The sequence below is a fragment of the Macaca nemestrina genome, chromosome 15 (assembly GCF_043159975.1).
Source record: "Macaca nemestrina isolate mMacNem1 chromosome 15, mMacNem.hap1, whole genome shotgun sequence".
Classification (NCBI taxonomy): domain Eukaryota; kingdom Metazoa; phylum Chordata; class Mammalia; order Primates; family Cercopithecidae; genus Macaca; species Macaca nemestrina.
The window spans coordinates 62,012,418-62,084,506 of NC_092139.1; the positions used below are offsets into that span (position 1 = coordinate 62,012,418).

A 72,089-nucleotide genomic window follows, 5' to 3' on the forward strand; every position below is an offset into this window, starting at 1 on the left:
CCTAACCCTTGGCAGCCACTGATCTGTTCTCCATCACTAGGATTATGCTATGTAATTCAGGTATTTTTGAAGCCAAAGCTCATGAGGTTGCAAAATAATAATGTTTTATAAAATATTATTTTCAGTCTTTATAAATGGAAAACTGTAGCACATATTCAAATGTGCTATACATGTGTAGGTGGCAAAGTTTGAACATGGATCTAAGTGCCTGAATGTAAAAAATATTGTACGCTTTTATCACAACATCCTCATTTGTAATCTTTTCCCCCAAAAGCTGCTAGTAGTGATGTTTGCTTTCTCTTATTTAAACTATCAGAATTATAGTCATTACTAATTGAAAGTATGTTTGAATAATGCCTGATTCCACTTACATAAGGTATCTAAAATAGTTAAACTCCTAGAAACAGGGTAGAATACTGGTTGCCAGGGACTGGAAGGAGGGGAAATGGGGGTTGCTGTTCAATGGGTATAAAATTCAGTTATAACAGATGAATAAGTTCTAGAGGTATGCTGTCAACAGAGCACCTATAGTTAACAAGATTTTATTGTGCAGTTAAAAATTTATTAAGAGGCTATGTCTCATGTTAAACGTACCTACTTCGTTAACAGAAAAAAACATGGAATATTTTATGCATAAAAATTATGTATGTGTCTGAATTTCACATTTAGTTTCACAAATTGAACTGGTGCTAAAAAGGTATTTTTATATTGAAAAACATGTAGCTGAAGGAGAAGTTACAAATGAGGGATCATTCATAAATAAAATACAATCCTAGGGACTGCTGTTTTTCTATTTTGAATACCCTCCACAATTAGTCCTACTAATTATGTTGATTCAATGCAAAATAATGATTTCTCGAGAGACAATAGAGAGTAGAGAATAAGTCCATTCTTGAGAAAATTTGTAGTTAGTCAAAGTAATTTTTTCATCTTCTTTTCTTATTTAAACCTCAGGTACTCTCTGCCACTCTCTGCTCTTCTTTTCTGGTGTAAAACATGCCAGCTATCCAGAGAGTCAGGGCTTTCTCTAACCGCTCCTCCCTAGAGATGTCAACAGACTTTTACTCAGCTAGACTGTCTAGTTGCCTGTCTTCATATCAAATTCGCAAGACCTGTGGACCTTTCTCTTAGGCCCTTGCAGGGCAGTGCATAATATATTCCATGCTAATTATCTAATGAAGTTCACTAAGTTAATATTTTATTATACCACATAAAATATTCTTAGATCTAACAGTACAGAAATTTCCAATTATGGGCCGGGCACAGTAGCTAGCACCTGTAATCCCAGCACTTTGGGAGGACGAGGCGGGCAGATCACAATATCAGGAGATCAAGGCCATCCTGGTTAACCCTGTGAAACCCCATCTCAACTAAACATACAAAAAATTAGCCGGGAATGGTGGCGGGCACCTGTAGTCCCAGCTACTTGGGAGGCTGAGGCAGGAAAATGGCATGAACCCAGGAGGCGGAGCTTGCAGTGCGCCCAGATCAGGCCACTGCACTCCCACCTGGGAGACAGAGCGAGACTCCATCTCAAAAAAAAAAAAAAAAAAGAAAAGAAAATCCAATTAAGTCACTCCTTTGAATTACATCTAAAGGCTAATTTAAAGAGGGTATCACAAAAATAGAAATGATAGTGACAGAAAATGGTCCCAATCTTCACTGCACTGTTGCTGAGACCACCTTGCCACTCATGATTATAGAATGCCTTTCAGGTAACATAAAAAGAGCCAGTGTTAAAATGGAACCTTACTACACCCATGTGTGACAGGCAGGACCTCTATTATTATTCAAAGCTTACAGATGAAGCAGTTAGATTCGGCCCAGGTCACTGGCTTATTAAATGACAGGCTAAGACAGAACCAAGTTTTATTCTCAAAGAAGACCATAAAGAAGAACATTGATCCAAATGAATTATAAGTTTCTTACAGCCCCAGTAGCAATAATTGATAAGCTAATGATTTCTTTAATAAAAATCTGATAGGACAAGTAGAATGTGACAGAATCAACATGATCTATTAATCAGATTTGGGTAGTAGTTGGTAGCTAAATTTTGGATACTCCTGGACATAAAGATGACAATATTTATGACTATAAAGATGGCCATTCCACAGTTTCAGAATTTCTACAGAGAAAGAGATGAAGAAACTTTCTGAAGTGAATGAAACTGTGAAGATGAATTATTTGGTTGATAAACTGCTGTCATTCTAAATTGACTTCACTTTCTGAAAAAAAAAGTGCATAAGGATGAAATATGTATTGAATGAAAATTATCTTTTGTTTTTCCATTTTTTACGTAACAAAAAAATCAGAAAAAGATTAAAAACAAAAAGAAAAGATGACAATAATAGACAATGGAGACTACTAGAGGCAGTAGGGAGGGCAGCCAGGGTTGAAAAACTACAGGGTACTAAGCTTCATACCTGCGTGATGAGATCCATCATACCCCAAACCTCAGCATGGCACAAAATACCCAGGAAACAAAGCTGCCTGCATACCCACTGTATCTAAAATACAATTCGAACTTAAAAAAACTAAAAAATAAATAAAGCATATCACTACTGTTAGAGTAGGACATTATTTTAATTTGGGCTGCCATAACATATTTCCATAGACTAGGTGGTTTAAATAAAAGAAATATACCTTCTCACAAGTCTAGAGGCTGGATGTGTCCTAGATCAAGGTGCTGTCAAGGTTGGTGTCTTCTCTAGCCTCTCTCCTTGGCTTGTAGAGGGCTATCTTTTCCACGCATCTTCACTTCATCTTCCCTCTGTACCTGTTTGTGTTCAAATTTCCATTTTAGCTTAATTACCTCTTTAAAGACCATGTCTCCAAATACTGTCACTGTATTTTAGGTACTGGGAGTTAGGAACTCAGCATATGAATTTTGAGTGAACACGAGGCAAGGGTGAAATACAGTGATTATTTAAAAGGCTGTTGCATTATCCAAAAGGAAACATTTTTCTAATTGCACTAGAATACAAGTTATGAGATTCAGTAATTATATAACTTTATATAATTTTGTTGTTTATTTGGGTTTTTTTGGAGGTTTTCTGTTTTGTTTTATAAGTAGGTTTCAGTATTACTTAGTGATAGTCATGGTGGATATTTGAAGAATAATTTCTCTCTTTCGGATTATTCCTCTAACACTACAAGCAAGTATCACTGTGTTCTTTCTCTAAAGGAAAATATAAAGCATAGACAAATTAAATGCTGCTCAGATTCTAAAACTTTGAAAATACAACAATGGAGAAAACAAATAGAAAGTTTGTAGCTACTCAATGACTTGAGCATTGAGTGAATCCTAGCATGCCTATTTTTGCATAGAATGAAAAAAGACACAGCAGGTTCCTTTGGAACAACAAAGTAATAACATTGACTACAGCTTTAACACCCTTCAAAGAAATTTTTGGCAGAATGCAAAAGTATGCATAATTGAGAAAAGTACCCTAATCTGTAGAATAAAATAGGTATAAAAAGAGGCTAAACAAAAATGCTGCTGCCTGTTCTTTTCACAACAATTTTCCACCTGTCCCTGACTGCTGTGTTTAGGGAATCCAAGTTTAGAGTTGAAAAAAATAGGAGGTTGGAGAGTTTAGGACGAAGGCAGTGTAGGGCTGTGTAAATTGCAGAGAACTTGGAGCCAGAAGACTTGAGTGGAATGCATTTGTGGGTGGGCTATGAATGGGGGAGCCTGGCTTTAAACCCCAACTCAGACATGTACTAATCCTATGATCCCAGGCAAATACCATATCCCCTCTTTGACTCAGCTTCTACATTTTTAAATAGAGATAAAAATAGTGCCTTACGGCCGGTTGCAGTGGCTCACGCCTATAATCCCAGCACTTTGCGAGGCCGAGGTGGGCGGATCACGAGGTCAGAAGATCGAGACCATACTGGCTAACACAGTGAAACTCCATCTCTACTAAAAATGCAAAAAATTAGCCGGGCGTGGCGGGCGCCTGCAGTCCCAGCTACTCGGGAGGCTGAGGCAGGAGAATGGTGTGAACCCGGGAGGCGGAGCTTGCAGTGAGCCGAGATCGCACCACTGCACTCCAGCCTGGGCGACAGAGCGAGACTCCCTCCCAAAAAAAACATAGATAAAATAAAAAAATAAAAACGGTGCCTTACTTTCTCAGTGCCTGACTCATATTATTTATTAAATATTAGCCACATTTTTATTATATAACTAGATTGGAACTGGGCACGTCACCTTACTTTGTGTCTCAATTTCTTCAACTGTAAAATGAAGTAGTTAGACAATGTGAGCATGTGATATCACAACCAGATGTGAAATTCTGTGGTCCTATCAGGACAGCAACAAGAAACTCACTGGATGCTATCACCCTACCATTAGAATAGGTTTGGAAATTATTTGAAGCCAGCAAAGTGAATATGAAAATAAAGAATTTGAAGCACAGTAGGGGAGAAAAGGAGAGAAGAGAAATAAGAAAAGTCACTTTTACAGAAAGATTTTTTATATCTACATTTATCATCTGAAGCTATAATTATATCAAATATATGATTGTTTGCATAGGCAATAAAGTTGCTCTAAAACAGTCATTTGTGCACTGCAAGAAGAGTGGTTTTTTCCAACTTCCTTTTGTAAGCCAAAAAGTGAATGAGGCAGATCTCAAGTGATTTAGAGATTTTGCTTTGCAAAGTGGAGGATACTTGCAAAGGGAAAATAGGAGGTTGGAGAGTTTAGGACGTAGGCAGTGTAGGGCTGTGTAAATTGCAGAGATCTTGGAGCCGGGAGACTTGAGTGGCATGCAACGGTGGGTGGGCTATGAAATCGCGGAGCCTGGCTTTAAATCACAACTCAGATATTTACTAATCCTATGATCCCAGGCAAATACCATATCCCCTCTTCGGCTCAGTTTCTACATTTTTAAATAGAGATAAAAATAGTGCCTTAGGGCCAGAAAAAAGAAGCACAAGTCACAAGTAGGTGGTGTCCTGTGCTTTTTCTAAAGAGGGTTTTGGGAACTTAAGTGTTAAAGGAGAAAGAGCAAGCAGGCAGGAAATTAAAACCGGGGAGGAAAAGAAAGAGAGTAGGCAAGGAAGCTAATCGCTACATTCTTGCAAGGCTCTGATAGTTCTCAGTGAATCTGTATGTTACATGTGGCAAAAAAGAAAAAGAGGAAGGAGTCAGTTGTGTATGCATCCTCGCTCTCAATAAATCTACATTTTACATAAAGTAAGCATGTGAAATTACAGCTATCTGTTTAGGAACAAAAGGATGGCAGTTTTTGCATGACTCAGGTTCCAAGCTTAATTTTCCTTTGTCATAGTGAGTTTGGGGTCCCGAGATTTTATTTTCGTATCACACTTTCTCCTAATATAAAGCTTCCTCATAGTTGCCTTCTTTTTTCAAACATTAACAGCCCTCGTGGTTTTCTCTCCTTTTAAGTACAGAAAAACATAATACTGTATAATAATCTTATCTGTCTTAAATACAAGACTGCTTATGATTCACTTAAAATTTAAAAAAAGCTCCACATTTCTGGCTTTTAGCTGGATTATGATTTCAAACACAAATCAGAGCTTTTTAACATTGAGCTTGAGTTTCATAGACACAGTAAAGTGGAAATATAGACTTTTTCTTAAAACAGTGTTATGACAGTCAAAAGAATCGTGGCCAAAATTAATTACCTGTTGTAAACATCATTGCAGTTTTTTACTATCAGACACTTTTTTGAACTATCAGACACTTTCCAATGCCTATCACAGTGTATACTCTAAGTAAATATTATGGGTCCAGGCACACTGGCCCAGGCCTATAATTCCAGTGCTTCAAAAGGCCAAAGCAGCAGGATTGCTTGAGGCCAAGAGTTTGAGACCTGCCTGGCCAACATACCACAACCCCATCTCAAAAAAAAAGTTTTTTTAAATTAGCCAAGTATGGTGGCAGGTGCCTGTAGATCTAGCTACTTAGGAGGCTGAGATGGGAGGATCATCTGAGCCCAGGAGTAAGGTTACAGTGAACTATGTTCACACCACTGCACTCCAGCCTGGGTGACAGAGTGACACCCTGATTCTAAAAATAAAAAATAAAAACACATAAATACATAAATATTATGGAATCAGCAAATAAATAAATTGAACAAATGATTGAGTAAAATTACTTGGTAATGAGGCCTTTCTTGTCTATTCTTACACAAAATAAATCCCCAGGCCCCCACATCCCCCTTACTATTCATATTTTCCTCCATACCATTCATAGTCATGTTGTACTACATATGTATTTGGTTATAGTCTTTCTCTTGCTGCTAGAATGTAAACTCCATGATAGAAGAGACGTTGTTGGTGTTTTCCTTTGTATTTTTTTCACTGCTTAATTCCCAGTGCATACAGTAAGCACACAATAAATATTTACTGCATGAATACTTAAGCAAGTCACTTCCCTAGATTTCTTTGAATTATTTATGTTACTTTGAAATTAAAATCTCTCTTCTGTACATCATTTTTCCTTCAATCTTCACTTTTAATATCTGTCACCAGCAAACTTAACAAGTCTGCTCTTTGTCCAGGTCAACAATGAGAATTTTTAAGCACTTTATTCAATGTGTACTGAGTGCTCCTCCATAATGGACACTCTACTATACATTTCTGCCTTACTTGTGGAATGTATTCAATGTAATTATGCCACACACGTAGACTTCCAGATCCTTGTGTCAAACTTGCTTTCCTTGGCTTTGTGTGAGAACACATACTCTTATGAAGCTCAGTTTAAGGCAAATATTTCTTGAAAATACAAAACTGATGGATATATGTATGCAGGGTTCCTTCTTATACGTCTTTTATAAACAATGAGGTTGTATTTCTCCTTTAGTGTTTAATGTGTTTCATCAGATAATGCCCTACAAGTTTTATCAAAGCTTTCTGTCCACGTTTTAAGGTTGTATGAGAGTGAAAAAACTGCAGTGTGCTGTTTCACTAATAAAACTAGGACAAAGGCCATTTAAACTTAAATATGTGAAACACTTGGTTTTATTAATTTCAAGCATTTTAAATGTCTAAATTTGGACTGGAGTAAAGACATTTCATAGAAAAACAAATATTTGTACTTGTTTATTTTTTAATCTTGATAACTTTTAATAGTTTACAGCCACAGTGGCAGCTTTTACATGTGTACATGAGTTTAAATATAGTTTCATACCATAAATAGCCATGTGGCAAAATACCTGCCTCTAGGCAAAAAAAACAAAAAAACAAAACAAAAACAAAAAAAAAAAACTTTGCCATTACATAAACACATTTAAGTAATACTGAAAATAGATGTGAGGTAACTTTTTATCTAAAGTGACTGTAGCCTATATTAAGACATATTCACTGTAACAATTCAAGTTTTAAAATCCTTGTTTTATAACTCTAAAATGTGCCTTTTTTAAAAAACACATCTTTACATTTATTGCTATTGTACATTTATTTGGCAGGAAACAGGGGTGTTTGATGTCTTGCAATGATAAAATTATCCTATTCAATAGAATATTATCTCACATTCTGCATGACTTTTGAACATTCTATAAGACAATTACATAAGAGAAAAACCAATTTGTAGATATCTGAGTGAGTACAACCATTTAATAAATGTGAATAAAAACATTTCCAAACATTTTAATATACACTGCATTTTCTGATAGTAAGATTTTAGGTTAAAATAAGATCATAATTTAAAAAGTTTACCATTTTGAAAAAAATCATATCACTGTTTGCAATGCCATTTTCATACTTGAGATGCTAGTCCAACATATTGCTTATCCATTTGCTTTTGTTTGATTTTATTGTTATTAGATTCATGATAATGCTAAAATACATGCACACACACAATTACTTCGGTTTTTTTTTAATTATTAAAAGCCCAAAGAAAAATGGTGACAATGTTCAGTTGAAATTTTGAAATTGGGTTTTATAATTCTGTCCACATAGCAAAAGTTGAAATGGTCGATGAAGATGTAGTTTTTGAAATAATGCAGCAAGTAGTAAAATCAACAACACCAAGTGAAAATTATACAAGGAAACACAATAATAAGTTAACAAAGGAATTATATATAATACACTTTTTCTTCGTGTTGACAAGACATGATTAAATCCTTTTTAATATTTTCCTATCTCATAAATAAATAAGCTTGCTTGTTAATACTTGGTCTAACTCTAATTTTTATTCTATTACCAATGTCAGTAATACTTTATTTTTCATTATTTCTCTTATAAAGTGACTTCTGAACTTCCTAGTTTGTTTAAACTATCACAAGGTCAGAAAACCAAACACAGCATGTTCTCACTCATAGGTGGAAATTAAACAATGAGAACACTTGGACACAGGGCAGGGAACATGATACACCGCGGCCTGTCATGGGGTGGGGGGCCGGGAGGAGGGATAGCCTTGGGAGAAATACTTAATGTAAATGATGAGTAAATGGGTGCAGCAAACCAACAGGGCACATGTAAACAAATGTAACAAACCTGCATGTTGTGCACATGTACCCTAGAACTTAAAGTATAATAAAAATAAATACATAAAATTAAATTAAAAGGTAAATGCAAACATATTAATCATAAGTAAATGAAATATCTGATGATCTCATTATGTCTGGTAGTAATGTCATCTCTGAGTACTTAAATATTCATCTATATATTCCGTTGCTAAATTTCCCTTTATTTCTCTTTTATATTAAACTTTTTTTTAGAGAGCGCAACTCCAAATCATCTTTTATTAATGTAAAAAGGTCATATTTAGCAAAAGACACAAGGCAGGGAAGTGTCAGGCCTGAGGCCTGAGCCCCTGCTGAGGGAGAAGGAGGCTGGGGGCACGTGGGAGAAGTGCTGGGAAGGGCTGAGTGGTGGGGGCCGCAGAAAGTTCCAGTGGGCAACATTGTGGGCAGATCATGGGTGGGACTCACGGGGACCTCGCTGCTAACTCTGTTGCTTTGGCAGAGTGGGGTGGGGGGAAGGGAGGATCGTCAGTGCTGCCACCTCGAGTGAGAGCCGCCCCTTGGTTCCTGAGGGCACCATCAAGGGACACAGGACAGGAAGCCCAGGATGGTTAGTGCAGCTAGGGATGAGGGCCAGGGAGAAGCAGGTGCCCTGGAGTGGCCGGGAAAAGTCCAGACACGGAGGCTTAGGAGCTTCCTGTTAAGTGCGTGGGTTCCGCCCTGTCTCTGCCAGGCACTCTGACTAGGGATGGATGATCTCCCTCTTCAGGTGCTCCGTGGTGGTCTTGCTCCCAGCAAAGGTGGTCCGGATCCCTTTGCCCATCTCCCCTGTGACCCACAGCAGTTCCCTGTGGGTGCTCTGGGAGCCCTGGGCGCCAGGTGGTTTCATGGCCTGCATGCAGCCCATGGAGGCGGTCCAAAGTCCTTAAATAGCGATCTGAAAGGGACAGCAGCTCCTGGCACTGAGCCCGACGGCGACGGGACACTTCCTGTAGGGACCGGGGTGCCCAGCCCAGGGGTGCTGGAGCCTGGGGTGCTGCTGGGGGCAGGCGTGATGGGTTTGTAGGACATCCTCAACTCCTGGGCGCTGGGGATGCCGCAGGCCGCTCCTCGGGGGTTGGCTGCCTGGCCGCTCAGCAGAGATCTGATTTGCAAGCTGGCTGCACGCCCCCTACTAAATCTGTGTTGAATTTTTTAACTGCAGTTTTTATTAATCTAAATACAGTTCAGATATTCTCGATGAAAATTTCACATTTGAGTTAGTTGAGACATACTAAAATGTAATATAAACAATGGATTTCAAAGATTTCATATGAAAAAAGAATGCAAACTATCTCTAGTAATTTTTACATTGATTACATGTTGACACAGTATTTTGGATATATTGAGTTAAAATATGCAATTATTTTTTTTAAAAAATCTATGCTACATTTTTGTTAAAAAATTTAAATAAACTATGAAATTACTTCTTGGGATAGAAAAGGGGACATTATTAAATATTTACCTAAATTTTTTCAAAAACGTATCTTTAACAAAAACACATTTTCAAACAAAAAAGTATTTTAATTTTGAATAGGTAAAATAAACTTATTCCTGCTGAAATTCAATCCTGGCATGATTTCTTTTTTATGCATTTGAGGACTCTGTTTATAACCCAGATAAAACATAAAGCTTATGAAACTCCTCTGAGAATGTCGAACACAAATTACCTGTATAGATATCAGGGTGCAGATGATGCTGAGGCCGGGCTGGCTGAAGAAGAGCAGGATGAACATGCTGTACTGGCACAGGGGCTGGCCCCAGGTTACCCGTCCTTCATGTACGTGGCGATGGTCACCTGGCTCACCAGCAAAGTGAACAACAGGTCGTTGGTGGCCAGCCGCATACCAGTGTGTAGAAGGCGGTCTCCTTCTGCTCCTCGCGCGACTTGCACAGCAACACGATGGCCACCAGCTTGCCCACCACCCCGAAAATGGACGGTCCCAGGCTGTCCAGCAGATTGGGCTCCAGGTGAGGGACATATTGACCTAGGAAGGGGTTAACATGACGGTGGCTGGTGGTGTGCAGCTCTGGAGTGTGAAGCTGAGTCTGGGGTGATAGAAGAGAGACAAAGCCTCCATGAGTGAAATGACCACCTGCAGGATGTCAGAGCCACGCCCAGGAAACGGGATGCTAACATGACAAGGGAGGATCTCAGTCCCACTCTCTGGATTGCAACCACTTACCAACTGCAGCCACCCAAATCTCCAGGCTCGCTCTGCTCCTGCCAGCAGCACACCATTGCTGATCTTAATATGTATAAACTGAGCCTCACATTCCTCTTCCTCTACCCCGCACCCCCCAACACGCCTATCTCACTACTCTGACAAGAGCCATCTTCAGGGAAAGGTAACTCCCTAGTATTATTCCTGACAGATTCTGAGTTAATAAAATGCTCACGGAAACCCTGGAAGACAATTTGGAGAGTGTTCTCTTTCCTCCCTGGCTCCGCTGGCAGTGCCCCATCTCCATGCCTTCTACCCAATGGCCCAAATCCCATGTCACCTGTAGCGGCCCCAGTGGTGGCCTCTGCACGACCCCCCATGGTCAGCCCTCAGCTGTCCTGGACCAGCCTCCAGCCTGCCTTCACCTCCTCCTGCTCAGCCTGGAAAGTGCCAGGGCTTTGGCTTCTGAGAGCCAGGTCTCAGTGGCTGCGATTTAGGAATCTGAGGTCAGAGTAGCCAGTTTTCAAAAACGTGGGAAACAAGAGGGCCAGCGGGATGGATCTGGAAAGAACAGTGCTGGGTTACTCGTTCGATTTTTTTCCTTCCTTCAAACATGAGTCCCAGCTTTGCTGTGCCCCCCGGTGTAGGCTGTGGGAGGACAGCTTCCAGGTGTGCGCCGCACGCACAGGTAGCAGGAAGCCTGGGTCCCGGCTCTGGCCACTGTCCGCCCCAGTCGCTAGCAGTGTCAGCAGCTACTGATGTTGGCGGCTGCCGCTCACTGACATTTATAAAGTACTCCACCCTTGGCTGGGTGCGGAGGCTCAGGCCTGTAATCCCACCACTTTGGGAGGCCAAGGCGGGTGGATCACCTGAGGTCAGGAGTTGGAGACCAGCCTGGCCAATATGGCAAAACCCTGCCTCTACTAAAAATACTAGAATTAGCCGGGTGTGGTGGTGGGTGCTTGTAATCCCAGCTACTGGGGAGGTTGAGGCAGGAGAATCGCTTGAACCCGGGAGGCGAAGGTTACAGTGAGCCGAGATCAGGCCATTGCATTCCACCCTGGGCAAAATGAGCGAGACTCTGCCTCAAAAAAACAAAACAAAACGAAACAACAAAAACCCCTGCTCCTCCACCCCCTAACATCAGAATACAGCAGAACATTTAGGTACCCACAGAACATAAACCAAGATGGTCTGTGTCCTGCATTTTAACAAACATTAGAGTTTTAAAAGAACTGAAATCATGTAGAATGTATCCTCCAGCCAAAAATGGCATCCAATTCAAAATAAAAAAGATAACAGCAAAATCTTAAATACTTGAAAGATAAACAGCACACATTTTAGTTTTGTTGGTTTTTTTCTTTTTTACATTTTTATTTATTTTAAGTTCTGGGGTACATGTGCAGGATGTGCAGGTTTGTTACACAGGTAAATTTGTGCCATGGTGGTTTGCTATACATATCAACCCATTGCCTTGGCATTAAACCCAGCATGCATTAACTATTTTTCCTGATGCTCTCCCTCTCCTGCCCCCATCCAGGGGCCCCATTGTGTGTTGTTTCCTTCCCTGTGTCCATGTGTTCTCATTGTTCAGGTCCTACTTCTAAGTGAGAACATTAGGTGTTTCGCTTTCTGTTTCTGCATTAGTTTCCTGAGGATAATGGCTTCCTGTTCCATCCATGTCCCTGCAAAGGACATGATCTCATTCTTTTTTATGGCTGCATAGTATTCCATGTTGTATGTGTACCACATTTTCTTCATCCAGTCTATCATTGATGGACATTTGGATTGATTCCATGTCTTTGCTATTGTGAATAGCGCTAAACAGCAAGCACACTCCTAAGGGAAACGTCTCAAGGGAAACTATTAAATATATTAAACTGAATAAAAATACGACATATCACACTTGATTCAACAGAGGTAAAGCCAGTGCTGGCAGGAAAATGTGTTTCACTAAATGTGTATGACGGAAAAGTAGAAATTTCTCAAATAAAATTTCAGTTATCACATCAAGAAAGTAGAAAATAGTAGCAAAATAAAACCAAAACAAATATAAGAAAGAAGCCTGAGCTCTGACCAGCAGCCGTGGCCACCCGCAACAGCACTACCACGAGTGTCTTGTGGGCTTTCCTCAGAGGAGCCTGTCAGCATCCTCCAGTTCCAGGCGCTCTAGCCTCTGTCCTGCTTCAAGAGGCTTTTTCCAACCAGAGGCCTCTCCTCCATAGCCTGAAGGCTCGGCCAGTTCCCACGAAGTTTGCCGGGAACGCAAGGCTGTCACTGATATTCGTGGCGCCAAGACTTGTGCGCAGGTTGCACACATTGGCCACTGTCTGTGCCATGTGCAATGACGCCGCCTGAGGTGCGCACACCGCACGCGCACCCGCGTAACGGCTTGGCTAGCCTGTAACGGCTAGGCCTGGCTCTGCGTTCCTGGCTTGGCTTGGCGTTCCTCGCTTGGCTCGGCGTTAATCGCTTTGCCCGGTGTTTCTCGCTTGGATTGACGTTTCCTCCATCGCGTTCCTTTGCTGGGCTTGACCTTTTCGCTGCTGGGCTTGGCATTCCCTTGGCTGGGTTGGGTGTTTCCTTTGGGCGGGGCGGGGCGGGGGTTGGCCCTTCCTGGGGGGGGGGGGGGGCGTGGGATCACCCCGGGTGGGCGTGGGCTTTCCCCGGCTGGGTGTGGGTTTTCCCGGGTGGGGTGGGCCGGGCTCGCCTGCTGGGGTTGGCAGGTTTTGGCTGGGATTAACCTTTGTCTTCAAACAGATGGGAAACCCAGAATTTCCTGCTAGTTGGCGAAACTGGTTGGGAGACGCGATGTGCTCGCGACTACCGGCCTCCCCTGGCTGTTCAAAGCAGATGGTGGCTGAGGTTTCTTCAATACCCGCTGCCTCCGCTGTGAAGAAGCCATTTGGTCTCAGGAGCAAGATGGGCAAGTGGTGCCACCACTGCTTCCCCTGCTGCAGGGCCAGTGGCAAGAGCAACGTGGGTGCTTCTGGAGACCAGGACAACTCCGCTATGAAGACACTTAGAAGCAAGATGGCCAAGTGGTGCTGCCACTGCCTCCCCTGCTGCAGGAGGAGCGACAAGAGCAACGTGGGCACTTCTGGGGACCACCATGACTCTGCTATGAAGACACTTAGGAGCAAGATGGCCAAGTGGTGCTGCCACTGCTTCCCCCGCTGCAAGGGGCGCGGGGAGAGCAACGTGGAAGCTTGGGAAGACTACGACGACAGCGCCTTCATGGAGCCCAGGTACCACGTCCCCCGCTGCAAGGGGCGCGGGGAGAGCAACGTGGAAGCTTGGGAAGACTACGACGACAGCGCCTTCATGGAGCCCAGGTACCACGTCCCCCGCTGCAAGGGGCGCGGGGAGAGCAACGTGGAAGCTTGGGAAGACTATGACGACAGCGCCTTCATGGAGCCCAGGTACCACGTCCCCAGCTGCAAGGGGCGCGGGGAGAGCAACGTGGAAGCTTGGGAAGACTACGACGACAGCGCCTTCATGGAGCCCAGGTACCACGTCCCCAGCTGCAAGGGGCGCGGGGAGAGCAACGTGGAAGCTTGGGAAGACTATGACGACAGCGCCTTCATGGAGCCCAGGTACCACGTCCGTGGAGAAGATCTGGACAAGCTCCACAGAGCTGCCTGGTGGGGTAAAGTCCCCAGAAAGGATCTCATCGTCATGCTCAGCGACACTGACGTGAACAAGACGGACAAACAAAAGAGGTAACCGGGCCTGGGCTGGGAGGAGGCGGGACGTGGGGGGATGATGGGGGCATACCCTCCTGGAGGGATCGGGGTCCTGGCTTTCTGTTCCTCCGCAGACCCCACACCACCCTGGGTGTGGAAACCTCAGAGAGGTCAGGGCACAGGCCCTTTATGAACAACAACACAGAAACAAAACTTTAGCTGATTTCCTATCCGATTATAATTTCCCTTATAGAACACTAATAGACTGTATGAAAGTGACTTAACTCGCAAAATCAAGTCGATGCAGCAGATTATTTTTAATGTACACATTTTAAAACAATGTTCTATACATTATAGAAAGGTGTATATTGAGAACTAAGTCCCATAATATATCAACTTCTGGGCGAAATATTTTTCAAATAAAATCCAATATGGATTTGATATCAATGTACCCTATGTAAATATGTCCTTTACTGAGGAACCTTACAAGGAAACTGAAATGGGAAGATGGTTTGTGTCCTTGAATAGGAAGATTCGTTTTTCTTAAGATGTGAGCTTTTTCTGTGTTTATCACTTTTACGTAAGCCAAATAAAAATAGCAAAGTTTTAGCATTTTTACACTGCACATCCTGTATTTTATTGCTGTAATAAGTTAATTTTTTGTACCAGAATGGAAAAAGACTTGCTTTTCCAGATATCAAAATGTGAATGTGCTATTTCCACAAATTGTTTACTAACAGCTGAAAAAATATCAATGAATAGAACAGAATAGGAAATCCAGAAATACCCAAATATATGTAAGAATTTAGCACTTGATAATGGTGATGTTTCATATTGATAAAGCAAGATTAATCATTAATAAATGAAATGCATGCTGTTTGGAGAAAACTAGCTAGATTTTTATGTCACAAAAGTAAGTTCCTGGAGTATGGATTAAAATTTTTAAATATACAAAAGGAGAAAAATACCAGAAGAAAACACAAAAGCCTATTTATATATGCAACTATTTATTTATTTATTTATTTTTCTGGGACAGAATCTCACTCTGTTGCCCAGGCTGGAGTTCAGTGGTGCAATATCAGCTCACTACAACCTCCGCCTCCCGGGTTCGAGCAATTCTCTACCTCAGCCTATTGAGTAGCTAGGATTACAGGTGCCTGCCACCACACCCGGCTAATTTTTTGTATTTTCAATAGAGGCAGGATTTCACCATCTTGGCCAGGTTGGTCTTGAACTCCTATCCTTGTGATCCACCCGCCTCAGCCTCCCAAAGTGCTGAGATTACAAGCCTGAGCCACTGAACCAAGCATATATATGCAGATATAATAAAATAAGCTCAATTTAAGATTGGGCAAGGTACTTTTTTGCATATCTACCAGTGACCTGTGCACATAGGAAAACGTAGTGTTCCTGGTAAGAGAAGGAATTTAAGTTAGAAGAGGAATGAAATACTGTTTTCTACTGAAGTTAGAAGAGGAATGAAAGGCCGGCCGCGGTGGCTCACGCCTGTAATCCCAGCACTTTGGGAGGCCAAGGCAGGTGGATAACGAGGTCAAGAATTTGAGACTAGCATGGCCAGCATGCTGAAACCCCGTCTCTACTAAAAAATACAAAAAATTAGCCAGGCATGGTGGCATGCACCTGTAATCCCAGCTACTCAGGAGGCTGAGGCAGGAGAATTGCTTGAACCAGGGAGGTGGAGGTTGCAGTGAACTGAGATTGCACCACTACACTCCCGCCTGGATGATGGAATGAGACTTCATCTCAAAAATAAATAAACTAATTAATAATAAAAATAAATAAATAAAGGAATGAAATACTGTCTTCTATCCACAAAGTTTGTGAGGGTGAAGAACAGTGGTACTTATGTAGTTGCTGAAAGTTTAGGCTGCTGCAACTTTTCTAACACACTTTGATGATAAGAACCACATGTTAAAAGTGTGTATGCCTTTTACCTATCAACTCTATTATACTGAAATATCTATATGAAATAGAGACATATGTTTTTCTTAGTATTGCTTAAAATAGCAGTGTATTAAGAAGAGCTCACATAAAGATTTTATGAAAAAATTTCAGTGCATCCATAGGATGGAATAACATGTTACCATTGAAGGTGTCAGTAGATACAGAGATATGTTGTCGTGCAAAGATGTGCTTTGCTATATCAAGTGAGGAAAAAATCAGTTTGTTATACACCTACACAAACAGAATCTGCTCTTGTGTTACTTGAAAACATGTAGAAAACATAATCAAACTTATTTCTGGGGATTTGTAAGTGAAGTTCTTCCCTTTCTCTTATCTGTGATTTCTGCAATGAATATCTGAAAAGTTTTAGTTAAATTTCACTAGTAATGAAATAATCCTTGGGAAGAGAAGGAATGTGCTACTTGCATAGATACAAATAATTTCTCACATTTTATTATTTATTTTTATTCCTGTGGATAGCTATCTTCTGTGAACTTTTACCCTCTTGAGAAGTAGAGGGTTTCTGTTTACCTGTTCCTGTAGATTTTATTGTATATATATTTTATTATAAAATTATCTTTTCGTTATATATATAAACATGTGTAAAAGGTATGAATTAATTATTTTAGTTATATATTTATGAAAACTAACATAGCAAATATAAATGACCATTACTATTGTAAATGTATTGCTCTACTCAACAGGAGCATTCTTTAAAAATATTGAACTCCCAAGCTGTGTTTATGCATTCTTTCAATCCGTTTAGTCATCAAACCTAAGCCAGACACCTATTATGTGGAAGGCATATTCTACCATCTCTCAGGATCCTTCCGTCTTTGAAAACTTCATATTTACCTGCTGGGCCTGAGCAAGTTGAGAGATTTAAAATTGGGGCATTAGGAGGTAATCTCAATTGAAACTTTTCTTCCCTCCTTTCAAACAAAAGCATTTCTGAAGGTAGACAACAGTAAAAGATAACCCTCAACTACCCTTCTGAAAATGTATAAGTCTTGGGTAAAGATTGTTTTAGTACTTTTAAGAACTAAAATGTGGTACACAAACAGCATGGAATACTATGCAGTCATAAAAGAAAGAACGAGAGCATGTCCTTTGCAGGGACATGGATGGTGTTGAAGGCCATTACCCTTAGCAAACTAATACGGGAACAGAAAACCAAATACCGCACGGTCTCACTTATAGGTGGGAGCTAAATGATGAGAGCACACAGTCACCTAGAGGGAAGCGACACACACTGGGGCCTATCAGAGGATGGAGGGTGGGAGGAGGGAAAGAAGCAGCAAATAGAACTAATGGGTACTGGGCTTAACACCTAGGTAATGAAATAATTTGTACAACCAACCCCCTTGACACGTTTTTACCTATGTAACAAACCTGCACATCCTGCACCTGTACCCCTGAAAGTAAACGTTGAAAAAAAGCTCCACAAATAGTTTCATAAATTCATTTTAAAAGGAGAAGAATTATAATAGTCTTAAATCCTAATATGAATGATTGGAAATATCTAATGTACATACATTGTATAAATCTAAGTATTGATAAAAATGAGCCCATGCCATTCATTTGAATTTCAAGCTTTCTTTGGCGTAAAGTTTTTGAAAACCAAAGTAAGAAATAGATTATTTTAGAAATTTGTTTGTGTTTTCACCTCAGCCCTCTTATTCCATACTTCTTTTAAGAACTAAAATTTATCTAAATGCTAGTCATCTGACTGGAACTGCCCCAGACATGTTATATTGTAACATATTCTACTTAATGTAAGGCACCAGGGATTGTATGATGCCCCATTATTGTATGTCTCAATAAGAGAATTATTTAAATGCTGCCAATTATAGTTATAGTAAATCATGAATTATAAGTGGCATTTCAGTGTGAGAAATGGTGAAACATAGAGACAATGATCATCTTAGAATCAATAAAATACATCGTTACCTGTAATCTTTAAAACATACCTGAAAGTGTAGGTATAATTGTATCATCTTACTGAATTCAAATGTTGTCTTTAGTGGTATTAGTAAAAATTATAATATCTTACAATTACTGAGCTGTTATTTGTGTTAGGAACTATTCTATATCTTTCATGTAGAGTCTTATTTAAGCAATACTGTGGTTTCCTCTGAGAAATCGACTCTTTTCATTCCCATTTTATTGATGAGGAAATTGAGAGCCAAAAAAGGTAAGCAACAGCTGGGAAGCATCAGAGCTTCAAGTAGGATTCCAGCCCAGGTTGAATGCCATTCAAGGGCTCTGCTCTTCCTATTCAAATAGGCTGCTCTTTCATTCATACAGTGAGTCATGAGGTAATAAGTAGTGTGCTTTCTTCAAAGGGAAATTAAGTTTGTTTTGAAGGCAGAGTAATAGCAGGCTATTCTGTGTTTGCTATTGCATGAATCATTGATGTAGCTGTAGATAGTGCACTACAATTTCCTAAAAAATCTTCTCACTCTCATAGGACTGCTCTACATCTGGCCTCTGCCAATGGGAATTCAGAAATAGTAAAACTCCTGCTGGACAGACGATGTCAACTTGATGTCCTTGACAACAAAAAGAGAACAGCTCTGATCAAGGTATGCAGTAGTCAACTATATCAGCATGAGATGGCTTTGATTTCAATACATAGCATAAAAATGAGTTTTCTCATTTAAATGGAACTAGTTGGTGAAAGCTGTGGAATGTTAGTTTTAATTCTCAGGACTTATAATTTATTTTTGGTCTAATACTGACAGGCTGTACAATGCCAAGAAGATGAATGTGCATTAATGTTGCTGGAACATGGCACTGATCCAAATATTCCAGATGAGTATGGAAATACTGCTCTACACTATGCTATCTACAATGAAGATAAATTAATGGCGAAAGCACTGCTCTTATACGGTGCTGATATTGAATCAAAAAACAAGGTATAGGTCTACCAATTTCATCTTCAAAATACTGAAATGCATTCATTTTAACATTGACCTGGGTAAGAGCCAGTTTTCCATATTTGGAAGCTCAAGCATAACCTGAATGAAAATATTTTGAAATGAGTTAATTATCTAAGACTTTATTTTAAATATTGTTACTTTTAAAGAAGCATTCGAGGGTACAGTTTTTTTTTAATGCTCTTGTGGTTTATGTTTTTTTAAAAAACACTGAATTTGTAAAAGGTAATACTTTTTTTTCATGCCAGGTTTTTTTTTTTCCCTAATAAATGTAAAATGACAAAATTTGCCCTGGAAATAGGTTTTACATTAAAACTCCAAGAAAACTCAAACACAGTTCAGTGAATAGTAATCCTGCCCCTTTGGCAAGTTCCCCCCCCAAAAAAAAAACAAAACAAAAAACAGTAATAGATATGAGGTGATGGATTTCTCAGTGACAAGTCTTTTTCTCAGTGACAAGTCTTAAGATATTTCTGATTGCACATGAGGCAGAAGCGGAAAGGGAAAAAGACAGCAATCAGAAATATCAAGACCAATTTGGAAATTAGGTAATGGAGGGAAAGACCATGAAGAGGTTTTCTGTGTGTGTGTGTGTGTTGCTGTTGATCATTCATTTGTTTCCTTTGTATGGTGAGATAAGGTTCTTTTCAATTTTAGAGAATGACAGTTTTCAGTTTGGGAGAGGGAGTTAGGGGGTTGTAAACTGCTTAGAGATCAATTTCAGGAAGCCTCTGAGGATCCAGATTGGCAGTGAATAGGTGGTAATGTAGTGGGAAACACTTGAGCAGAGGGAACGACAAGTAATTAACTGACTTAGTGTCCTATTCTGGTAAAAATGGCCAATTGGAGTCTCAACTCTGCTTTCAGCTCTAGAATATCTTGATGGGAAGGTGGGTGATAAGGGGCTTATAAGGAGCAAGATCAGGTTGGATTTTGAGTTTACTAGACCTTGTTCTACTTTTACCGGGGAAAATTATGTGATGTTTTCTGCAAATGAGTGTCTCTCCTACTCTTTCCTCTTTTTGGCCAAATCCTCAAATGATAAAGGGAATTGGTTATGTGGATGAGCGCTGAGACTGAAGTAATCATCTATTGCACTAGCTTCCAGCTAGAGTTGTGCATTCCAGTTACCTCAGGAAAATTTTTAAATAATCCACAAGTCTAGGCTTTCCCCTGAAGATTTTGATAGAGTAAGTCTAGTATGTACACTTAAAAATGTTTCCTTGAAGCCAGGCATGGTGTTGCATGGCTGTAGTCCCAGCTGCTGGGGAGTCTGAGGTGGGAGGATTGCTTGAGCTCAGGAGTTCGAGTCTAGCCTGGTCAACATAATGAGACCCTGTCTCTAACAACAACAACAACAACAACAACAAATTTCTCAAAATCTGGATACACTTCTGCTTAAGAACCATGAATACATAAGTGTAATATGTAAATTCTTATGTCTCAGAAACTTAAGATATTTCTAGAAGAGTTGGAGTTGGATATGTGCTAATTCATTTAAATCTTTCCTTTCCAATAACATTAATCTAACTTTTTTTTGGTTGGTTTTTGAGATGGGGTCTCAATCTGTTCCCCAGGCTGTAGTGCAGTGGTGTGATCACAGCTTACCACAGCCTTGACCTCCCCAAGCTCAGGTGGTTCTCCAATCTCAGTTTTTTGTTTTTGTTTTTGTTTTTGTTTTTGTTTTTGTTTTGTTTTGTTTTGTTTTTAGTAGAGATGAGGTTAATGCCATGTTTTTCAGGCTGACCTTGAACTCCTGGGCTCAAGTGAATCACCCACCTCAGCCTCCCAAAATGCTAGGATTACAGGTGTGAGCTACCATTCCTGGCCAAGTCTGACTTTTATATGTGGATGAGACATTAAAATGAATATTATTGGCACTATCAGCTTACGGAATAATACCTTTTCCTTTATACCTTCAGTTATTCCCTGCCATTCAGAAGGTCTTTAGAAATTTGCAGTGAGTAGTCTTTCGTTAAGTAGAGAATGGCCCTCTCAGGATTTTGTGTCTCTTTGTTCACTTATTCAAGTGCTTAGGTCAGTAAGTCATTGTTAAGAGCAGAGTTTTCTCAATTAGAATTGTAGCAAATTCTAAACCTTTTTTTTAATCAATTGAAGCTGTATTGTGGACTATCCATTATGTCTCTTATGTTTGCAGAGCTTTGACATAATCAAGATGGCAGGTTTAAACACTAAAACCCATGGAGTTATTAAGAATACAGACGGGAATTCTGTTAGTTTCAGTAATCCTATGAACTGATGATTTCGTTAACAATCTGGAAAAAGTAAATACAAATAGATTTTAAATGAATGAATGGAAAAATTCTTCAAATGGGCAGTAGGAGTATTAATAGCAATTTTTATTGCACATTGGAGCTTGAACTTTTGGTAAAACATGTGAAACTAAAGAAATATTTTACATTCAAATTCTTGCTTTATACACAAGAATTTTGTCTTAGGGTTGGATAATATAGAGATAAAAGATACATCCCTTGCCCTCAAGAAGCTCTTTGTTTAAATGGAAAAAAAATCATCATCCAAAAGTGCCATGCCAAATGCTGGGTTAGAAGCAAAGAGTCTTAGAAGCAGTAAACGTTGAAAATGAGTTTTTGAGATGATCAGAGTTGATGTGGTCAGGCAGCGAAGGGGTGTTTCCAAGGGAAGCAGCAGCATGTGGGAAAGCACAGAAGAGTAAGATGGAAGCAGCTACATTTGATTTACTTTCTATGAGTGTAAGTCCACGGGATCTTATATAAAGTTTCCAGTTCAGCTGAGAAATAGGTAATTTTTTGAATTACATATTGTTTTTGTTTTATATTGTTTTACAGCATGGCCTCACACCACTTTTGCTTGGTGTACATGGACAAAAACAGCAAGTGGTGAAATTTTTAATCAAGAAAAAAGCTAATTTAAGTGCACGTGACAGATGTGGAAGGTATAGTTATTTCTTTTAATCTGTGTGTTGTTCGAGATTGATAGCAGTCACTCAAGTCATAAATAATAAATTAGTAAGATTAAATTATACTTATTGGGACATAGTGATGGGTATCAACACAAATCAGTTAAGTAGAAAAACAATTATTTGGACTGGGCAACATGAAGAACAGTTTTAGTAGGATTCATCTTCTCTTATTGTATTGACTGATGTTATTTGTTGTATGATGTTTTTGGTTAGATGAGATTATGTTAGTTAAAGGGATTTCATGTTAATTTTATGAAATGTGAACTTTAGCTTTTAGTTTACTTTATGACCCAGTATTGAACTTCTTAACCTTTTCTAGTAGTTTTTAACCTCTGTGTCTTATATGCTTTTCTGCTAAATATGCTGCATGAAACCTAAATAGGAGTTGAAAATCCTTTTTTCTATTCAATGACTCTGCTTTAAGTTGCCTTGTTTGAAGAATATTAATGTTAGCTTATCCCTACTTGACAATTAATTGCTATTCCCACATACTGTGGGTCCAACAGCTTTTCCTTTTCTATTTCCAGTGTATTTTGATGGTTTTATTTTTAATTGGTATGGAGAGAGGGAGTGAAGATAGTTTTAAGTGGATACACTTTTCCTTTAATGAAGGCAAGCCGTAGGTGGGTGATAAAGAGAAAAGAGCTAGGCTTTGGATTCACACAAGACTGGGTTTAATCCCTAGCTTTCTTACTTGGTAAGTGTGTGACCTTGGGAATCTTATTTACCACCAAATGTGTTGTCATATATGAAAAGTAGGAGAATATATCCTTCAAATTGATTGTGCATAAGTAAGGAAGATATATATGGCATTTAATTCAGTGCCTAGCACATGCTTATTGGCATCATTAACTGAAACTCCTATGACTATTCTTACCATTATTATTAATATTACTGCTTTCAGCAAGCAGAGAGCTCTTACTTATCTTACCCTCTAACTGATTTTCTATTACAGCATATCAGTCTAGGGAAGCTGTAAGGAAATCTTCACTTATAACTTTGTCCACTTCAGATAAGTGGCCCTAGCATTGTTTCTTGCCCATTGAAAGACTTTAAATTAATGTCTTCTACTTTCCAATACCTCACCGAGATAAGAGGTTTCCTTGTTGTCCGTTCCTTTAAACCTTGTTGGTATTTTACAAAGATGAACACTTAAGCACCCAAGTGCTTGTGTGTTTTAGTGCATGTAAATCTTTAATTCTGCATGGACAGGCAAGATGTTAAGTTGATAAAGTATATCAAATTAGCTTTTAAAATAAGTTTATTACAGTTCCTAAGGGAGAAATTATCTCTGTCATTTTAGAAATGCTCTGATACTTGCTGTACGTTGTGGATCAGCAAGTATAGTCAGCCTTCTACTCGAGCAAAATATTGATGTCTCTTCTAAAGATCTATCTGGACAGACAGCCAGAGACTATGCTGTTTCTAGTCATCATAATGTGTAAGTGTTTACATTAAAAGGCGAGTTAATGCTAAATTGAGGTTTAAAATAATTATAACAATAATATCTTACATATCAAGTGAGATGTCATAGTGCCGTTCAGCTAGTTTTAGAGTGGCAGTCAGTTAGTCCCCTGCATCAGCCAGAAATCAGAAAAAAAGCAAGACAATTTAGAAGTACCAATGGATACAGGATTCTTTATCTCAGGACTTTTAAGACCTTGATACTTTGAGATCCCAACATTGTTCATTTCATCCAAGTATAACACCTATGGATGGGATTAAAAAACAGTGTCATATCTTTCATTTTTCTGATTAGTTATTTGGGTCTTGAAATGTCCAGCTTAACAAAAAACCTTGTACTGTCTTCTGGAGACTATTTCCTACATACTCCTTGAATTTTTCAATAACTGAAGGGATTCACTAAATCCAAGGAATACAGTCCCTTTTTTCAAGTCAAAAGGAGCAGAATAAAAAGGACATTCCAGTCATTTTGATGTTTCCCTTGTTTCTGTTGCTGCGTTGTTGCCACTCAAACTGGTCCTGTTGCCTGGTAATGGTTGACCTTTGACACCAAGATGCCCTTACTGATTCAGATCCCTCAAGTCTTTAAGTTCCCATATCTATGCTTCTATGCTTAGCCATTGTTCCCAAAGCACCAGCACCCTGCTCTGGCAGCTGGGTATCCTGACTTGATCTGCAGACAAAGTGAGCAAATTGACACTTGCCCCCATATTCAGAACCTAATGTGGAAACCACATCTTAGCCAAGAATTAGCTGAGACCTTCATGGTACAAAATCCTTTGAGGCCGTTGTTGGTCTTTTCTCTGGCAGATATTAATTAGGCTTGTTCTAAAGGGTCAGAGGGGTTCAAATAATGTGACAGAAAGAGATCAGTGTTTGTTTCTTCTTCTTTGCTATCAGATCTGTACTGTGAGGCACCTTTATATTCTCTATAGAACCTTAGGCAGTAGAAAGTCCCATATGAACCTTCTCCAAGCAGTGACTCCCAGTTGTGGTCGGCCCTTGAGTGATCTGTTTTACATGATAATGAAAATCGTCCAAGCTACTTTCATCTGTAACTCAAGATTTTAAAATATTTTCAAATTCTACCTCACAGGGAGCCATTGAAGAGAATTCTCAGAATCTCAAGTAGGTTATTTGGACTTAACAGAACCAAGCCCTGTGCATGACTCATCACTAATCATGTGTAAAAGTAGGGCTTTGTGCTTGCTTCTGCAGCACATATCCTAAAATGGGAACAATACAGAGAAAATTAGCATGGCTTCTGCATAAGGAAGCAGCACAAATTTTTGAAGCATTCCATAGTTTGGTCAGTCACTGGAAGGTCATTTGACTATTTGCTGACTAGCTCTAAGGAAACAGTGTGAATCAAAGCAAAAAATGGGTGCCACCAAAATATTGAAATTGTGATTTGCACTAAAAAAATAGTCATGTAAGATGGTCTATGAGGTGATTCAGAGCTGAATAATGTGTTTGGTGCAAAATATGTTGTTAGTGTGTATGTCAAAAATTAGAGGATGTCAACTTACAACTTCTTCATGGAAACTAAAAAACATATAGGTAGACTTTTGGTCTCCATGTCAGCTGGAATTGAACATCAATATCAACTATTATCCTAAGAAACATCTGCTGGCTCAGAGTTGGAGTCGGTAGAGAAGGATCACTGGTCCAAGCCAGGTCTTAACATCCATTGGTTTTTCTGCCCTTGGTGTGATTGGTCAACTCCATAATAGTGGACACTCACATTATCTACTTTAATGAGATATTTATGAGTAAATTTAGTTACAAACTAAGACGTAGTTGAGATGCCCAGAATTATAAGCCCTAAGGAGCAGGAAAACTAAGAAGCAAAATTAAGACTTAATAACATTTGCTGAAAACTATAACATTTGCATATTAGAACCTATGAACAAAATATGCATTGGGTTTTATTTGGGATTCCAAGATAATTTTAGTTATAATGTTTAGGAACAGATTATTCCTTTGCTTTACTATTTCTCTGAGCATTTAAAAAATGTTATCTTGTTAAATCTTTGTAACAACCTAGTGAAAGAAGGCAGCAAAGTCCTCACTTTGTTGAAGAAGATAAGCAAGTCATCCAAGAACAAATAGCAGCTGTTCATTATGGAGCTAGGACTTAAGCAGAGTTGGAACACTTTCTATTATGTCATGCTAATGCAAGCTAATTTACTGGGTCACACTGCTCTCAATTTATGAGCATTTCACCCTACATTTTTGTCTTCTTAGAAGCTTCAAGAGAATTTTGTAGAATGTACTCATAAGTGGATGGGATAATACTGTTAAGTTCTGATATTATGATATTGTTTGAAATACTCTAAGAATTTTATATTTGGTAAGTGTTTTACATCAGTATTAAAATAGTAATTTGGTTTATTACATTTTTATACATAGAATTTGCCAATTACTTTCTGACTACAAAGAAAAACAGATGCTAAAAATCTCTTCTGAAAACAGTAATCCAGGTAACACTTGTGATAGTGAATTACTTTAGGTCAGTTGTCCCCGATCTTTTTGGTACCAGGGACCGGTTTTGTGGAAGACAGTCTTTCTATGGGCTGGGGGAAGGTGGGGATAGTTTCAGGATTATTCAGTCATGTTACATTTATTGTGCTACTTTATTTATATTATTATTATATTGTAATATATAATGAAATAATTATACAACTTACCATCATGTAGAATCTGTGGAAGCTCTGAGCTTGTTTTTCTGCAACTAGATGGTCTCATCTGGGGGCAACATGAGACAGTGACAGATCATCAGGCATTAGATTCTCATAGGAAGCACACAACCTAGATCACTTGGGTGGGCAGTTCACAACAGGGTTCATGCTCCAATGAGTACCTAGTGCTATCACTGATCTAGGAAGGGGCAGAGTTCAGGCAATAATATGAGCCATTATTATTGGTTGGCTGTAAGTACAGGTGAAGCTTCCCTGGTTTGCTTGCTGCTCACCTCTTCCTGTGTGGTGTGGTTCATAATAATCCATGGACAGCTACCGGTCTGTAGCATGGGAGTTGAGGACCCCTGCTCTGGGTGGTCCTACCATAGATAAAAAAGTAAAAGTAAGGAACTTTTGATCTCAAAAGAATGCTGAAGCAAAGTTATGTTACATATGCTTGTCCCAAAAAGGTCTCACTATTACTGACTTCATTCCTCCTCATTTGAAGTTGGAAAGAGACACATTTACTTTGTTGGAGCAAGATGTGCTCTTCTACCTGCTGGTTAGTTGTCATGATAACAGCAATTTTGTTAGAACAAATGCTCTGCTACCATTTGCCAAAAGATTGTCATAATAAATATACAAATTTCTCAACTCTAGGCTCAGGAGATTATAATAAAATTAGAAAAATGTTTCACAATAACAAAAATGCTAGTATGCTACCTGGTTGTGGACACCTAATACATTGTATAACCCAAACGGTATGAGGACACCTTTAATTTAGCCATCAATTTATCAATGAACTTTTATAAGTTTGGTTTTATAAGTTGCAGGAGATAAAGACGGAGCAGATGTAGTTTTGATCCTTAAGGTTCTCATAATAGAGCTGTCTCTATTTCATTTCTGTGCTTTTTCAATAGAATTTACAAAGAAAATATTTCCATTTATGTTTTCACTTCACTTAACAAATAACTATCAAATGTCTTTTAGATACTAACCATTTTTCTAATGCAACAGAACACAATTAAAAATACAGACAGGAGTTTGTTATTATCATTGCCATTATTTTTTTATTTCACTACTTTATTCAGTTCTTACTGTGTGCTAGATGCCCACTGGAAGCTTTTAATTTATTATATATTGATTATGTGCCAGACATATGTGATGAGGAATGAAAGTTTTGGTAAAAAAAAAAAAAAAAAAGTAGGTATGATTCAAGGGAAGCATGCAGAGTGAGAAGAATTTTTCTAGGTAAAAAAGCAGAAGAATAATGTTTGACAGAAGGAACATGCAACAAGATTGTGTGTTGGCCAGAAGGAACATCTAAGGAGATTGCCTGTTTGGCAGGAAGGGCAGCAAGTGCAAAAGACAAGATGCTTGAGTGAACTTTGCAGGGTTTCTGAGCAGTTCACTTTTGCTAGCACCAAAAGTGTGAGATACCAGAGGTTGGGAATGAGGTGAATACTTGGGAAAGGCAAGTTTATGACAGACTTTTTAATACTACAGAAATGAGTAGGTTTCGTCCTGTGGGCCATGGGAAGTTTACCGGGTAGAATGCTTTGGACTGCAAATACTGATGAACAGTTGTGAAAACAGTAGGAACCAGAGTTGTTTTGTTTGTTCAGTGATATCCTAGGGATCCCTCTTGTCCCTCTTTCTGTGCTGTCGACAGTGTTTTATTCATGTCTCCTTTCATGATTGGGTAATCTGCAACAGCTCCAAACATCTTGTTCTCACAACACAACATCTCAAGGGCTTCTTTTCTTCACCTGTGTTTTCTAAACAGGGAGAAAACTTAGAAGCACACAAGGGGCTTCCTGTAACATTTCATTGGCTGTGTTACACTACCTGCTCATTCCCAAACCAGGCACTGGGAATGCAAACACGTGATTAGCTTAGAATTAACGTTTCTCTTTCTGAGGCTGAGGAGGGAGATTGGGATAATAAACATCCCAATAGACTTGTGTTTCTTCTGCAAGAAAGAATAAGGAATGGCTATTGGTAGGGAGTCGACAATGTTTGCTGCAGGGGCTCATTGGAGACATGGGAGCAGGGGAGTCACAAGATTAAATTTGAGTATTAAGGCATTCTGATTATGGTGTAAAATGGGTTAGCAAGCTTTTCCTGTAAAGGACCAGGCGGGAAATATTTTAGACTATGTGGTCTCTGTCATAACTACTTACCCCTGCTGTTGTCTGCTGTTGTAGAGTGAAAGCCACCATGATTCTATGTAAGCAAACAGGCATGACTGAGCTCCTATAAAACTTTATTTACAAACCATAAGGCAGATTTAATTTGGACTGTGGCCTATAGTTTCCTGGGATTGGTGGAAGGTTACCATGGAAAGAAACCAGGAGACAAAGGAAGCTTTTGCAATAGTCAGCTATAGTTTCCGTCACACATCCTTGGACTAGTATCAATGTATTATAAGGTTTTCACCCATCCATGGTGGAATAAAATTAGGAATCTCAGTTACTCATTTTAATATGTTGGTCTTTGTTTTTATGGTGTTATGCCTTTTTATTTGTTTTGCTTAATTTTTTCATGTAAGAACTAACATTAGTAGTTGACGGTTTTCTTTTAAATAGAAGCCATTTTGTAAAGTTTATGTTCCCAGTGGCAGTGGAAATATAAAGCAGAGGCAGAAGAGAGGTATAGTCCATATGATTTAGTGATAATTGAATGAGAAAGGCTTGGGGGACCGAGAGAAATGTCAGATGATTTACAGGTTTCCAGGTCATACACTAGTATTTAACCTGGACATGAGGAAGGAGTAGGAAATTTTCTGGTGAATACAGAAGAGCAAAGAGGTGCAGGTCAGCAGAAATGACCATTTTTTTCCTATGCATGTTTAATGGAATATTCATGTAGTATATTTTGAGTAGGTAATTGAATAACCAGCATTTATAACTCACATCCTACTACTTTGACTCTCAGTAACAAGACTTATCAAAGATCAAAGAATCTGAAAGTTGATGAAAATGTCATCATTTTCATCATCCATGTGTATCACCATCAGTGACCGAAAGTCGGCATCCACAGAACACAGAATTGGGATAGGTGAACTTAATAGATAAAGATGAATATCAGAATTGTGTTCCTCTTAGGGAATGATAGTCTCCATGACCTGTGTGAGTCACGGCTGCCAGAAAAGAAAGAGAGCAAGGAGTGTATTAAAGAAGCACAGCAAATTCAGTCCTAGAGTGCCCTGCTTGACTTCATGTCATAGTTCTGATTTCTAAAATACTATTTTCTGCAAAATATGCTTTCTGTTTTTCCCTTCTTGTAGCCTGCAACCAAACAGAATCCCTTCAGTGGGGCATTTTTGTGTTCTTCCTTTAATAACAGCAACATATAAATAACAAAAAGAAGTAAGAGAAAGAGTGTTTTTTTATAGGCTAGTATTTAACATAAACTTGAGAGTGAGTACCAAGATTATACTTAGAATTTACAGACCGGGTAGGAAGACGAGATAGAAATCTGAAGATTACTGACTCAAACACAGTGTAGTTTCATTGCTTTATTGTCACATCTCTGAATTCGCAACTAGGAGTTATATTCGTATGCACTATAACTTTAGAAAGCACCTTCCCAAACCAAATATTAAGTGATTTATTGTAATTTCTTTGACTTATTATAGAATTGACTTTCCAAGTGCTCATGAGAATTATTGAGAATTTGCTACATAGTAACATCTCAGTTGTGTCCACAAGAGCTATCTGTCACCTTGTCTTAATGACTATTGGCTCACTAGGAATATTGGTTTTGGTATTAAAATGATATTTTTCTAAATGCAGATAGGACCAGGGATCACTCTTGAACATTAATGTCCAAGCATCTTAAAATTACACATCAGGTTTCATAATCTGACTTCTGCCCCACTCTCCATCTTTAGCCCTTTTCCCTGTGTGCCCTTTCTCTGGCATTACTGAGCTGCTGGTAATGTCCTACTCACTCGTTCACTCTTTCAGGCCTCACTCCTGCTCTTGCTGCTGTGTGGAATGCTGTTACCCTTTCCTTCCCTCTACCGCTTTTAATCTGGCTAGCCTCAATATTTCAGTCTGTGCTTGGGCATGTGTTCTAGAAAAGCCATCCCTGATATGCTTTATTTTCATTGTTTTTAAACCCTAATGCCTAGCATGTATGTAGCAGGACTCAATAAGAAATTTCTGAGTAAAATGAAGACTGTTTTTACAAAGATGATGTGCAGGACTGTTCTCTGCAGTCTTGGAGCAGAGGGGACAGACATGTGGGGGAATAATGTACAGTTCAGGTGGTAAAGATGTGGTAGAAAAATCAGTGAAGTCAGAAGGCAGCCTCAAGAAGGAGGTACCTTTTTATCTGGGGAAAGACATGCAGAATCAAGGAAGACTTCACATATCATTGTTTTAAAAGATGAAAATAAGGCCAGTTGTTGTGTCTCACAACTGTAATCCCAGCATTTTGGGGGGCTGGAGGAGGTGGATCACAAGGTCAAAAGATCAAGAACATCCTGGCCAATCATGAAACACCATCTCTACTACAAATATGAAAATTAGCTGGGCATGATGGTGCATGCCTGTAATCCCAGCTTCTTGGGAGACTGAGACAGGAGAATCGCTTGAACCAGGGAGTCAGAGGTTGCAGTGAGCTGAGATTGTGCCACTGCACTCCAGCCTGGTGACAGAGAAAGACCCTGGCTCAAAAAAAAAAAAAAAAAAAAAAAAAAAGAAGAAGAAGAAGAAAAAAAAAAAGAAAAAAAAATAAATTTGTCAGAATAGTAGAGGGAAACATTTTAGATATTAGGAAGACATTGTGCACTAATAAAGGTGTCAGTAGTAGTTTTGGAAATCATTTATAAGGTACTATTGTTGCAGAAAACAGGAGGCAGGAGAGACCCAGTGGGTGAAACAGGAGGATTTTATTTAGGTGCACACCAGTTCAGTGGATTTGCATCCAAATGCTGAGTCCTGAACAAAGACAGAGCCTGGCTTATAAAGGCAAGCTTACAGAAGCAGAACAAAGGCAGTTAATCATATAGTGACAGTTTTGCAACCTCAGCATAGCTTGTGACTTTGCAACTACATTGAAGGAAAAGAGGAACTTGCAAAATATAAACATTTGTACAAAGAGCTATGAGTAAATGCTGAGGGGAAAGGGAGACGGTAAAGGAATTTGTTTTCTTAACCTTGCTCTGGGATGTCTGGACCCATACCTGTGGGCTCTGGCTTCTTGGACAGGGTCAACATGACCTTACCTGGGCCCTGCCTGTTACTATCCTTAGAGTCAGAGTAGCTAAGTGCAGGAAAACTTGTTTCTCTTTACAACCAAATTTCCTTTTCATTACGTTTACTGCTTCATGATTAGGAAGTGGAGAACAACATACTGTGTTACCTTATATGTTTCTACTGCATTTTAAAGTTGTGTTTCTGGTGGTTTTGTTCATTTATGTTGGGTGGATGAATTTGTGAGTGAATCTCATCAGGCGTCTCCCCAAGTGGTTTGTTGAAGTCTTAGAGAATGATTTCCTAAGAAACTATTTCATGAAACACTAAACACTCAATTTATGAGATAAAATAAAATGTTGTCTTAAATCTATTTTTATAAAGGCAATAGTTTTTAACTGTTCTAAGTGGTTCATTTTAACTGAATATATGGATTTCTCAACAGAACAAGACTTAAAGCTGACATCAGAGGAAGAATCACAAAGGCTTAAAGGCAGTGAAAATAGCCAGCCAGAGGCATGGAAAATTTTACATTTAAATGTTTGATTTAATGTTGTTTTCTTTGCTTTAATAATATTAGGTAGTCCAAATGAAATTATCTTTCAGACTAGGTTTTGAGAATCAATAGATTCTTTTTTCTAAGAACTTTTTAATAGATTCATAAAATTTAATAAATTCAGCAACCTCATTAACAGAAGAATCAATAGATTCTAAGTTAGCATTTGAAACTTAACTTAAAAAACATAACCACTATAAACTTTAAAATACTCTTACTTTACAATATTCTTATTTAAAATATTCTTATCTGCCTTTTTGATTAGCTTATAGGTAATCTTTCCTTTTGGAATAGAGGCAAAAGAAATTCCAGAACTTTGTTCTTTTATTCTTACAACACCCTGACATGATAAAAAAAGTAACATCAATTATTGGATTATGTTATTAAGCAATAGAATTATGAGCAATGTAACACTGATGGTCCCTGAGCTGGATTCGTGGTTGAAGAGTAATCATGGCCAGTGATTGAAAATCTGCAGTTTTATACTGCAGTCACTGATAGCAAGGTGAAAGATATATTCTGCCTTGTGATCTCTCATTGACCTCAGCGTTTCTCTTCAGGGAGGGAACCAGGTCATAAAAGCAACCCAAATGCCTATTACAAGAATCGTATCTTGCAGAATGGGACCTTTGGTGTTAGTGCAGAAACACAATAACATTTGAACTTACTGCAGTTGCAGAAAATCAGTACAGATTATTAAAATTTTTATCCACTGTCGTTAGTACACATTAGAATATATTAGAACTGGACTTAAGCAGATAAACTAGATACATAACACTATCATATTACAACATATAATCTCAATTAAAATTTAAGAATTTGCATTTCTTTCTGTTTGGTGTTGATTTCAGCTCCTAATAATTGAAAGCATGCCTACAATCCAGTTAGTAATCTGTAGAGACTCACTGGTTAGGGTTTGGTGAGGTAAACTCTTTTCAAGTGAGGAAGACTTTGCAACACTACAAATCATCCGCCGATGCATTTTTGGCAGATTTAACACGTAACAAATTAAGTGGAGTCCAAACAAATGGTGACAAAGTTAAGTTTGCTGGTTCATGTTGATCTTCTCCCGTTGACTAAGGTGAATTATTTTTCCCATGTTAGTCAGAAGCCAGTGATGTGGCAGTAGCTGAACATAGATTAAAAAGTTAATTTTTAATTTTAATTAATTATTTATTTTAACAGTTAAATTTTAATTTTAATTATTTTCTAATTTTTCATTGTCTATACTTGATTACTTAAAATAAACTTATTTTTAAAACATGCATTCCAAAAGAGGAAACATCACAGAAATACAACAAATTAACCTTCTATTTTTGCATTTGCAGGAAATGTCTCAAGAACCAGAAATAAACAAGGATTGTGATAGAGAGGTATACCATTATATTCAAACGTTTCTGTTGAATTAGATGTTTACATTATGTTGTTTAATAAAGTGTTGTAAGTATAGGCATACATGATCCTATCATGTAAGTAGCATAAATCATCAGTGAAAAATTTAATATTTAACTCAGAAAGAATTCTGTAGATTGAGTTTTAAAGAGATACAAACCCCAGAAATATTCTTTCATTATTATGGAATAATCCTGAATGGTGCCGTAAAGTGCTAGGTCATGCGACTTTAGGAGCTTTGGATCAACCATTTTATCTTTCTTGGTTTTAGTCTGATTATCAATAGTTAATGTGGCTAAAGAAGATAATTTCTTATTCTGTGTATCTTCCAGCTAGAAAATCGTATGGCTATGGAATGTGAAATTTGGGGAGCATCTTATTTTCTGGGCATCCACGCTTGTACCTCAGCAGTTTCACTCTGCTCCTTGTGTTGTGGCGAACTTTGGTTCCCATGTTTCAGTGAGAACCATCATGTTTTTGATATCCCAGGGACCAAATGAAAAAAAATGATCAAAGGCAGTGGGGGAGAAGAATATCTCAGTGCAGAAAAGGGCAATCTTCCTTTCTATTCCTGAAGCCTCACAGTGTCTCATCCTCTAAATCTGACTGCTTAATGTGAGATCTAGGTGGTAAAGACAGAAGAAGACACATTTTGCATCTTTGTCTTTTTATTTGTGTGTTCCCACGAGTCAAATGGGATAAATATATATATAAGATTCTGAAGAGTCGTTGGGAATAAAAGCACAAAATGAAGGAGGGCCCTTTTTGAATTTTGAAAAATTCTATTTCATTCAGTCAAACAGAAATGAAGCAAATTTTACAATGATATGATAATTACATCTTAAAATTAGAGGGTAATTGTTCTGTATATATGATCAAACTTAAGTGTGAAATATTTTTAATGACTACAATAATGACAAACTGAGTCAATTGATAAAATCCATTAAAAAGGTTCTTTTTATTCAATAAAGTGAATATCCTTAATATCCTTAATATCAAACTTCCACTCAAGGCTGAAGAAGACATGAAGAAGCACGGAAGTAATAATATGGGATTACCAGAAAACCTGACTAATGATGCCGCTGCTGGCAATGGTGATGATGGATTAATTCCACAAAGCAAGAGCAGAACACCTGAAAGTCAGCAATTTCCTGACACTGAGAATGAAGAGTATCACAGGTAAGCCTATGGCAACATTTAATAGGAGATAGCCATATGCTGTCAAACTAATCCTAATTTGGGCTAATATTCATGATTAAAAATTTTGTATTTTTCGTAGGATATTCAGCCTTGCCTGGTAATCAGAAAAATGAAAATCAGCAAAAAATGAGTTACCATTTTTTCCAGTCATTAATTTATTTGAAAAATAACGAGTATTGGCAAATGTGAGGGGAAAGGAATTTCTTTACGTTTTAGTGAACTTTTATTTTAGCTTCAGAGGTACATGTGCAGTTTGTTATATAGGTAAACTGTATCATGGAAGTTTGGGCTACAGATTATTTCATCAGCCACATAATAAGCAAAATACCCAAAAGGTAGTTTTTTGGTCATCTCTCTCCAGCCATGCTCCACCCTCAAGTAGACCCTTTTGCCTGTTATTCTCCTCTTTGTGTCCATGAGTTCTCATTGTTTAGTTTCCACTAAATGAGTAAGAATATGTGGCATTTGATTTTCTGTTTCTGCATTAGTTTGCTTAGAATAGTGGCCGCCAGCTCCATCTGTGTTGCTGCAAAGGAAATGGTCTCATTGAAAAAGACATGTCGTACACTGTTGGTAAATGCATTTCGAACATTAATTGAGTAGCATATTCACACACACATATATAACATAGTAAGGATATATATGTATATTAAGGATACTTGTATAGATTTGTTACGTATATACTTACATATAAGAACATTTATTACAGCATCATTATATCAAAAGATGGATCCTTATCAGTAGGAATTTATCATTATTAAAAGCAAATCCTTACCAATAGGAAATAGCTCAATTTTCATTCCCAGAAAATAATGTAGTATGGAACCATTTTTTACAAATGAGGTTAGATCTAGAGTATACGGATTATTTCACAATTAAAATGTATTTAAAACCTTTACTTTGATAACACATCTTAAGATAATTTTGTTAGAATTCTTGTAATATCTGCTGTGTTGCAAATGGAAGCTGCATGCTCCATTGACACTGTACCTTGATTGCTAGTTATTAAATTTTTGTTGTCAGTGCCTGAGTGCTGAAATATTGGATCTTCAATCTGAATATTGCCAAGGGATTCTATGGGGATCTATATTTAATATAAACATTTCAGTATATTGGGTAAAACTTTTATTAAAATGTATCAGAGGATCTTTCATCTACTAAACCAGGATTTGGTCAGATTTTTCTGCAAAGAGTCAGTTAGTAAATATTTTAGGCTTTGCAGACTGTATATATAATTTTGACACAGGGTCTCTGTTGCCCAGGCTGGAGTGCGGTTTTGTGATCATGGCTCACTGCAGCCTCAACTTTCTGGGCTCTAGTGATCCTCCGACCTCAGCCTCTCTGCTAGCTGGGACCACAGGTGTGCAACATCACACCCAGCTAATTGACTCTGTGAACTGTAGAGTGAATAAGCGTGGCTGGGTTCCAAGATACTTGACTTACAAAAACAGGCAGTGGGATTTGGCCCACAGGTGCTAATGTGCTGGCCTTGTGCTAAAAGGAAGGTGCTGCTAATGCAGTAACTCTTATTCATAAAAGTGTCCTGCATGTGTGACATTATCCTTCCTTTTAGAAAAGGATATATTTCAGTATTCACCACACCACATTTTTCCACAGTGACTTCATATAATTTTTAAAATTTCATTTGTAACATAAGACTATTTTCTGCATTTCTGCCACTTTATTCCTGTTAATAGAACTCAGTAGTTTACTGTGATCAATTACTTTGTATATTTGATGAGTATCAACTGTTCTAGAATTGGCTGATTTTTATCAAGCCAGAAATACTCTCCTTGAAACGTTTAGTGTTTCTTGGTCTTTATGTATAAGCATGAACAAAGTGATATTCAGCTTATGGAATCTAGAATTGTTTAAGGTGACTTTTAGTTCTATAGTTTTAAGGATTTAACACCTCAGTCTGGCATTTTTAATGCCACATGTCTATAATTTTATAACTTTTAAAATATATAATTGTTATGTAAAATTTGAAGACTACACCTGTTATATAAAATTAGAAATTAATTGTCTATTATTTTCCATGACTGTGGAAGAAAATTACAACATTCTCAGCCATGACTTCTAAGTATGATGTCCTTAAAAGAACTAAGTATGATGTCCTTAAAAGAACTCATGAACTCAATTATCTTTTCATTCACTCTTGATCTCACACCAGTAAGTCTTCAGTTTCAGTACTCCTCCAACGTGGTTTTTCCTCAAGATTATCACTAATTTTTTTCTGTAATAAATCTAGGCATTTTTCGTACACTTCATTTTATTTAATCTGTTAGCAGAATTTGAGCCAATGGAGGACATCTCCTCTCTAACAGCATCTTCAACTTGGCTTCCAGGACCTCAGTCCCTCAGGCTTTTCCTCCTGCCTTTCTAATCCATTCATCATGGCCTCTTTTGCTTGCTCCTCCTCATCTTTCTCCATTTGGACATTGTTTTTTCCGAGGGCTCAGTCCTCAATCTTCTCTCTCATGACTTTTTCTTTTTTTGAGACAGAGTTTCACTCTGTCACCCAGGCTGGAGTTCAGTGGTGTGATCTCGGCTCACTGCAACCTCCACCTCCTGGGTTCAAGTGATTCTCCTGCCTCAGCCCCCTGAGTAGCTGGCATTACAGGTTGGTGCCACCATGCTCAGCTAATTTTTGTATTTTTAGTAGACACAGCATTTCCCTATGTTGGCCAGCCTGGTCTCAAACTCCTGACCTCAGGTGATCTCTCTGCCTTGGCCTCACAAAGTGTTGGGGTTGCAGGCATGAGCCACTGCACCCAGCCCCTCGTGACTTTTTCTACCGTGTATATGCTAGTGATTTCCAAATGTATGTCTCTGGCTCAGATCTCTCTCCCTAATTCCAGATTTCCATATGAGCCTGCCTACTTGATATCTCTATTTGGTTAGCTATTGGGTATCACACACTTGTCAGACCCAAAATTGGGCTACTGATGGCCTTCCTGAAATTTACCCCTCATGTAGTCTTTCCTACTTTGGTTAAGGGCAACTCTTCCAGTTGCTCTGCCAAAAATCTCGTTGTCATTCTTGACTCATCTCTCTCTCCATCTCTGACACCTTACATCTATTCTCTCAGTAAATCTTGTCAGGTCTATCTGAAGAATATGTCCAGAAGCCAGTCATATCTTCTACATCTGAGCCACCCTCATCTGCAGTCTACATGAGTGTCATAGACTGGTAATTGATAGTCCTGGCTTTTAAAAACTTCCCTTTTCATCAATTCTTAACTCAGTGGATGTACTTAAAATATAAGTCAAATTGTGTCAGTCCTGTGCCCCAGCCCTTCTGATTGCCTCCCATTTCACTCTGAGTATGTGTCAAATTTCCTCCTAATTATCTCCCTTGCTCTGCTTTAGCCACACTGAACTTCTTGCCATCCCTTATCTACCCCTAGTGCTTAAAGACTCCAAGCACACCTCTGTACTTGGAAGTTCCCTGTGTCTGGAATGCTTTTTCCCCAGATATCCTCCTAGCTTACTCTTTCCATTCCTTCAGTTCTTTATTTAAAACCTCCTTTCTGCTAAGAAGTAGAAAAAGGGTAAAAAGAAACACATTATGGAACAACCACTTTCTGAGGAAGAACCATGTACTACCCAGATGCATCATGCTTAAGATTCAACTGGGAGTGTACCAGGGAGGCTCTCTAATGTAACCAAGGGAAGGTTCAATGAAACAAAGTGATTTATCATCTCTAACTTCAAATCCATTTGTATCTTGACATCAACACTCTTAACCTTATATCATCATTTCTTAGAGTCTTTGATATACAAATAAAAGGTTTTTTGTATTAGAAAGAAAGAAATCCCCTTTCTCAGCAGAGACTTTTCTGACCATCCCAACTTTCCCACCACCCTCCCTATCAAACACATAAACATTTCATTTTCCTGCTTTAGTTTTTCTCCTCTAACGTACTGTATATTTTGTCTTCTCTGTCTGTTGTTATTGTGTGTTTATCTCACTCTCATGAATAAGGATTTTATTTTTCACTACTATATCCTCACTGCCTAGAAAAAGGCCTAGCGTATTGGATGTAGCTACCTAATAAATCCTTATTAAACGAGTGAATGGAGTTTATCCTGGGTATGTTGTTTGATTGATTCTCACTTTAAAATTTTGACATGGGTCATTCTATTAGTTTTGTCTGGTAATTATATGCATTTTAATTATTGTTTTGGCTTTTTATAATAAGCTACATTCTTTATATTAATTTTTTTATTTAGGGAGAAAAGCCCAATATTGTGGTTATTCATTATTTATTCTTTTATTTGTAATCATAATTGTAATTATGGTAAACTGAGTCAGAGGAATTGCAAACTTTACTAGTATTTTATTTGATTTGATTTTTGAGATAGAGTCTCACTCTATCGCCCATGCTGGAGTGCAGTGGTGGGGTCTCAGTTCACTGCACCCTCCGCCTCCTGGGTTCATGTATTTCTCCTGCCTTAGTCTCCTGAGGAGCTGGGATTACAGCGGCATGCCACCACACCTGGCTAATTATTTCACTTTGTTGGGCAGGCTGGTCTCGAACTCTTTACCTCAGGTGATCCACCCACTTTGGCCCTTCAAAGTGCTAGGATTACAGGCATGAGCCACTGCACCTGGCCACCTGCTTTAAAAAAAAAAAATGGGGTGGCACATTTAATGGACTTACAAATTCTTTTCAAGGGATTATGAACCTTTGGTATTTGAAATAAAAAGACAGAGTTGGAAATTTTTTGCTTCCTATAGTAAGAGGAATACTGGTCCGGCACTGGCTATTCTGATGGAGGAGGTGCTGCTGCTTGGCTGTATTTCAGAAGCAAGCTGCTCACATCTGTATTGGTTGGTGAGCAAGACCAGTGGTCATTGATTGGTTGATTAGATTTCAAACTGGCTCTGGGTGGCTTCTTGTTACCATTGGTACAGGTCATTTCTTTCCTAAGTTAGACTCAACTTTAACTGAACATTTTCTGTTTAAAAGTTGCCTTCAATTAACTATGTTCAAAATGAAACTATTTTATATTCCAGAATTTTAGACCTCATTTTAAAATTGTGGTCACGATGAATTGGTTAATAATAGCTCTCAGGAAGATCTATTTACATTTTTTAAAATACATATTTCTTTGCATAATTTATTCCTTAAAATTAATTGCCTTGTTTCTGTTATTGGTATTTCTAGAAGCTTTTGTTCAAGTCCTAACATAAACTCCAGTAGGAGGTTTTAGTCTCTTTGTCAGTTAATATATGTATATGGTAGTGATATTCTCTTTTTAAATTCCTTTTCTTGTTCACTGTCTTCTCTGTACAATAACAGTAATATTCTTATGCATTTTTACCTCATTAAAAATAATTACAGTTTTCAGGTCATGTGATGCCAACATGTTTGTTCCTTTTGCTTGGTGTGTGTGCTGCCATTCAGGCTCTGTTGTGGTTCTACATGAATGGCAGCTTTTTAAAATAACTCTGTGAAGAATGACATTGGTACTTGGATAGAAATTGTATTGGATCTGTAGACTTCTTTGGGCACTATGATCATTTTCACAATATCAGTGCTTTCAGTCCAGGAACATAGGATGTATGTTCATTTATTTGTGTCATCTCTGATTTTCTTCAGTTGTGTTTTCCAGTTATCCTTTTATAGTTGACTCACCTCCTTCGTTACATATTTTCCTAGGTATTTTACTCTTTTGCAGCCATTGTCAAAGGGACTGGGTTCTTGATGTGACTCGCAACTTGGTTGTAGGTAGTGTATAGTGGTACTACTCATTGGTATTTGTACATTTTGTAGCCTCTGAGACTTTACTGAATTCATTTATCAAGTCTAGGAGTGTTTTGTAGGAGTCTTTAGGGTTTTCTAGGGATAAGATCATATCATTGGTGAAGAGATAATTTGACTTTCATTTTTCCAATTTGGATGTCCTTTATTTCTCTTGCCCAATTGCTCTGCCTAGGACTTCCCAGTTTTATTCTTAACATGCATGAAATAAAAGTAAAATCAAAAGTGATTAATGATTACTTTATTTCACATCTCTGTCACATACACAGATAAAATTAATTCAAAGTTGTATGTTAAAAACACAATATTAGACCCTGTCTTGTTCCAAAAGGAATTTCTAAGTTGTCTATAAAATACAGAGGAATCAAGAATATAAGTGGAAAGTGTTTCCCAAAAATAAATATAAAAAGTATGGGTTAACACAGGGCTTCCCAATCCCCAGGCCATGGACCAGTACCAGTCCCTGGACTGTTAGGACCTGGACCACAGAGCAGGAGGCTAGTGGCAGGTGAGCAAGCAAAGTTACATCTGTTTAAAGCCACTCTCTGTCACTCACATTACTGCCTGAGCTCCTCTTCCTGTCAGATCGGTGGTGGCATTGGATTGTCATAGGAGTGTGACTCAAACCCTGTTGTAAGCTGCTTACACAGGGTATCTAGGTTGTTCACTCCTTATGAGAATCTAATGCTTTATGATCTGTCACCATCTACTGTCACCCCCAGATGGGACCATCTAGTTGCAGGAAAACAAGCTGAGGCTCCCACTGATTCTACATTATGGTGAGCTATGTAATTATTTCATTATATATAAGTAATAATAGAAATAATATGCACAATGAATGTTATGTGCTTGAGTCATCCTGCAACCATCCCCCAACTCAGGTCTACAGAAAAATTACCTTCCACAAAACCAGTCCCTGGTGCCAACATGGTTGGGGAGAACTGGGTTAAGAGATGTGAGACCCCTTTGCCTTGTCTTGGATTAATGTGCAGATATGCATTGTGTGAATGACATCTGATGGCACCATGTTGCCCTGTAGATCATTTTAGGGACACCTCCAGTATTTCATGAAAATCAAAATTTCTTCTAGTGATGAACAAAATGATACCCAGAAGCAAGTTTCAGAAGAACAGAATGCTGGAATATCACAAGAAGAGATTCTGACTGGTAAACAAGAGCAGATGGAAGTGGCTGAAAAGAAAATGAATTCTGAGGTATTTTCTTTAGTCATTTTCAAATGTTTTAATATGTGTATTTATTTAAAAGACAACTTTATGTATTTTGGAAAGTACACAGGATTTTTAAAACAGAAGTGCAATGTTTAGATGCCTACATGTACATTGTGGAAGGGTACAATGCTTAAACAGTTATGAATAAATGCAATTCTTATAACTGACTGTAAAAATATTAGAAAAGTAGTATACTGATAAAACTTTCTTCAGAAAAAGGAACTTAAAGAACTTTAAGAAATTGCTTCTGTCCAAATATATGCATAGCTAAGGTTCTTACAATGGTGTAGTTGATAGATTAGATATCAGAGAATAAACCCAATTTAAAAAATATACTCAAGCATATTAATCTTATATTTTATGCATTTGGGTTTTTTATAATTCAGAGAAAGGCTTTTCCAATTCTGAAATTCTAAAAATCCTCTAGTGACTTATTTTTCATGGTCTTTAAATAAGTATTTCAACTTTTTGGAATTTACACATTTTTACATTTGAAGTTTTGTCCAACTTTTTTCCAGTTAAATATCCACTATGGGAATTCTTTCCTTATACAAATATAAATGTCATACTTTAATTTCAGAAGAAATCATGATATGTCATTCTCTTGAGTGCTAATTAAAAGTTCCCTTTGTTTACTTAGGTTTCTCTTACCAATAAGAAAGAAAAAGATCTCTTGCATGAAAATCGCATGTTGCAGGAAGAAATTGCCATGCTGAGACTGGAAGTAGACAGAATAAAACAGCAGAGCCAGCTAAGGGAAAAGAAACTTTTGGAGGAAATTGAAAGTGTGAAAGCAAAGAAAGATAAAATTCTAAAGGCTGTAAAATTAAGGGAGGATCATTAACAAAAATCAGCATTTAAGTACAGTGGACAGCTTAGCATTTTGACAACTGAGAATAATGATAAACTTCTTAAGGCTGTAAAATTGAATGAGGAAGCATTAGCAAAAATCAGTATTTCAGTAGAGTGGACAGCTTAGCATTTTGACCGCTGAGAATGCTCAGTTCTGAACTGCAGAATGTAAGACACAGCTAGGAAACACTGGAAATGGAAATCCTATCATGTCGTTTTAGACTGACTACTGCCCTACATGACTGTGATCAATGTCAAATAGATGAAACAGACTTCTTTACAGAGAACAAACATGAACAGGTTTATTTACAGGAAAAAATGAATTCTCATATATCTAACCTAAAAGATAACAGTGAGATTCTTTCTGAACAACTCTAATGTTGACAGCAAAATTAACAGCCTAAACATTAAGCTGCATCACACAGGATAAATTCTGAGAGACAAGATGGGGCAGGCCCCCATCTTTCCTGTTCAGACAACTTAGTCATTCTAGTGTGTGGGCTTTGGAGACTACAAACCCATCAAGGGCAGAAGAGATCCTGTGGCACGGCACAGCTGCTTTACCAAATCATGGCCAGACTGCTTCTGTAAGCAGGCCCTGATCCTGTTCCTCATCACAGGACAGGACCTCCCACCTGAGGCCTCTAGCTACCCCCACCAGTGTTCCCTGGCCAACGGAGATTTGAAACCTTCCTGGGACAGAGTTCCCAGAGAGAGGGGAGGGCCACCACCTTTGCTGTTTGGGTACCTAGCCGTTCTGGCCCATGGGCTTTGGAGAGCCCAAGCTGACCAGGGGTGGAAGTGGTGTCTCAGTGCAGCACAGCCACCCTCCAAAAACGTGGCCAGACTCTTGTTTAAGTCAGTCTCCGACCACATTTGTAAACACTGGGTGCAGGCTTTCAACCAGGGTCTCCAGCCACCTTCACTGCTGTTCTCTGGCTGACAGAGGTTTCAGACCTCCCTGAGTCAGAGCTCCAGGGGAAGGACCAGACTGTCATCTTTGCCGTTTGGACAACTTAGCCATTTCAGTCTTCAAGTTTCAGAGTGTCTGAGGCAACCAGGGGCTGAAGTGAACCCCCAGCACAGCATAGCCACTCTACAAAAATGTGACCAGACTTCTTTTTAAAGCAAGTCCCTGTTCCTGTTCCTCCTGACTGTTCAGGACTTCTCAACTTGCCTCCAGCCACATCCTACAGGTGTGTACAGATTGGCAACTGGTTCATACCTCCGAGGTGCAGAGCTCCCAGAGGAAGGGGCAGGCTATCATCTTTGCCTTTTTGCAGACTTCACTGCTGATACCTTCAGGCACTGGAAAATAGGAGGCCATTGGGGACTGGAGTGGACCCCCAGCATACCACAGCAGCCCCACAGAAAAGTGGCCAGACTGTTATGTGGGTGCCCATTTCCATATCTCCTCAATGGGTAGGCCCTCCTGGCAGGGTCTCCAGCCAGCCCCCCACTGGAACTATCAAGCCTGTAGCAACTTGGCAATTCCCTGGACTGAGCTTCCAGGAGCAACTGAAATCCTCTCTGCCGCTGCCTCTGCAGTGGAACTGCCCTTGCTTCCCTCAGAATATCAAGGGAGCGAAGACCCTAAGTGCCATATCGACACCTCCAACAAGCTGCAGTTGACCCAAGGAACACACCAGTCCATTTCCCACAGGTACAACACACCCTGCACTGTTCATCACCAGACAGGGAACCCTGACTTGGGCTCACAGCACAGACCCTCCATCCTGGGGTGATTATATTAAGTAACTGCTAACTTACATCTCTCTCGGGTGGAGCCTCCAGGAGACAAAGTTGTAGAGCAACAAGTCAGATGATATGCAGCCCAGAGGGCAGGGACAGCTATCTCTCTAGCTCTGCTTGCTCTTATGAGACACTTTATCCCAGCACTTAAGGAGTGCTGCGGTCAGACCAGCCCTGTCTCATGTGCAAGATTGCCCAGCACAGATCAGGTCTAAGAGTTACCTTCTTTAAAAAGGGGAGTTGCTTAAAAAAGAAGTCTGGCCATGTTTGTGTAGAGCAGTTGTGCTGTGCTGGGGTTCACTTTTGAGAGAGTTCTCTGAGACCTGATCTCTGCTAGGCAGTTTTGCACATCAGGTGAGGCTGGTCTGACCTCAGCACCCCTTAGTCAGCTTGCCTCTCCCAGGACCCCAGCCAGGCCACACCTGCTTACAGGACACTCTCGGGTGCACACACTATAGCTTCTGTACCAGTGGACCGTGCCTGATTAGTGGAGAGCTGCAGCAAGGTGGCCCCTACAGCCATGCACCAGCCTGCACATCACCTCTCCATACTGCAGCTCTTTATATGGAAACTTCTCACATCCCTTTGCTGTGTGTGTTTACACAGGTGGGTTTTTCTGTACTTGCCCTGGTAGCACATGGGAGTGCAGCACACACCCCAACCCACACCAACTGCCACTGAAGATGAAGCTGTGGTTGGAACAGAGCCAAAAACCCCATCCCTGTCAACATCTCACCCTTGAGGTAATGCTGTGCAGAGAAAAAGGGACCTTCTTATATCCTGAGCGACCACTGCTGCTTTGGGGGGGGGGGCTCAGAGAAGGCACCCAGAGGTGCACTGGCCAGCAGTCCACCACAAACCAGCACTGCCTCCAGTGTAACAGCACACAGAGTCAGCAGGGGCCCCCTGGCCCACACCCCAGCTGTCTTGCCTCCACCCCCTTGTCAACGCTCTCAGGGAGGCAGGGACTCCTGCATCCGCTAGCATTCCGCTGCAGCTGCCGCACTTGGATCCCCTCAGTGCAGTGGACTCCAAACCTCGAGGAGCCAGAGAACAAAGATGGGGCCCAATACACGTTCCCCAGAGTTAAAGCACACAGTTCAGGAATTGGGAGCTGCATGTTGGCCCCCTAAAATCCTCCAAAAACAAAACCAGTTGGCTGAGTCCACCTTACACCACAATCAAATCCTCAAGGTCATCAGATATAATAAAAGAAAAATATCCTGTCCAAAGGTCAGCAACCTCAACGACTGAAGGAGGATAAGCCCATAAAGATGAGAAAGGATCTGTGCAAGAATACTGAGAACTCAGAAAGTCAGCATGCCTCCTTCCCTCCAAATGACCGCATCAGCTCTCCAGCAAGTGTTCAGAACTGGGCTGAGGCTGAGATGTCTGAAATGATACAAGCAGAGTTCAGGATATGGTTAGGAATAAAGTTCACTGAGTGAAAGAAGTACGTTGTCATCCAATACAAGGAAGCTAAAAATCATTGTACAACACTGCAGGAGACGACAGACAAAATAGGCAGTACAGAGAAAAACATAACTGACCTGATAGAGCTGTAAACCACACTACAAGAATTTTCATAATGCAGTCACATGGTGATTGTGTGTGATGGCATTATGAAAATTATTGTAGTGTGTGTGGGCACCCGAGAGTGCCCTGTAAGCAGGTGTGCCCAAGCTGGAGCCCTGGGAGAGGCAAACAGAGTAAGGACGGCAGAGGTCTCACCAGCTCCATCTCATGTGCAAAACCACCCAGCAGAACAGATGAAGCAGAGGAAAGAATCTCAGATCTTGAAAACTGGCTTTCTGAAATAAAATAGGCAGACAAGAATGGGGAAAAAAAAGAATGAAAAGCAATGAACAAAATATCCGAGAAATATGGGATGATATAAATGACCAAATCTGTGACGAATTAATGTACCTGAAAGGGATGAGGAGAATGGAACCAACTTGGAAAACGTACTTCAGAATATCATTCATGAGAATATCCCCAACCTAACCAGACAGCCAACAATCAAATTCAGGAAATCCAGAGAACCTCAGTAAGATATGTCATGAGAAGATCATCCCCAAGACACACAGTCATCAGATTTTCCAAGGTCAAAATGAAAAAAAAGTATGTTAAAGGCAGCTGGGGAGAAAGGCAAGGTCACCTACAAAGGGAATTCCATCAGACTTAGCAGACCTCTCAGCTGAAACCCGACAAACCAGAAAAGATATTCAACTTCTTAAAGAAAAGAAATTTCAACCCAGAATTTCATGTCCAGCAAAATGAAGCATCATAAGTGAAGGAGAAATAAGATCCTTTTCAGACAAACAAATGCTAAGGGAATTCATTATCACCAGATCTATCTTACAAGAGCTCCTGAAGGAAGCACTAAATATGGAAAGAAAAAACCATCACCATCCAGTACAAAAACGCACTGAAGTACACAGTCCAGTGATGCCAAAAACCAACCACATACACAAGTCTGCAAAATAACCAGCTGACAGCATGACGACAGGATCAAATCCGCACATACCATGATTAACCTTAAATGGAAATGGGCTAAATGCTCCAATTGAAAGACACGGGGGCAAGCTGGATAAAGAACCAAGACCCATTTGAGTATGCTGTCTTCAAGAAACCCATCTTGCATACAGTGCCATACATAAGCTCAAAATAAAAGAATGGAGAAAAATATTTCAATCAAATGGAAAACAGAAAAAAGCAAGTGCTGCACTCCTAGTTCCTGACCAAACGAACTATAGCAATAAAGATAAAAAAAGAAAGAGGGCCGGGCGCGGTGGCTCACGCCTGTAATCCCAGCACTTTGGGAGGCCGAGGTGGGCAGATTTCGAGGTCAGGAGATCAAGACCATCCTGGCTAAGACGATGAAAACCCGTCTCTACTAAAAATACAAAAAACTAGCCGGGCACGGTGGCGGGTGCCTGTAGTCCCAGCTACTCGGGAGGCTGAGGCAGGAGAATGGCCTGAGCCTGGGAGTTGGAGCTTGCAGTGAGCTGGGATTGTGCCACTGCACTCCATCCTGGGTGACTGAGCGAGACTCCATCTCAAAGAAAAGAAAAAAAAGAAGGAGATTACAAAGGTGGTCCTGACCTTTGATAAATCTCATTATTGATTGATACCAACCTGGGCTATCTTTATTGCCCAAACCAATAGGATAATTTGCTGAGGTTGGGGAGCTTCTCCCCTGCAGAGAGTTCCTGATCTCCCAAAATTTGGTTGAGATCTAAAGTTGATTTTGCTGTACAAGTCCTTTTCTGAAGTTTTACTCATTTCCAACAACGAAGGCAAATTTTCCTGCTTCCATGGCGATGGAGAGCAGGCACCTCCTTTCCTGAGTTTCGGCTTGCTTCTGACAGGAAAGGTGAGTGTCAGTTTTTTCCAGCTTCTAAGACGGCAGAGAACGATCACCAGCCTGAGCCTTATTTCCAGGTAAGTAACTGAATTAGACTTTTGTCTTAAAATTTTTTCTAATGACTAAAATTTAAGATTATCCACCAGCTACTTTTAATTTCTCCTTACCATGAGAACACTCAGTAATCATATAAATGGTGCATTTGTTTGTTTTGCTTTGTGTGTGTTTGTGTTTGGGGTTTTATTGTTGTTGTTTCACTTTTCTCCCATCTCTTCCTGACTTGGTCAAATCCAAGGGAATGTTCCAAATTGTGGGGAGCAAGGCATCTGAATTGGCTAAAAGCCCTGTGGCTGCAAAAAGGAAAAAAATATTCCAGTTATCAGAAAATATTTTTTATTTTTATTTTTTTTGTTTGTACATAAGCGGGCTCACCTACATAACAAGGCCATCTTTTGCTAGCCAAGGCCAGGCTGAAGGAGTAGTCTTGGTGACCCAGTGTTAAGATTCTGCCTGTTAACTACAGAAACCTGAGTTTGGTTCCTAAGTCTAGTTCTTTCTGTTTGATGTTTGTGTTACTTTTAAAATATCAGCAGTTTGTCCAAGCTATGATGTGGTAGTAAAAGATTCAAAAGGATTTTTTTTTAAAGTTCTATGATTAAAAGTTTACTTAAAAGCAAATTTCCTTTTTTTAAAATTATACTTTAAGTTCTGTGGTGTATGTGCAGAACATGCTGGCTTGCTGCATCCATCAGTCCGTGATCTACATTATGAATTTCTGGTAATGCTATCCCTCTCCTAGCTCCCCACCCTGACAGGCCCTGGTGTGTGGTGTTCCCCTTCCTGTGTCCATGTGTTCCCATTGTTCAACTCCCTCTTATGAGTGAGAAGGCGTGATGTTTGGTTTTCTGTTTTTGTGTTAGTTTGCTGAGAATGATGGTTTCCAGCTTCATCCATGTCCCTGCAAAGGATATGAACTCATCCATTATTGTGGCTGCATAGTACACCATGGTGCATATATGCCACATTTTCTTTATCAAGTCTATCCTTGATGGGCATTTGGGTTGGTTCCAGTCTGTGCTGTTGTCAACAGTGCCTCAATAAACATATGTGTGCATGTGTCTTTATATTAGAATGATTTATATTTTTGGGGGTATATACCCAGTAATGGGATTGCTGGGTCAAATGCTATTTCTAGTTATATAGATCCTTGAGGAATCATCACACTGTCTTCCACAATTGTTGAACTAATTTATACTCCCACCAACAGTGTAAAAGTGTTCCTCTTTCTCCACATCCTCTCCAACATCTATTGTTTCCCGATTTTTTAATGATGGCCATTCCAACTGGCATGAGATTGTATCTCATTGTGATTTTGCTTTCCATTTCTCTAACGACCAGTGGTGATGTGCTTTGCTTCACATGTTTGTTGGTTGCATAAATGTCTTCTTTGGGAAGTGTCTGTTGATATCTTTGCCCACTTTTTGATGGGGTACTTTGTTTTTCTCTTGTAAATTTGTTTAAGTTCTTTGTAGATTATGTATATTAGCCCTTGGTCAGATGGAGAGATTGCAATAAATTTCTCTCATCCTGTGGGTTGCCTGTTCACTCTGATGATTGTTTCTTTTGCTCTGCAGACACAGTAGTTTAATTAGATCCCATTTGTCAATTTTGGCTTTGGTTGCCATTGCTTTTGGTGTTCTAGTGATGAAGACTTTGTCCATGCCTATGTCCTGAATGGTATTGCCCTACTCAAGGACATTTCTGTGCCTGAGTGCCATACCACCTAAAGTAATTTATAGATTCAGTGCTATTCCCATCACGCTACCACTGACTTTCTTCAAAGAATTAGAAAAACTGCTTTAAATTTCATATGGAACCAGAAAAGAGCCCACACAGCCAAGAGAATCCTAAGCAAAAAGCACAAAGTTGGAGGCATCACAGTACCTGACTTCAAACTATTCTACAAGGCTGCAGTAACCAAAAGAGCGTAGTACTCATATCAATCCAGATATATGGACCAATGGAACAGAACAGAGACCGCAGAAATGACACCATGCAACTAAAACTGTCTGATCTTTAACAAACCTGACAAAAACGAGCAATGGGGAAAGGATTCCCTATCAATAAATGGTGTTGGGAAAACTGGCTAGCCGTATGCAGAAAACTGAAACTGGGCCATTCCCTTACACTTAATACAAAAAATATATTAAGATGGATTAAAGAGTTAAATGCAAAACCTAAAACCATAAAAAACCTATAGAAGAAAACCTAGGTCACCAACTGCAGAGAAAGGTACTTGCAGTGAAATGCATGGTACAAACACGCATTCCCGGCTTCCCTGAGTGGGTCAGGTTGACGAGTGGTCCACCTGCTCCTGGCGGATCCCTGCAGACATGGCTGGTTGCTCTTTGAGCCAGCTTGGCCTTGCCTGGCATGCACAAGCTGCAGTGCAACAACTGTGCTTCAAATGGAGCCACACAGAGAAAAGTAGCAGCAGGATCAGGAGCAGGGTGTGCGCTGCCTTCAGAGTTCTAGTCCATTCCTCAGGGCTCAGATGGCACTGTGGGCTTCTTCGTTGCAAAGAGGGAGACCACAGGCCATCTTGAGGAGTACTTTATGTTCAAGTGCAGAAAGCAGCCAGGAGTTCCACCCAGTGGACTCGGCCTTCTGTGCCCCTGGCCAGATTTAGAATTTGACCCGAGGCAGGACAAGCTCACTCAGAGTAGCATGGTGGTAGCTGGGGTCTATGCATGCCAGGTAAGGACAAGCTAGCTCCAGGAGCAAGCAGCCACGTCTGCAAAGGTGTGGCTGGAACAGGTGGAACAGCCACTGACCTCACCCACTCAAGGAAGCAGAGATGGTTTCAACAGCCAGACTGGCTGCCACCTGATGGCTGATGGAGCTGAGGCCTGAGGAGAAGCAGATGGCACTGGGGCCCTACCTCTAGGGTAGAACTGATGTACCATGAGCGGCAGAGAGTGAGGTTGGTGGCTGGTCCACCAGCTCCTGGCAAACCCTTGCAGAGGTGGTTGGTTTCTTTTTGAGCCAGCTTGGCCTTGCCTGGCATGCACAAGCCTCAGTGCAACAACTGTCTTACACATGGAGCCACATAGAGGAAAGGAGCAGCAGGCTCAGGAGCAGGGTGTGCGCTGCCTTTAGGGATCCAGTCAATTCCTCAGGGCTAATATGGCACTGTGGGCTTCTTTGTTGCCAAGAGAGAGACCACAGGCTGTCTTGAGGAGGACTTTCTTCTCAAGTTCAGAAAGCAGCCAGGATTTCCACCCAGGGCCCGAGGCCTTTTGTTACCCTGGCCAGACGTAGAATTTGGCCCTAAGCAGGACAAGCTCACTCGGAGCAGTACTTTGGTACCTGTGGTCTGTGCATGCCAGACAAGGCCAAGCTGGCTCAAAGGGCAACCAGCAACCTCTGCAAGGGTGCCCCTGGAGCAGGTGTAGCAGCCACCAACCTCACCCACTCAAGAAAGCAGGGATGGTCAGTTTCCAACAGACTGAGTGACTGCCACCTGATGTCTGGTGGAACAGAGGCATGAGGAAAAGCAGATGGCACTGGGGCCCTACCTCTAGGGTAGAACTGATGTACCATGAGCGGCATCGAGTAAGGTTGGTGGCTGGTCCACCGGCTCCTGGCACACCCATGCAGTGGTGGCTGGTTGCTCTTTCAGCAAGTTTGGCCTTGCCTGGCATGCACAAGCCTCAGTGCAACAATTGTCTTACACATGGAGCCTTATAGAGGAAATGAGCAGCAGGCTCAGGAACAGGGTGTGCGCTGCCTTTAGGGTTCCAGTCAATTCTTCATGGCACAGATGTCACTGCGGGCTTCTTGGTTGCAAATAGGGAGACCACAGGCCATCTTGAGGAACACTTTATGTTCAAGTGCAGAAAGCAGCCAGGATTTGAACCCAAAGACTCGGTCTTCTGTGGCCCTAGCCAGACTTAGAATTTGGCCCAAGGCAGTACAAGCTCACTCGGAGCAGAATGTCCGTAGCTGGGGTCTGCGCATGCCAAGCGAGGCCAAGCTGACTCAAAGAGCAACCAGCCACCTCTGCAAGGGTGCGCCTGTAGCAGTTGGACCAGCCTTCAACGTCACCCATTTAAGGAAGCAGGGATGGCCAGACTTAGAAATTGGACCCATGCAGGACAAGCTCACATGCAGCAGTGTCTGTTTCTGGGGCCTGTGCATGCCAGGCAAGGCCAAGCTGGCTCAAAGAGCAGCCAGCCAACTCTGCAAGGCTGCGCTCAGAGCAGGTGGAGCATCCACCAATCTCACCCACTCAAGGAAGCACGGATGGCCAGATTCCAACATACTGAGTGGCTGCCACCTGATGGCTGATGGAGCAGAGGCCTGAGGAAAAGTAGATGGCACTGGGGCCCTAACTCTAGGGTAGAACTGATGTACCATGAGCGATAGTGAGTGAAGTTGGTGGCTGCTCCAACTGCTCCAGAGGCACTCTTGCAGAGGTGGCTGGTTGCTCTTTGAGCCAGCTTGGCCTTGCCTGGCATGCACAAGCCTCAGTGCAACAATTGTCTTACAAATGGCGTCATATTGAGGAAAAGAGCAGCAGGCTCAGGAGCCGCGTGTGGGCTGCCTTTAGGCTCCAGTCAATTCCTCAGGGCTCAGATGGCACTGCGGGCTTCTTCATTGCCAAGAGGCAGACCAGAGGCCGTCTTGAGGAGGACTTTATGTTCAAGTGCAGAAAGCAGCCAGGATTTCCGCCCAGGGGCCTAGGCCTTCTGTGGCCCTGGCCAGGCTTAGAATTTGGCCTCAGGCAGGACAAACTCACTCAGAGCAGCACTTTGGTACCTGAGGTCTGTGCATGCCAGGCAAGGCCAAGTTTGCTCAAAGAGCAACCAGCCCCCTCTGCAAGGGTACCCCTGGAGCAGGTGGAGCAGCCACCAACCTCACTCACTCAAGGAAGCAGGGATGGCCAGATTCCAACAGACTGTGTGGCTGCCACCTGATGGCTGATGGAGCAGAGGCCTGAGGAAAAGCAGATGGCACTGGGGCCCTACATCTAGGGTAGAACTGATGTATCATGAGCGGCAGTGAATGAGGTTGGTTGCTCGTCCACTGGCTCCTGGCACAGCCTTGCAGAGGTGGCTGGTTACTTTGAGCCAGCTTGGCCTTGCCTGGTATGCACAAACCTCAGTGCAACAATTGGCTTACAAATGGAGCCATATAGAGCAAACGAGTAGCAAGCTCAGGAGCAGGGTGTGGGCTGCCTTTAGGGCTCCAGTCAATTCCTCAGGGCTCAGATGGCACTGCAGGCTTCTTGATTGCAAATAGGGAGACCGCAGGCCCTCTTGAGGAGGACTTTATGTTGAAGTGAAGAAAGCTGCCAGGATTTCCACCCAGGGGACTCGGCTTTCTGTGACCCTGGCCAGACTTTCAATTTGGCCCCATGCAGGACTAGCTCACTCAGAGCAGAATGTCAGTAGCTGGGGTCTGTGCATGCCAGGCAAGGCCAAGCTGGCTCAAAGGGCAACCAACAACCTCTGCAAGGGTGCACCTGGACCAGTGGACCAGCCACCAACCTCACCTACTGAAGGAAGCAGGGATGGCCAGATTCCAACAGCCTGAGTGGCTGCCGCCTGATGGCTGATGGAGCAGAGGCCCGAGGAAAAGCAGATGGCACTGAGGCCTTACTTCTCAGGTAGAAGAAGTGATGTACCCTGACCGGCAGCGAGTGAGATTGGTGGCTGGTCCACCGGCTCCTGGCGCACCCTTGCAGAGGTGGCTGGTTGCCCTTTGAGCCAGCTTGGCCTTGCCTGGCATGCACAAGCCTCGGTGCAACAATTGTCTTACAAATGGAGCCTTATAGAGGAAATGAGCAGCAGGCTCAGGAGCAGGGTGTGCGCTGCCTTTAGGGTTTCAGTCAATTCCTCATGGCACAGATGTCACTGCGGGCTTCTTGGTTGCAAATAGGGAGACCACAGGCCATCTTGAGGAACACTTTATGTTCAAGTGCAGAAAGCAGCCAGGATTTGAACCCAAGGGACTCGGTCTTCTGTGGCCCTAGCCAGACTTAGAATTTGGCCCAAGGCAGGACAAGCTCACTCGGAGCAGAATGTTGGTAGCTGGGGTCTGTGCATGCCAGGCAAGGCCAAGCTGTCTCAAAGAGCAGCCAGCCATCTCTGCAAGGGCGCACCTGTAGCAGTTGGACCAGCCAACAACCTCACCCACTTAAGGAAGCAGAGATGGCCAGATTCTAACAGCCTGAGTGGCTGCTGCCCGGTGGCTGATGAAGCAGAGTCCTGAGGAAAAGCAGATGGCAGTGGGCCCCTAACTTTAGGGTAGAAGAAATGGTGTACCCTGAGCAGCATCGAGTGAGGTTGGTGGCTGGTCCACTGGCTCCTGGCACACCCTTGCAGAAGTGGTTGGTTGCTCTTAGAGCCAGCTTGGCCTTGCCTGCCATGAACAAGCCTCAGTATAATTATTGTCTTACAAATGGAGCCATATAGAGGAAATGAGCAGCAGGCTCAGGAGCAGGCTGTGCACTGCCTTGAGGGCTCCAGTCCATTCCTCAGGGCTCAGATGGCACTGCAGGATTCTTGGTTGCAAAGAGGGAGACCACAGGCCATCTTGAGGAGGACTTTATGTTCAAGTGCAGAAAGCAGCCAGGATTTAAACCCAAGAGACTCGGCCTTCTGTGGCCCTGGCCAGACTTAGAATTTGGCCCAAGGCAGTATAAGCTCATTTGGAGCAGCATGTCAATACCTGGAGTCTGCGCATGCCAGGCAAGGCCAAGCTGGCTCAAGGGCAACCAGCCACCTCTGCTATGGTGCGCCTGTAGCAGTTGGACCAGCCTTTAACGTTACCCATTTAAGGAAGCAGGGATGGCCAGACTTAGAAATTGGACCCATGCAGGACAAGCTCACATGCAGCAGTGTCTGTTTCTGGGGTCTGTGCATGCCAGGCAAGGCCAAGCTGGCTCAAAGGGCCACCTGCCACCTCTGCAAAGGAGCTCCTGTAGCAGTTGGACCAGCCTTCAACCCCACCCACTGAAGGAAGCAGGGATGGCCAGACTTAGAATTTGGCCCCACGCAGGACAAGCTCACATGGATCAGTGTTGGATTCTTGGGCCTGTGCCTGCCAGGGAAGTCCAAGCTGGCTCAAAGAGCAACCAGCCACCTCTGCAAGGGAGTGCCCGGAGCAGGTGGAGCAGCCACCAACCACACCCACTCAAGAAAGCAGGGAAGGCCAGATTTCAACAGACTGAGTGGCTGCCACCTGATGGCTGATGGAGCAGAGGCCTGAGGCTCCTGGCACACCCTTGTAGAGTTGGCTGGTTGCTTTTGAGCCAGCTTGTCCTTGCCAGGCATGCACAAGCCTCAGTGCAACAATTGTCTTACAAATGGAGCCATTTAGAGGAAATGAGCAGCAAGCTGTAGAGCGGGGTGTGTGCTGCCTTTAAGACTCCAGTCAATTCCTCAGGGCTCAGATGGCACTGTGGGCTTCTTTGTTGCCAAGAGGCAGTCCACGGGCCATTTTGAGGAGGACTTTATGTTCAAGTGCAGAAAGCAGCCAGGATTGCAATCCAGGGGACTAGGAATTCTGTGGCCCTGACCAGACTGTGAATATGACCACAGGCAGAACAAGCTGACTCAGAGCAGCACGTTGGTACCTACGGTCTGTGCATGCCAGGCAAGGCCAAGCTGGCTCAAAGAGCATCCACCCACCTCTGCAAGGGTGCACCCGGAGCAGGTGCTGATGGAGCAGAGACTTGAGGACTGTGCCTTCTGTGGCCCTGGGCAGATTTAAAATTTGGCCTCAGGCAGGACAAGATCACTTGGAGCAGCTGGGGCATGTGCATGCAATGCAAGGCCATGCTGGCTCAAAGAGCAACCAGCCACCTCTGCAAGGGTGCGCCTGGAGTAGTTGCACCAGCCACCAACCTCACCCACTCAAGGAAGTAGGGATAACCGGATCCCAACAGCCTGAGTGACTGCCACCTGATGACTGATTTAGCAGAGGCTTGAGGAAAAACAGATGACACTGAGGCCTTACCTCTAGGGTAGAAGAAATGAGGTACAGGAGTGGCAGTGAGTGAGGTTGGTGGCTGGTCTACCTGCTCCTGGCACACTCTTGCAGAGGTGGCTGGTTGCTCTTTGAGCCAGCTTGGCCTTGCCTGGCATGCACAAGCCTCAGTGCTACAATTGTCTTACAAATGGAGTCATATTAAGAAAAAGAGCAACAGGCTCAGGAGCAGGATATGCGCTGACTTTAGGGCTCCAGTCAATTCCTCAGTGCTCAGATGGCACTGTGGGCTTCTTCTTTGCCAAGAGGCAGACCACAGGCCTCTTGTGGAGGACTTTGTATTCAAGTGCAGAAAGCAGAAAGGATTTCCACCCAGGGGCCTAGGCCTTCTGTGGCCCTGACCAGAGTTAGAATTTGGCCTCAGGCAGGACAAGCTCACTCAGAGCAGCACTTTGGTACCTGAGGTCTGTACATGCCAGGCAAGGCCAAGTTGGCTCAAAGAGCAACCAGCCACCTCTGCAAGGGTTCCCCTGGAGCAGGTGGAGCAGCCACCAACCTCACCCGCTCAAGGAAGCAGGGATGGCCAGATTCCAACAGCCTGAGTGGCTGCCCCCTGATGGCTGAAGGAGCAGAGGTCTGAGGAAAAGCAGATGGTACTGGGGCCCTACCTCTAGGGTAGAACTGATGTACAATGAGCGGCAGTGAGTGAGGTTGGTGGCCTGTGCTTTATGTTCAAGTGAAGAAAGTAGCCAGGATTGAAACCCAAGGGACTTGGCCTTCTGTGGCCCTGGCCAGACTTAAAATTTGGCCCCAGGCAGGACAAGGTCACTCAGAGCAGCATGTCCATAGCTGGGGTATGTGCATGCCAGGTAAAGCCAACCTGGTTCAAAGGGGAACGAGCCATCTCTGCAATGGTGCGTCTGTAGCAGTTGGACCAGCCTTCAATGTCACCCACTGAAGGAAGCAGCGATGGCCATGTTTCCCCAGCCTGAGTGGCTGTCTCCTGATGGCTGATGTGGCAGAGGCCTAAGGAAAAGCAGATGACACTGAGGCCTTAACTCTAGGGTAGAGGAAATGATATATCCTGACCAGCAGCGAGTGTGATTGGTCGCTTGTCCACCGGCTCCTGGCACATTCTTGCAGAGGTGTCTGATTGCTCTTTGAGCCAGCTTGGCCTTGCCCGGCGTGCACAAGCCTCAGTGCAATAATTGTCTTACAAATGGAGACATATAGAGGAAATGAGCAGCAATCTCAGGAGCAGGGCGTATGCTGCCTTTAAAACACCAGTCAATCCCTCAGGGCTCAGATGGTACTGCGGGCTTCCTCGTTGCCAAGAGGCAGACCACAGGCTGTCTTGAGGAGGACTTTATGTTCAAGTGCAGAAAGCATCCAGGATTGCAATCCAGGGACTAGGCATTCTGTGGCCCTGGCCAGACTTTGAATGTGGCCACAGGCAGGACAAGCTCACTCAGAGCAGCACATCGGTACCTGCGGTCTGTGCATGCCAGGCAAGGCCAAGTTGGCTCAAAGAGCAACCAGCCACCTCTGCAAGGGTGCACCTGGAGCAGGTGCTGTTGGAGCAGAGGCCTGAGGACCCTGCCTTCTGTGGTCCTGGGCAGATTTAAAATTTGGCCCCAGGCAGGACAAGATCACTTGGAGCAGCTGGGGCATGTTCATGCCAGGCAAGACCATGGTGGCTCAAAGAGCAGCCAGCCACCTCTGCAACGGTGCGCCTGGAGCAGTTGCACCAGCGTACAACCTCACCCACTCAGGGAAGCAGGGATGGCCAGGTCCCAAAAGCCGGACTGGCTGCCACCTGATGGCTGATGGAGCAGAGGCCTGTGGAAAAGCAGACGGCACTGAGGCCTTACCTCTAGTGTAGAAGAAATGAGGTACACGAGCGACAGTGAGTGAGGTTGGAGGCTGGTCCACTGGCTCCTGGCACACCCTTGCAGAGTTGGCTGGTTGTAAGCCAGCTTGGCCTTGCCCTGCATGCACAAGCCTCAGTGCAACAACTGTCTTACAAATGGAGTCCTATAGAGGAAATGAGCAGCAGGCTCAGGAGCAGGGTGTGGGCTGCCTTTAGGGCTCCAGTCAATTCCTCAGGGCTCAGATGGCACTGTGGGCTTCTTCATTGTGAAGAGGCAGACCACAGGCTGTCTTGAGGAGGACTTTATATTCAAGTGCAGAAAGCAGCCAGGATTTCCACCCAGGGGCCTAGGCCTTCTGTGTCCCTGGCCAGACTTAGAATTTGGCCTCAGGAAGGACAAGCTCACTCAGAGCAGCACTTTGGTACCTGCGTTCTGTGTATGCCAGGCAAGGCCAAGCTGGCTCAAAGAGCAACCAGCCACCTCTGCAAGGGTACCCCTGGAGCAGGTGGAGCAGCCAACCTCACCCACTTAAGGAAGCAGGGATGGCCAGATTCCAACAGCCTGAGTGGCTGCCACCTGATGGCGGATGGAGCCCGAGGAAAAGCAGATGACACTGAGGCCTTGCCGCTAGGGTAGAAGAAATTACATACCTTGACCGGCAGCGAGTGAGGTTGGTGGCTGATGCACCGGCTCCTGGCACACCCTTGCAGAGTTGGCTGGTTGCTCTTTGAGCCAGCTTGGCCTTGCCTGGCATGCACAAGCCTCAGTGCAACAATTGTCTTACAAATGGAGCCACACAGAGAAAAGGAGCAGGAGGCTCAGGAGCAGGGTGTGCGTTGCCTTTAGGGCTCCAGTCAATTCCTCAGGGCTCACATGGCACTGCGGGCTTCTTCATTGCCAAGAGGCAGATCACAGGCCGTCTTGAGGAGGACTTTATGTTCAAGTGCAGAAAGCAGCCAGGATTTCCACCCAAGTTCCTAGGGTTTCTGTGGCCCTGGCCAGGCGTAAAATTTGGACCCAGTCAGGACAAGTTCACTCAGAGCAGAATGTCCATACCTAGAGTCTGTGCATGCCAGGCAAGGCCAAGCTGCCTCAAAGAGCAACCAGCCACCTCTGCAAGGGTGCGCCCAGAGCAGATGGAGCAGCCACCAACCTCACCCACTCAAGGAAGCAGGGATGGCCAGATTCCAACATACTGAGTGACTTCCACCTGATGACTGGTGGAACAGAGGCCTGAGGAAAAGTAGATGGCACTGGGGCCCTAACTCTAGGGTAGAACTGATGTATCATGAATGGCAGTAAGTGAGGTTGGTGGCTGGTCCACTGGCTCCTGGCACACACTTGAAGAGGTGGCTGGTTGCTCTTTGAGGCAGCTTGGCCTTGCCTGGCATGAACAAGCCTCAGTGCAACAATTGTCTTACAAATGGCGTCATATTGAGGAAAAGAGCAGCAGGCTCAGGAGCCGCGTGTGGGCTGCCTTTAGGCTCCAGTCAATTCCTCAGGGCTCAGATGGCACTGCGGGCTTCTTCATTGCCAAGAGGCAGACCAGAGACCATCCTGAGGACTTTATGTTCAAGTGCAGAAAGCAGAAAGGATTTCCACCCAGGGGCCTAGACCTTCTGTGGCCCTGGGCAGACTTAGGATTTGGCCTCAGGCAGGACAAGCTCACTGAGAGCAGCACTTTGGTACCTGCGTTCTGTGCATACCAGGCAAGGCCAAGCTGGCTCAAAGAGCAGCCAGCCACCTCTGCAAGGTTGCGCCCAGAGCAGCAGGAACAGCCACCAACCTCACCCACTCAAGGAAGCAGGGATGGCCAGATTCCAACAGACTGAGTGACTGCCACCTGATGGCTGAAGGAGCAGAGGCCTGAGGAAAAGCAGATGGCACTGAGGCTCTACCTCTAGGGTAGAACTGATGTACCATGAGGGGCAGCGAGTGAGGTTGGTGGCTGCTCCACCGGCTCCTGGCACACCCTTGTACAGGTGGCTGGTTGCTCTTTGAGCCAGCTTGGCCTTGCCTGGCATACGCAAGCCTCAGTGCAACAATTTTCTTACACATGGTGCCATATAGAGGAAAGGAGTAGCAGGCTCAGGAGCAGGGTGTGCACTCCCTTTAGGGCTCCAGTCAATTCCTCAGGGCTCAGATGGCACTGCGGGCTTCTTGTTGCAAATGAGGAGACCACAGGCCATTTTGAGGAGTACTTTATGTTCAAGTGCAGAACGCAGCCAGGATTTAAACCCAAGGGACTCAGCCTTCTGTGGCCCTGGTCAGAGTTAGAATTTGGGCCTAGGAAGGACAAGATCACTTGGAGCAGCTGGGACCCGTGCATGCAAGGCAAGGCCATCCTGGCTCAAAGACCAACCAGCCACCTCTGCAAGGTTGCACCTGGAGCAGTTGCACCAGCCACCAACCTCACCCACTCAAGGAAGTAGGGATAGCCAGGTCCCAACAGTTGGACTGGCTGCCACCTGATGGCTGACAGAGCAGAGGCTTGAGGAAAAGTAGGTGGCACTGAGGCCTTACCTCTAGGGTAGAAGAAATGAGGTACACTGACCATCAGTGAGTGAGGTTGGTGGCTGGTCCACCGGCTCCTGGCACACCCTTGCAGAGTTGGCTGGTTGCAAGCCAGCTTGGCCTTGCCTGGCATACACAAGCCTCAGTTCAACAACTGTCTTACAACTGGAGTCATATAGAGGAAATGAGCAGCAGGCTCAGGAGCAGGGTGTGGGCTGCCTTTAGGGCTCCAGTCAATTCCTCAGGGCTCAGATGGCACTGCGGGCTTCTTCATTGTGAAGAGGTAGACCACAGGCTGTCTTGAGGAGGACTTTATATTCAAGTGCAGAAAGCAGCCAGGATTTCCACCCAGGGGCCTAGGCCTTCTGTGGCCCTGGCCAGACTTAGAATTTAGCCCCAGGCAGGACAAGCTTACACAGAGCAGTGTCAGTTTCTGGGGCCTGTGCATGCCAGGCAAGTCCAGGCTGGCGCAAAGAGCAACCAGTCACTTCTGCAAGGGTGCACCTGGAGCAGGTGGTTCAGCCACCAACTTCACCCTCTCAAGAAAGCAGGGATGGCCAGATTCCAACAGTCTGAGTGACTGACGCCTGATGGCTGATGGAGCAGAGCGCTCAGGAAAAGCAGTTGGCACTGTGGCCCTACGTTTAGGATAGAAGAAAGGATTTACCATGTCTGGCAGCGACTGAGGTTGGTGGCTGGTCCACCTTCTCCTGGCACACTCTTGCAGAGGTGGTTGGTTGCTCTTTGAGTCAGCTTGGCCTTCCCTGGCATGCACAAGCCTCAGTGCAACAATTGTCTTACAAAGGGAGCCATATAGAGGAAAGGAGCAGCAAGCTCTGGAGCGGGGTGTGTGCTGCATTTAAGACTCCAGTCAATTCCTCAGGGCTCAGACGGCACTGCGGGCTTCTTCGTTGCCAAGAGTCAGACCACAGGGCATCTTCAGGAGGACTTTATGTTCAAGTGCAGAAAGCAGCCGGATTGCAATCCAGGGGCTAGGCATTCCGTGGCCCTGGCCAGACTTAGAATTTGACCCCAGGCAAGACAAGCTGACTCAGAGCAGCACATCGGTACCTGCGGTCTGTGCATGCCAGGCAAGGCCAAGTTGGCTCAAAGAGCAACCAGCCAACTCTGCAAGCGTGCGCCTGGAGCAGGTGCTGATGGAGTAGAGGCCTGAGGACTCTGCCTTCTGTGGCCCTGGGCAGATTTAAAAGTTGGCCCCAGGCAGCACAAGATCACTCGGAGCAGCTGGGGCATGTGCATGAAAGGCAAGGCCATCCTGGCTCAAAGAGCAACCAGCCACCTCTGCAAGGGTGTGCCAGGAGCAGTTGCACCAGCCGCCAACCCCACCCACTCAAGGAAGTAGGGATGGCCAGGTCCCAAAAGCCAGACTGGCTGCCACTTGATGGCTGACGGAGTAAAGGCCTGAGGAAAAGCAGATGGCACTGAGGCCTTACCTCTAGGTAGAAGAAATGAGGTACACGAGCAGCAGTGGGTGAGGTTGGTGGCTGGTCCACCTGCTCCTGGCACACCCTTGCAGAGGTGGCTGGTTGCTCTTTGAGCCAGCTTGGCCTTGCCTGGCATGCACAAGCCTCAGTTCAACAATTGTCTTACAAATGGAGCCATATTGAGGAAAGGAGCGGCAGGTTCAGGAGCAGGGTATGAGCTGCCTTTAGGGCTCCAGTCAATGCCTTAGTGCTCAGATGGCACTGCGGGCTTCTTCTTTGCCAAGAGGCAGACCACAGGCCATCTTGAGGTGGACTTTATTATATTCAAGTGCAGAAAGCAGAAAGAATTTCCACCCAGGGGCCTAGGTCTTCTGTGGCCCTGACCAGACTTAGAGTTTGGCCTCAGGCAGGGCAAGCACACCTGGAGCAGGTGGAGCAGCTGCCAACCTCACCCACTCAAGGAAGCAGGGATGGCCAGTTTCCAACAGCCTGAGTGGCTGCCACCTGATGGCTGATGGAGCAGAAGCCTGAGGAAAAGCAGATGGCACTGGGGCCCTACCTCTACAGTAGAACTGATGTTCCATGAGCGGCAGTGAGTGAGGTTTGTGGCTGGTCCACTGGCTCCTGGCACACCCTTGCAGAGGTGGCTGGTTGCTCTTTGAGCCAGCTTGGCCTTGTGTGGCATGCACAAGCCTCAGTGCAACAATTGTCTTACAAATGGAGCCGTATAGTGGAGAGGAGTAGCAGGCTCAGGAGCAGGGTGTGCACTGCTTTTAGGGCTCCAGTCAATTCCTCAGGGCTCAGATGGCACTGCGGGCTTCTTGGTTGCAAATAGAGAGACCACATGACATCTTGAGGAGAACTTTATGTTCAAGTGCAGAAAGCAGCCAGGATTTCCACCCAAGGGACTCGGCCTTCTGTGGCCCTGGCCAGACTTAGAATTTGGCCCCAGGCAGGACAAGCTCTCTCAGAGCAGCACTTTGGTACCTGCAGTCTGTGCATGCCAGGCAAGGCCAAGCTGGCTCAAAGGGCCACCAGCCATCTCTGCAAGGGTGCACCCAGAACAGGTGGAGCAGCCATCAACCTCACCCACTCAAGGAAGCAGGGATGGCCGGATTCCAACAGCCTGAGTGGCTGCCTGCTGATGGCTGATGGAGCAGAGACCTGAGGAAAAGCAGATGGCACTGAGGCCTTACCCCTGGGGTAGAAGAAATGATGTACCCTGACTGCCAGTGAGATTGGTGGCTGGTCCATGGGCTCCTGGCACACCCTTGCAGAGGTGGTTGGTTGCTCCGTGAGCCAGCTTGGCCTTGTCCTGCATGCACAAGCCTCATTGTGACAATTGTCTTACAAATGGAGCCATATAGAGGAAATGAGCAGCAGGCTCAGGAGCACAGTGTGCCCTGCCTTTAGGGCTCCACTCAATTCCTCAGGGCTCAGATGGCATTCTGGGCTTCTTTCCTGCCAAGGGTCAGACGACAGGCCATCTTGAGGAAGACTTTATGTTCAAGTGCAGAAAGCAGCCAGGATTTCCACCCAGTGGCCTAGGTCTTCTGTGGCCCTGGCAAGACTTAGAATTTGGCCCCAGGCAGGACCAGCTCACTCAGAGCAGCATGTTGGTGCCTGGGGTCTGTGCATTCCAGGGAAAACCAAGGTGGCTCAAAGAGCAACCAGTCACTTCTGCAAGGGTGCACCTGGATCAGTTGCAGTAGCCACCTACCTCACCCACTCAAGGAAGTAGGGATGGCCGGGTTCCAACAGCCGGACTGTCTGCCACCTGATGGCTGATGGAGCTGAGGCCTGAGGAAAATCGGAAGATATTGGGGCCCTACCTCTAGGGTAGAGGAACTGATGTACCCGACTGGCAGTCAGTGGGGTTGGTGGCTGGTTCACCAGCTCCTGGCACACCCTTGGAGAAGTGGCTGGTTGCTCTTAGAGTCAGCTTGGCCTTGCCCCGCATGCACAAGCCTCAGTGCAATAACTGTGCTACAAATGGAGCCATATAGAGGAAATGAGCAGCAGGCTCAGAAGCAGGGTGTGCAGTGCCTTTGGGGCTCCAGTCCATGCCTCAGGGCTCGTATGGCACTGCGGGCTTCTGGTTTTAAAGAGGCAGACCACAGGCCTTCTTGAGAAGGACTGCATGTTCCAAAACAGAAAGCAGCCAGGATTACCACCCAGAGGACTCGGCCTTCAGTGGCCTTGACCAGACTTAGAATTTGACCCAAGGCAGGACAAGCTCACTCAGAGGAGCATTTCAGTAGCTGGGGCCTCTGCATGCCAGGTGAGGCCAAGCTGGCTCAAAGAACAACCAGCCACCACTGCAATGGTGCACCTGGAACCGGTGGACCAGCCAGCAACCTCACCTACTGAAGGAAGCAGGGATGGCCAGATTCCAACAGCCTGAGTGGCTGTCACCCGATGGCTGATGGAGCAGAGGCCCGAGGAAAAGCAGATGACACTGAGGCCTTGCCACTAGGGTAGAAGAAATTATGTACCTTGACCGGCAGCGAGTGAGGTTGGTGGCTGGTCCACGGGCTCCTGGCACACCCTTGCAGAGTTGGCTGGTTGCTCTTTGAGCCAGCTTGGTCTTGCCTGGCATGCACATACCTCAGTGCAACAATTGTGTTACAAATGGGGCCATATACAGGAAAGGAGCAGCAGGCTCAGGAACAGGGTGTGCATTGCCTTTAGGGCTCCAGTCAATTCCCCAGGGCTCAGATGGCACTGCAGGCTTCTTTGTTGTCAAGAGGCAGACCTCAGGCCGTCTGAAGGAGAACTTTGTGTTCAAGTGAAGAAAGCAGCCAGGATTGCAATCCAGGGGTCTAGGCTTTCTGTGGCCCTTTCCAGACTTAGAATTTGGCCTCAGGCAGGACAACTCACTCAGAGCGGTACGTGGGTAGCTGGGGCCTGTGTATGACAGGCAAGGCCAAGCTGGTTCAAAGAACAGCCTGCCACCTTGGCAAGGGTGTGCGTGTAGCAGTTGGACCAGTCACCAACCTCACCCACTGAAGGAAGCAGGGATGGTCAGGTTCCCACAGCCTGAGTGCCTGCCACCTGATGGCTGCTGGAGCAGAGGCCTGAGGAAAGCAGATGGCACTGAGGCCCTACCTCTAGGATAGAAGAAATGATGTATCCTGAACGGCAGCGAGTGAGGTTGGTGTGCTGGTCCACCGGCTCCTGGCACACCCTTGCAGATTTGGCTCATTGCTCTTTGATCCAGCTTGGCCTTGCCAGGTATGCACAAGCCTCAGTGCAACAATTGTGCTGCAAATGGAGCCAGACAGAGGAAATGAGCAGCAGGCTCAGTGGTAGGGTATGTACTTGCTTTAGGGCTCCAGTCCATGCCTCAGGGCTTGTATGGCACTGCAGGCTTCTTGGTTACCTCCACAAGCCATCTTGAGGAGGACTTTATGTTTTAAAATGCAATTCAAATTAGCATAAAACATTTACAACCTAGGAAAAGGCTTATGGCATTAGAATCCTTATTTATATGATTATTTTGTGTTTTTTTGAGATATGGTCTTTGTCTCTCATCCAGACAGAAGTGCAGTAATTTTGTCGTAATTCACCACCGCCATGAACTCTGAGTGCAATCCATCCTTTTGCCTTGGTCTCCCAACTAGTTGGAGCTGCAAGCATAAGGCACCATGCCTGGCTAGTTTTTTAAATGTGGTTTTGTTGTTGTTGAGAGTATAGTATCATTATGTTGCTCTGGCTGGTCTCAAATTCCCAGCCTAATGTGATCTTTCTGCCGCAGCCTCCTAAAGTGCTGGAATTACAGGCATGAGCCGCCATGCCTAGCATAGAGTATTACATTATTTTCAAAGTCTTATTCTAAGATCCATTTATTGACTTTGGCCTAAATAACTCAATATAATATCTCAGAAACTTTTTTTTGACAAATTTTGGGGCATGATGATGAGAGAAGGGGGTTCGAAACTTTCTAATAAGAGTTAACTTGGAGCCATTTAAGGAGGAACAAACACAGATTATCAGAAAAATAAAAGAAAGATCAAGTGCAGAAGTTCTGTGGCAAAGATGATAGTAAAGAATATATGATTGTGACTCATGGTGGCTTTTACTTTCTTCTTGAATTTCTGAGTAACTTATGGGTTAACATTTAAAGAATGTATGTTATAGATAACATTTTATTGCAAGTAAATATATTTCAAATTTTGTTACTGGTTTTGTATGAGATTATTCTCAGCCTCCTTCATTATCAAGCTGTATTATTTTATTAATGTAGTTTGATGATCTTACAACACAGCTGGGAGCTGTATCTTCAAAATATGTCTATTTGACTAAATAAAATCAAGTTATTCAATGGGAGTTATAATCTATGAAAAAAAGTACAACAGGAATGTAAAAAATTTCAGGAGGATAAAAATATGTTGGAAGAAGAAATATTAAATCTTAAGATGCTTATGGAAAGAACACACAGGTGAAGACAAATTGGTGATGTACAAAATTATAAATTGGATCTAGAAGAAAGCGCATTGCAGGCAATAGAAAAATGAGTAGAAATCCCTTTACAGGTTAGTTTGTAAAATCAGGTAAGTTTATTTATAATGTGCTTCTATTTATTTCACCGCAAATTATATTTTGGAGATATATATATATTTCCTCTGCCTCTCTAATAGCAATTTGCCTTGTAGAATTCTAGCAATAAAGTGGCATCTGTTTTTACTTTCAAATATTTAAATTTCCATCATTATAACAAAATTGATTTTTCAGAGTAATGATTCTCACTGTGGAGTCATTTGATTAATAAGACCCATTGGCATAAGATTACAACTTCTGACTGCAAAAATCCTGGAAGAAAAACTAGGAAATATTCTTCTGGACGTTGCACTTCGCAATGAATTTGTGGGTAAGTACTCAAAAGCAATTGCCAGAAAAATGAAAACTGACAAGTGGGATTTATTTAAACTAAATAGCTTCTTCTGCACAGCATGAAAAACTATCAAGGGATTGAACAGACAGCCTACAGAATGGAAGAAAATATCCACACACTATGCACCTGTAATCCCAGCTACTCGGGGGGCTGAGGCAGGAGAATCATTGGAATCTGAGAGGCGGAGGTTGTAGTGAGCTGAGATCACGCCATTGCACTCCAGGTCGAGACTGCATCTCAAAAATAAATAAATAAATAAATAAATAAATAAAATAAAAACAAATAAATAAAAGCTAAAAGTTCTATGAAAACATTAATGCACATACAATCTTTTAAAAATGTTTATTGTTTCTCTAGAGATTTCAATACCTATTCTAGCTTATTACAGTAACCTACAGTTTATATTATATCAACTATGGTATAAAAACCTTAAATTGTATATTTCTGTTTCCTCCCTCCTTTACACTATTTATGTCATGCATTATAGTCTCAAATATTATGAATTCCATGATGTGAAGTTACTCTTTTTTTAAAAAAAATTTAGACAATCCATGATCTTTAGAGCAATATAAAATAATTGGGCTACCTATCTTTATATCTTCCCTGGCACTCTTTATTTCTTTGAGTAGTTTCAACATTCATCTGCTTCCATATTCCTTTTGCCTCAAGAAATCGTTTTGACGTTTATTTTAGTGCAGACCTGTTAGCAAGGGACTCTTCCAGTGTTAATCTGAAAATGTCTTCATTTAATTGTTATTTTAGTTATATAGTTAATGGATATAAGATTGGGGACTGATTTTTTTTTAGTTATTTAAAAATTTTGTATCATTGGTTTGTGACTTGTAGAGTTGCTGACAAGCAGCTCACTGTAATGTTTGTTTTTGTTTATCTCTGTACACAATGTTCCTATTTTTCTGTGACTGAATTCAAGATTTATGCTAATCGTTGGTTTTCATCAGTTAGACTAGTGTGATTATTCTAGCGTTCTTTAAATTTTTTATTAATCTTTATTGGAGCTATTTGAGGTTGCTTGGGGTCCTCAGTCATCTTTTTCAAATTTTTCTTCTCTCACACTGTTTTTAATCTCCTTCTGGAATTCCAATTAATTGTATTTTAGTGAATTTCGTATTAGCAGAGAATTCTTGGACTCACCGGAGTATTTTATTTGCTTGGTTCATTGGTTTATTTTGTTTTCCTCTTTCTTCCCTTTGTGCTGCCATTCAAATAATTTGCGTTGGCCTAATATAAAATTTGCTGCTTCTTTCTTAACTCTGATGACCAGTCTGCTAATCAGCTTGTTGATGTAATTCTTCATCTCTGTTCTCAAGCTTTCACTTATTTCTAGCTTTTGCCTTTTACTGTTCCCATCTCTGCTGAAATTCCTCATTTTTCCATGCATGTCTTTTTTTTAACTAGATCCTTTAACATTTTGATCATTATTATTTAAATTACTTGCATTTAGTTCCAACATCTGAATTATCTCTGAATTTGATTCTGTTGACTTTTTATCTTTTGAAAATATTATAACTCATAACTCAAATTTCTAACTTGCTTTTATGTGTCTCCCAGTTTCTAAAAAAATGCAAATCATCAGATGTACAAAAACAGTAACTCGTGAGATAATTACTTATGTCAAGATTGTTTTATGTTTCTGTTTCATTTTGGTTTGTGTCATGCTATTAGTGTGGGCAGGAACAAAGGCTGGTTTTTGCTGTGGTGTCTGAAACATTCAGTGAACCATGTAACTTCAATTTCTCCAGCAGTAGGCTGCAATACCTTGTGCCTTGTGTGGGGCCTTAGGCTCTGCAGGGCATATGCCAATGCTCCTGTTCCACAGTTACCTTCTGGTAGTCCTTACCACCTATGTCACAGAGAGGGTCTCTCTCCACTTTCTTGTTCCTCTCTAACTGTAGAACATCATTTCTTGTGTGTGTGACTATGCAGAAAATTGAGGTTGGGAGCAGAGGGATGATTCATGTTATTTTGGAGCCAGTTTCATCATCGGAGTCTCAGAGAAGGGATATTTTTAGCACTTCGTGACTCTTATTCCAGTGGGAGTCAAACTGTCCCTTATCTGTGTTGGTTTTTGAGGAAGAAATAATATCTTGCCTCCTCCCATCTCAGTGGTAGAAAACCTTTGATTTATATCATTGAAAGTTTTCAAACCCACAATAAGGGCTAACTCTTTTCTTTCTCCTTCCATAGGAACAATGCACCTTTGTCTGTGGTCACTGGATGGAGATTTTCCAACCCTTTACCACAGTAGCACGACTCTGCATTAGTGCAAAATCCTGGGCCCCAAAAAATCCTTGTTCCTCTCCTGATGGAGAAGTATTTTTCCTCCATCCGTGCCCTAGAAGCAGTGATCCTTTGCCTGGTCTCAGGTGGGGTGGAGTAGGGTGTGAGAGGTTTCTTAACCTTCTCTGAAAGCTGATGTGTTTTGCTTCTTCTTATCTCCCAGAAACAGTAGACTTTTGCATGGCTTGTGGACCTAGATGCTTTTAAGCCACAGCAAATTAAGCGTTTTGATTCTTAGGAGAGAAGCAAATGTTCATGTAGTCAATTTTTTTCTTATTTATTTTTTGCTTTGTTTTCTTATTTCAGTCATGATGAGTTGAATATGATCATGATTTTCCAGTTAAGCCGCTTGCATTTCTAAAATTTTATTAGTCCCCCTTTGGCCTTTCAGCACTAAATCAAATGCAGATAATCATCACTTGTGTGAATAAAGTGTTTTTATTGAGAACAGAATTGTTCATATACACACAAATGTGGATATTATCTACTTAGCACAATATGTCATTGTTTCAAAATGTAAAATCTGCTTTAGGCTGAACAAAGAATGGTTCTTGAAACTATTTTCCCTTTGTGATCAATTAAAAAACCCAGTGCTTTCTATCTCATGGGTAGATTATTAAAATAATGACATACCTGATCTTCATTTTAGGTTCTCTCTCTTCGAGATATTTCCTTCAAAACTACTTTGACTGATTAGTCTCTTTTGGATTTCGTTATACTCTGTATTTTCTTCACAAGCTCATCAGGATAAATCCTGCCTTTACGTTTGTTATAAAAATTCTCTCTTTTTTTTTTTTCCAAATCTTATTTGAGCTGAAAGCTCTCCACCAAGTGTCTCCTATGCCACAAAACCTTATTTTACTGATCTCTCCTGTCCTCCTTGCTCAAGCTCATTTAGGAACTTTTTTTATGAAAATATTCAAGGAATACTTAAAAAAAATGTATGAACACATAGTATTTTCAATTTGAACACAAAATACTGCTCTACTTGAAAACAAGTTTTAGAAACAATTAAATGTTTCTAGAAGGAGAATCAACAGTGTCATAAATATCACAATCCAATTTTCCTGTTTGTACTAAAACACACATTAGCAAATATTTACTGAGGAATTACTATTTGCCTTAAAGTATAATGCTTTTGATACACGTTATAAAAACTAGGTACTATTATTAGCAGTATTTTAAGAGTAAAAATATCGAGTCTTAGAGATGTTAAGCAATGTGCACAAATAGCACAGGGAAAGTTGGAGTTCTGAAATTGTGACTATGCTGTATGTATGACAGGAGAATCAATTCTTGTCAAATGTAACTGTCAAGTCATTGTGCAGATTCGGAGGTCTCTGATTGCTAGGGTCAGTACACTTAAATCATGTCACAACTTAGTTAAATCTATTTTATTAAAGCAAAATTCCATGTATAATTTCACAAAGATTATTGGCACCAAAAACATTATTTTTCCTTCCTTCCTTCCTTTCTTTCTCCTTCCTTCCTTCCTTCCTTCCTTCCTTCCTTCCTTCCTTCCTTCCTTCCTTCCTTCCTTCCTTCCTTCCTTCCTTCTTTCCTTCCCTCCTTCCTTCCTGCTTTCTTGCTTTCTTTCTCTTGTTCTTTTGTTCTCTTTCTCTTTCTTTCTTTGAGATAGGGTCTCAGTCTGTTGCCCAAGCTGGAGTGCAGTGACACAATCATGGTGCACTGCAGTCCCAGCTTCCCCAGGCTCACGTGATCCTCCCACCTCATCCTCCTGAGTATCTGGGACTACAGGCAAGCCACCACACCTGGCTTTTTTTTTTTTTTTTCAAGATTGGGTTTCACTGTACTGCCAAACCTGGTCTGCAACTCCTCAGCTCAAACAATCCACCTGCCTTTGCCTCCTAAAGTATTGGGATTCCAGATGTAAGCCACATGCCTGGCAAATAATGTTATTCGATAAGTTCAATTTAACTATTAGATTTTGGACAATGAGAGATAGAATTTTCTATATCATAATTCATCTTGTGTTCTTATTTGAAGTAATATATAAGGATTTCAATTCCACTCAAATATATTTATTAGCAAATTAAATTTCTTTTTCAGGATTCCAAACTTTTGTTCAAGACATAAATGCTAAATGATGTCACTAATTTTAATTAGATTAACAGAAAGGTATTCTGGTGTTTAATAACAGTGACAGAATGAGCTATTGATTTTAGTTTCTTTCTCTTTGTCTCTTTCCCCTTTTTAAAATATTTTACTTTTTAGGCTCTTTGGAATCCCAAAGATAGAGTTTTAAGAATTAAACAAAACACTCACAGAAACTGCCAATGCTAGGATGAAATATATTGTTACTGTGCTTTGGGATTAAAATAAGGAACTACAGTTTACAGAACTTTTATACTGATACACAGACACTAAAAAGGGAAAGGGTTTGGATGAGAAGTTCTGCTATGCAATCAAGAATCTCAGCCACTCATTTATGTAGGAGCTGCAGGAGCTCCCTGTAAAGAGAGGTTAGGGAGAATGTAGCTTCAGAGTTTCTCCATTTTTTCCAGAGGTTCCCCCAAAAGGTCATGACAGTTTATAAGAATGCTTCACTTGTGAAAAACAAATATCAAAGTCTTCTTGTAAATTATATTTAAGGACAAATCTTCATTCCATGTTTAATTTATTTAGCATTTTATATGTGCAAATGTGTAAAATATCATCACCTAAAGCTATATAACATGTTCTATTTCTATACTGTGATTACAGGTTTATAATTCTGGAAAGATATACAGAACAAAAGATTTACGTTTTTAATCACTTTAAGTGCACGGTTTTGTGGCATTAAGTATATTTGCACTGTTGTGCAACAGTCACCACCATAGACCTCCAAAACTTGTCTTCTCCAACTAAAACTCTGTACTCATTGAACACCAACTTCCTATTCCTCTCCCTACCCCTCCCCGTAGCAATCACCATTCTACTTTCTGTCTCTACAAATTTCACAAAGTATCTCACAGAAATGGCATGATATAGAATGTTTGAATTTCTCGAACTGGCTTATTTCACTTGGCATATCTTCAAGTTTCATCTATTTCATAGCATGTTCAGAATATATTTTAAGGCCGAATATTATGACGTTGCCGTATATACCACATTTTTTTAACTACTCATCCATCAATATTCACATGGGCTGCTCCTTCCCTTTGATTATTGTGGATAATATTGCTCATGGACACACTGCACAAACATCTGTTTGGTCCCTGCACTCATTTATTTTGGATATGGATTTGCATTTTAATACAAAGGAGAAATTATGCAGCTTTTTTGAAGTGTCCAAATGAAAAGGAGCACAGCATCAGTAAAATATTAGAAAGTAGATTATTGGAAAAAGTAGGGAGAGAATTGAACCAAAATTTAATAAGCAGTGTAAGAGAGTTTCAAGAGGAGGGAAAA

General features: G+C 42.1%; 1 protein-coding gene, 1 non-coding gene and 1 pseudogene across 2 annotated transcripts; 2 read left to right on the forward strand and 1 right to left on the reverse strand.

The window, feature by feature from the left end:
* Positions 1 to 9,138: 9,138 nt before the first annotated feature.
* LOC139358868 (cyclin-dependent kinase 2-associated protein 2 pseudogene) lies at positions 9,139 to 9,509 on the reverse strand (annotated as a pseudogene).
* A 3,862-nt stretch (positions 9,510 to 13,371) lies between these two features.
* LOC139358554 (POTE ankyrin domain family member G-like) lies at positions 13,372 to 42,829 on the forward strand. Its single transcript, XM_071079793.1, has 12 exons — positions 13,372 to 14,364; positions 18,764 to 18,878; positions 19,038 to 19,211; positions 22,061 to 22,167; positions 23,498 to 23,635; positions 26,071 to 26,141; positions 31,989 to 32,059; positions 33,428 to 33,472; positions 34,504 to 34,670; positions 41,552 to 41,675; positions 42,331 to 42,477; positions 42,586 to 42,829. The coding sequence occupies exons 1-12, from the start codon at positions 13,403 to 13,405 to the stop codon at positions 42,667 to 42,669; spliced, it is 2,205 nt and encodes a 734-aa protein (XP_070935894.1). The 5' UTR covers positions 13,372 to 13,402; the 3' UTR covers positions 42,670 to 42,829.
* LOC139358992 (U6 spliceosomal RNA) lies at positions 24,861 to 24,967 on the forward strand. Its single transcript, XR_011614491.1, has one exon. It is a non-coding gene; the product is annotated as a U6 spliceosomal RNA (small nuclear RNA).
* Positions 42,830 to 72,089: the final 29,260 nt, after the last annotated feature.

What these genes read in the sequence shown, in the direction of transcription:
- LOC139358554 (XM_071079793.1), top strand. Translation starts at nt 13,403, where the DNA reads ATGGGAAACCCAGAATTTCCTGCTAGTTGGCGAAACTGGTTGGGAGAC. An exon ending in GTTTCTAGTCATCATAATGT is followed by an intron (nt 23,636 to 26,070) that starts GTAAGTGTTTAC and finishes TTTTATACATAG; the next exon opens with AATTTGCCAATTACTTTCTG. An exon ending in ACAAGGATTGTGATAGAGAG is followed by an intron (nt 33,473 to 34,503) that starts GTATACCATTAT and finishes CTTCCACTCAAG; the next exon opens with GCTGAAGAAGACATGAAGAA.